Genomic DNA, 72,089 nt, shown 5'->3' on the forward strand with positions numbered 1-72,089 from the left:
TTTATTCCTATTATTTTTGAAATTTTCTGTCTACTGTCTGTTATGCTGAGAAGCCAGCCAGAGAAGAAGCTTCACAAATAGCTCCCCTAGTGCAAATTCATGTTTGCAAAGGCCTTTTTTCTTTTTCGCTGTTGCTATTCTCATAAGTGAAAGGCAAGTCTGAAAGTCTAAAAGACCAGATAATATTACAATGTTCAGATGAATTTCATTTTTATAATTTTTATGGCTTTGCACCATATTCTTTGTCAGTTAGTAGAAATAGATCAACTTTCTACCAATTCTGAAAGCTGATCATCTCCTTTCCTCTTTAAGAAAAGCAAAACCAATTGCATTTTCTTGGATAATTCAGCCAAGTGGTCTTGTCTTCCTATAAGACTCTTAAACAAGACTCTTAAACAAGACACTTGTTTAAGTGTTTATGCCTATTTGTTGTACGTGCTTTTGCTCAAGTGGCCAAATGTTAATTCTTTATCACAAGCATAATGCAGTGAGTAAAATCTGTGATTTTAGGGCTGGGATCTTTTGCATCAGTAAGAGATTTAAGGAGGGAAAAGGAATATCTAAAGGGCAAGGAACAGGAGCTGCTCTTCTCTGATGACTTCCTCTGCACCCAGTCAGAGGAATGGATGTTAGGGCAGCATTTAAAGTAGGCTTTTGTCTGAACAGCATCTGTGTACATAGTGCTCATACAGATCTTTTTCTCTCTGTGTCAGAGCTGTGTGCTCAGTTCAGGTGCACATTTTATGGTGCATCTTTGCTTCCAAGCAGTGCCAGCTCAGCCAAGAGAGAAGCTCTTGGAGCTGGCTCCTCCAAAGGCAGCAGCTGAGATCTTTTTGGTGGCACCTCACCTGCCCATGGCTGCTCATGGGACTGCAGATATGTCCCTGAGGGCACAGCTGCCGTGCTCTCTCAGGCACCCTGGTGGGCAGGAGCCTGTGAGCAGGGACTAGCAAAGCCTAGGCTGCAGTCTTTCAGGATGCTCTGGAAGAACAGTGGCATTTTCCTGGTGCTGAGTGATGGGATCCAGGAGTAACTACAGCTCTGCAGTGCCACAGAGATGTGCAGGGGTGCAGGAGGGAGAAAAGGGTGTCCCTGCTGCAGGGTGTGTGCCCAGGCTTTGGTCTCCTGTGTTCTGGCAGAGGTTTGCTGACCCTGTGACACCCAACTCAGCGTGTCTCACACCTTCTGCTGGGGGCAGGACCCGGGACAAGGGGAAGCTTTGGGGCCATACAGTACATTGCTTTGGCAGCCTGCGCTTTCTTTTTTAACAATATGAATTAGTAGTTGTTATTAGCATAAAATCACCAGTTAAAACACTCTCAGCTCATTTTTTAACAGTGGAGCTAATTGCCCTTAAGTGCCTGAGCTCCAGCAAAACGAAATGGCACCTTTGTGCAGAAACCCCCAGTGTTTCCCCGGTACATCCATAACGACCTTTAAAATAAGCCGTTACAATTCTGACATGGTACCAGCCTGACACCTTGGGCTGGGATTTAATTTTGAGTTATAGCAGCGTTAGGAAAACATATGATGTGGCCGTTTGTTTGCAGAAAGAAGGGGGAAAAAATCATAAAACCCTCTCTTTTTATGAGCTGTCGCTTGATTCGTTCCTGGAGCCCCAAGTAGCAAGCGTCTAAATCAATGCACACAGCTGTTCTTGCTTCTTGGAGCCCAGCAGGTGTACTGCCCAATGTGCCTGCCATGTCCCCCCACTCACATAACAAATAATAATGTCTTACACACACCAGCCATCCATCACAGTTATGGCCAGCCCTGGTGAGGCTGCTGTTCTCAGGGTAGCGTGGAGATTATTTTTTTTTTCTTTTTTCTTTTTTTTTTTTTTACTGTAGAAATACCCTGCCCATGGATTATTAGTCACACTTTCTGGGGTCCTTTAATTGAATAACCTTTGGCACTTGTGGCAAAGGGAAAAAAATAAAGGAAAAACAACAACAAAAAAATCAACCCCAAACCCCCCACACCACAGTGTTTATTTGTGTTAAAAAACAATAGGCATATTGTGACTGGCGAAATCAATTAGTCTTCCTCTGCAGTAAGGGCCCACATCTGGTGTGATTTAAGTTAATGTAAGGGAAGGGCCGCAGAGGCCCGAAGACCCTGAGTTCTCATTTCAACAGGTGACAGAGAAGGCATAAAAGGCTAATATATACTGCAAGTGCGGAGGCAAGGCTATAAATACTGGAAGGTTTACTTAGGAGGTAAAACAAAGCTAACCAATAATGCAAAAATAAATACCTTCCTGAGACAGGCTGTCACCTGGCATGTGCAGAGGCAGGAGGAGGTGATGGGAGAGGGACAGGAACAGCTTGGGAGGCATGGGGTGCTGGGCTGCATGAAGGAGCTTATCATCCTCCGTGAGGATGATAACAGCAGGAGAAAGACAACAGAGTGTTTGTCCAGCTCCAGCATGATTTACCTCACTGGGTCTAAAGGAACTTGTGAGATCTGCCTGCTCTCCCTGTATCTGCCAGGGACCCAGGTGATTTCTGCCAGCCCATCCCAATTTGATCCTGTCACTTCTGTTGTCCTCTTTGTTTTATCTCACTTGTGCTACAGAGACACAGCACCTCACGAGAGCAGTTGTGTGTGTACTGAGAGTTGGTGCACATCGCTGAAAGGTAAAGAGTATCAGAGCATCAGGTAAAGTAGATTTAAAATAATTTTTTTAGCAAATTAATGTTTCAGAATTCTAGTTAGATCCGTAAGCCATCCAACTCCACAAGCCTGGTTTTCTATGGATTTGTAACCCACATTCCTACAGTTCTTCTCTTATCCTGCTGTTTCCTGAAGCCAACTCCCTTGGCAGTACCTCCAGTGCTCCTGTCTTCTTCTAGACCTTCTCCTATTCTCTCCATCTGACCACAGTATTCCCAGCTCCTTCCTATGCCTTTCAATTACTGAAAACACTCATATGTCCCTTTCTCCATTATTCAGCTGTCCATTTACATAAAAAATTTCAAGGAACTTATCTCAGAGCCATTCAACTTCCCTCAGATTTGTTTGTTTCTGTCCTTGAGGTTCAGTGGGTCTTAGGGGAGGGACTGACATGTTCAAGAGCGTGGATGTTGCAATTATAAATGCTTTTCACTTTGCAAAGTAGACTGAAGGGTGTCCTGCAAACACCATGTGTGGCTTTGTAAATACACATTTCTGCACAATACATACGAGGCCACAACATTCAAACTGATGACTTTGGCCACTCTCTCCAATACATTCCTGTAATGCCTGGGCCATTTGCTGATGTCTCACTGTGCATCCTGGGCCAGTGCCCCCAGTAATCCTGACACAGCTGGAATTTGAGACTCTTTGAACTGGGAAGCCACCCCTGGGGTGGGTGCACACAAAAAGAGCAGAGCCAGCTAAAGAGTGTCAGGACCCTTGTGTTTGCCTGGCAAGGGAAGAAGGCAGAGTGTTTGTGGAGCAGCACGCTTCTTTCTCCAGCCTTGCTGTATCTATACAATGTACAACAGCACAACGACTGGATTTGATATATGAGAGGAGATTGCCTTAACAAAGAGATGCTATTATTATAATTATTGTTACGAGCTTTTGATATCCTCTTATTAACAGACACCTAGGAGGAGGAAATATGTATATCATATGGTCTCTGAGTATAAAGACTTCTGAGAAAACACTACCTCAGTCTGAATCAGTGTTACTTTGTAGTGGGGATGTGTTTTGGTTCTCCAACCCAAGTCACTTTTCCTATTTGGAAATTCAATGATATGATTTTAATTTCTTCACAGCAGTGATAAAGTCAGCCTGCAGCCAGAGTCTCCATTGCTCTCCTTACAGAGACTACAGGCAGGTACTGGGACTTGAAATAATATCACAATGATAATAAAAGGTTTTGTTGTGTTGGGTTTTTTTTACATCAGTTTCCAACAGCTGGTTGCCAGTTGCCCTCTGACACAGACACATAAAAGGGAAGTAGTGAGTCCTGTACCAGCAGGGATCACTGGAAGAAATGCAGCCCTCATAAATCAAGGCAGCACTGTTACATAGCTTTAGTACAATGAAGTGCACATGTGCAAGGGTGACTGAAGAGGGACCCCACTCACCGGCTGGGAGCAAACAGAGCATGGCCTCAGGGAAAGGGTATTCCTGCCACCATGGCAGGCAGCACGGAGGAGAGGCTTGGGATAGGGCAAGAGTCCTGATGGCAGCAGTCTCAGGAGAAGGTTCTCAGGGGATTTCCAGTCTTTTGCCAGTTAGCAAGACCACAGCAGTGGAGGGCTTACTCTCCCCATAGAGGTGTTGATCACTACTTGACACACCTTCATGGCAGGATAGGAAATATCTTTAATTTGCCTTAATATACCCCTTGCTTTTGCTTGTGCCCGCGTAAGTCACCTATAGCCATGATGCTTTCTCCCTGTAATGTTTGAAGCCTTGTAGGGATTACTAGTGCCATCTTGTCACTGCAACAGAATGAAGCCGAGCATGTTTCTTCTTTTAGTCTTCCTTCAGTTAATTAATCAGTTTTAAAATCAGTCCTAAACATAACCCTGCACAGCACTAGCCAGAGAATGTCAGCCCTAACTTCTGTGCCAGGCTGTACAACTTGAACTTCAACTAGGCCAAAGATGCCTATCATTTTCTGAACAAAGAAATCACAAATATTATTCCAGGAGTAGGGACTCATACAGAGCTGGGCTGGGCAAGCCTTGTAGGAGTAACATTTCCTATAGTTCAGCTGTTTATCTCGTGCATCCCTTTCATTCTCATTCCCTGTTTCTTGAGTTTAAATGTCCCCTAGTAAAGATGCAGGCTGGAAAGAGACTTCCACCTCAAAAAGAAATTATTCAGGTTTCTTCCCAGGTAACTTCTTCCATGAATACCACTGGATTCTCCCACATCAGCCTCTCAGTGAGACAGAAGTCTGTGTCATGAGGTTCTACATGATGGAGGGATCATTCTGGCATACTCATCTAGAGGAAGCAGCTACCAGCAGTTCACCCCATACTCAGGAGACAGGACCATCCAAGGCAGTCTCTGAGCAGGTTGAATCGTTCAGGTGCTCCATGGATCACCTCTGATCCATGTCATATATTTTTAAAAGAAACACAGCAATGTCAAGACTTTGGGACCTGAGAGTCTTCTGCTCAATCCAAATGCTAAATATTGTATGTTCCCCCTAGCTTAAATTCAAGTTACATTCACTGGACTTTTTCATTTGCTGGGTTAATTAATATCAGATATCTTCTCCCAGATATACACTGTTTGAAGCCTTGGAATGATTAATTCCTCCCTATCAGGGACAAAGCTCAAATTTAACAGGGAATATTAGAAGTGTATAGATCAGTTATGCAAGAAACTCTTCGTCCAGTCAATGCAATCAACAGGGGTGACACAGTAGAGTTTACCAGCACACTGTTATGGAGTTCTTGATTTGGGATAAGCATTTAAGGTTTCACTCAGCCAGCAATTTAATTTCAATAGCATTTCAAAACAAGTGCTTATTATTTATTTTCATCACAAAATGTGTTATCAAATATTGCCATGGATGGACCCCACACAAGCGACCCCACAGCCACTCACTGGCTCCCTGCTGCTGTGAAGGAAGTTAACTCCATCTCCTCCAGACATAGCTCAAATGTGAAGTTTCATCTTCAAGATGTGACCTCTCCATCTCTCCACCAGGTTCAGATGGCAGACAAAGCTGGCACAGCCATTAGGTGGATGTGGAAGTGTGTGGAAGAACAGAGACTTCTGCCCTGTAAGGAGCACTGGTGAAAATGGGTTGAGGATAATTCATTCAATTCCAGCTTCCCTAATTTTAAATATTTTCAAAATTGAAAGCAGAGAAGAGTTGTAACAATTGTCTGGGTGCTATGGATACTTCAGCTATAGAAAAAGTGGAGAAACTTTGAGAGCCCATTGCTCTCTTCTGTTGAATAAACTAGTCAGAGGCGAGTGTGATATGCTGTAGAAATATTTCCGTGGAAAGAAAACAAGCAATAAATGCATTAGAGCTTTTCCTTCATTATAAGAAGGCTTAATTAGTCTGATGACAGAAAGATAAAGCCAGACAAATCCAAACTGAAAATAGAGACATGTTTTGATAATAAAGATAGTCACTGGAAATTACCAGGAACAATGTTGGGAGTCTCTATCTCTTCCTATCTTTAGATATAAGTGCTAATAAAAATGCATAGGGTTGAATTTTGAGGTCTCCCACCAGGTCTCAAGTGAGAGGGTGAGAGAAAACAGCCTTAAGTCAGGCCAAGGGAGGTTCAAATTAAATACTAGGAAAAAAAATCACTGAAAGATTGGCATTGGAATGTGTTGCCCAGGGAGGTGGTGGAGTCACCACCTCTGGAAATGTTTAAGAGGTGTCTGCATGTGGCATTTGGGGATATGGTTTAGAAGTGATTATGGTGATGCTGGGTTGGACTAGATAACTTTAATGGTCTCTTCCAATCTTGATGATTCTGTGAGTCTGTTACTCTGTCTTGTGGTAACCATGAGAATGGATTTGATGTTGAAATGCTCTTCAGTTTTCTGTGGGTTGAATCACCTCTTTATTTTGATAAAAAACTACATTTGCTATAGCTTTCTCCAGTAAGGCATATTGCTAGATTCCAATATACTGGAAGACCTTGTTTATTGGAATACTTGCAAATTGCTGCTCTCAGTTTGTGTAACATTAATGAGTTCAGACAGATTCATAACATCAGTACACATGCCATGTGGATGCTCTTAGGTTTTCCAGGGATCTTTTGCAGTGGGGACACCAGAAACTTTCCGTGCCTCTGTGTAACAGACAGGTTTATCATTCCTCGTAAAGCCTTGTAGCCCAACTCCTCTTGTCCACTAAATGTTACAGATATATTAATTTCTAATTTAAATTTCTCATTAGCTTTATTTTTCTGTACACCTATAAAGCCGCACTAGGTTTTTGGGCTTGTGCTCTCCCCTCAGTGTCATTGAAAATCTTTCCTAATGAAATTACATTATTAATTACATTAACAATAAATGACATTTGTTAAAAGTCAGGATGTCATTCACTGCAAAGCTCTCAAAAATCCAAACTTGGTGGGCCACACATTTTGTCTTCATAACTTAAAGCTCCTAAAGGTTTTCTCTTTTGTGTTCTGTTCGAGCTTAGGCACATTCATGGCTTTGTGGAATATGATATATTTTGTTTCTTTGTCCATATTGTCTCTGTTTCAAGATGAACTCTGAGCAATTACTTCGTGCAAGCATGTGGAGTTTAAATAGGTGCTAAGTACTTTCAAACTGAATCTGTAACAAATGCCTGTGCATGTGTGTGCCCTGGGTTAAGCACTTAAAGAAACGAAAAGTTGCTGTACTACTGGATGATGGAAAATGACTGGAAAGGTTCAGCAGACTGTGGGACTGCATCAGAGGAGGGGGGTTTGCTGGCATGTTTGCAGATGCTTTTTTCCAGTTCAGCCAGCTGTAGCAGAAATACTCCTGGAATATGTTTCATAATGTCTGATAAAAATGTGTGTTGACTCATTTGTCTTACAGCAATGCTTGTCAACAAATACTAAATAGTTTTGTGTATAATTTTAAATATAATATAAAGAAAAGAAGGGAATAGAAAGAAAATCTCCTAACCCAGTCAGTAAAATGAAAATTCACTGAAGTAAAATTTTACAAATTTGAACAACTTCCTCTTCAAAAACATGGCTAGCAAAGTACGTCAATAAACTATCCTTGGGATCTTTACCTTTTGGCTTGCCATGAAATTCTGTTGCCTCAAAAATTAATTCCAGGAAAAGGAATGAATGAAAGCATCCTCTTGTGGAGGATGGTGGTCCCATCATTTGGTTTGTCAGTGTGCATGAATTTAAAGCTGTGCCTGTTTCAAGAGTAATCACACTCTTTCCGGTGGACAGCATGTAGACCTAATGCAAGTCTGCACTAGAGTCTAGAACCAGTAGGAGCAACTTTTTCTTTTGGTTTAACTTGGGCTACATGCCTGCTTTTACAGTTCCTGTTCCCCAAGAGATGGTGACAGCTGTGGTTTGGAAGGTTCCAAGGTAAATCTGCCCCTGCTAGGAGTGCTGTGCTCAGGATGTGCATGATCACACTGTAATCAGGAAACTGTAGGCTTTTATTTGATCCTTCTTCTTCCATGTCTCCTCCAGCAAGGGGGGGTTGCAAAGTGGTGAGGGCAGAACCCTGGCAAAGCACCCTCCCTGCTGCATGCTGTAATTGACAGCTCCACAGAGCCATCAGGTGTGACACTGAGCAGGTTTCTCACCTTCTCCTGCTGCTGCTGGCAGCACTCAGACTCTCCCTCGCTCCACACTGGCACAGGCTGCTCTAGCAGTGTTTCATCAGTGATGCACACAGCACAAGGCACTCCGAGGGGTTTGCAGACATTAATCAACTGGCTGTGATTTGCAGCACTTAGGATGGAATATGATCATAAGAAGTGCCTCCATTTACTTATCTATAAATTACTTACGGCTATCCCCTGTCTTTCCACATCACGGTGACGGCGTGCAGTTAATTGATTCATGGGGGTAAAGAGCTTTCAGACCACCCGATGAAAGATGTTACAGAAGTCCATGGTGGTGAGCAGGAGTGGTGTTTTGGCAGCGTGTTCCATGCTGTGGGGATGGTGTAAATGAGGTATTTGCTTCGCATTCTTGGGCTCCCTTCGTGTGTGGTGCAGGGAAGGCGGTCACGCTCCATGAAAGTAGGTTTTATGTTGTGTGACATAAACGCTAGGGACCACTCTGTGTGCTGGGACACATGATACAGCTGACTTGCGGGCAAAATAATATAACCCACACCTCTCTGCCACGTTGGGATAAATCCCAGAGTGCACCTCTCAGAACAAGCATATCCTGTCGTGAAATGTCAAGCAATCAACATCAATAAATAACGAGTTGAAAACAGCGAGGTGGCGTAAAACTGCACAGTCGCGCTTGGGAAGGTAGGGAAGCTGATTAAGTGTTATTTCCTGATCTGTAAATCATCAATTCCAAACTTCTTCGTGTGTTGTCTATAAAATATTGGCTGTGGGCCTTTTGTTATAAAAAGGTAACTAATTTTTATAGCAGCCCCGTAAATAGTAATTAACGTGCCACAAACTGAACAACATCCTGCAGTAAAAAATGGGGAAATGCTGTGCCTATTTTTCAAGAGACCTGCATTTGTGCCTGGGTAGGGATGAATACTTGCTTACCCCCTGTTTGGGTGGGTAGGGGCACATGTGCTGCTGTGTTAGAAAACTCGAGCCCCTTGATTCTGTGCTACCTTAGAAGCAGCCCTGACATGGACTGGGAGGGACCAGCAGTCTGAGGTTCACGTGTCTCTTTTTGGTGCCTGATGTATCAGAGGAGGCAGAAAGGAGTGATGAAGTAGGTGATTACTGAATACAGCATTTTTCTTTCCAGCCTCTATCACTTAATGTTTAGCTCATGCCCTGAAACATGAGAAGGACTTGGATCTTGTCTCAAAGCATTTTTTCTGAGTCTATCCAATAAAACTGTATACGTTCTCATTATCCATATAAATCCCTAATCCCTTTCTGAACAGCAACAAACTGTTGGCCTCAGCGGTACAGTGAATCCGACAGGTTCAGCATTCCTACTTAAAAAGAAAAAAATCAACCAACCCCCTATCTTTTCACCCTACTTCCCCAGTTTAAAACTAATATTTTTATGTGTGTAGTCAGTGCCCCTTGTTCCCTAAGGAGTGGGTAGGTGGTCATGCCAAATTTCTTGTATGTTACACACTCTGCATATGGACCATGGGAGGATCTGGAGCTGGGAGGAATGGGAGGGTTGTGCAGCCCAGCCAGACCCAAGTTAGATGACCTGAAGTATGTGCACAGCTCCAGGAGGTGTTAATGGCCTGCAGCAACAATGGCCCTGCTCCTTTTGCCCCCCACTGCCTTCCTTTAGAATATTTGCACCTGGCCACATAAATGCTGAGAGCAGAGACTCTCAGATGCTCCTGTTGGCAGCTGCAGCTTCATGTCACAGTGATGGAGCTGAGCACAGAGCACCCACCTCAGCTTTTTCTGCCTTGAGCCTGCCTGCACTGCTTTAAGAGAGTAAGGAGGCAGCTGGGCTGCTAAATAATTTCCCTGGATTCTGGATCTGCATTTCTGTGAGGCTTTCCTGATGCAACTGCTCCACCTGGTTTATTTAAGGTTCTGATCCCACAAGGGTTGTGATGTGAGGGGGCAGACAGTCCTGTGGTGGGACATGGACAGTCAGCAGCAGGTGCAAAACTCTCAGATGCAGTGAGTGAGCATGGCAAAACATTAAAACAATGAGTAATAGAAGAAAAAACGGTTTTGGTGAGGTGAGGAGAACAACAAGGGAAAGTATCACAGGTAGAGAATAAGGACTGCTTGTTAGAAGATGCAAGATCATGATTCTCCTGTGAAAAGGAGCACTTGACCCTTCTGTCCCTCTCTGTGCCACACTGTGCACCCCATGTTCACTCTGATTTTCACTAACCTTGTCTTCACTGTGGATTAGGGTCAGTCACACCATCTTTGGGTCAGGTAATGTTATAGACATTCAGACAATGAGCACAATGTGCTCTGACTCCACTGCCGGGGATGCTGCTCAGCAGCTTGGACCTGACATACCATTTTCCTGTTCTTGTGGCAACTGGTGTCTACAGTTCCACAAAGTACAAGATTTCCGATTTTGCTGAACTTTTTGTAGGATCCAAACTGTGGAACCTCAAATCATTCATCTTTAAAGCCATATTTCTAAGTAGGAAACTGAGTAACGTTGTCAATCAAAGATATGGTGATAAAGGCACATTGTGATTTCACTAGAAATATTGATGAGTAAAAGTAGTTTACTGCACCCTAAAGCATGGGACCACTCCCCAACGCCTGAATTGATATTGAAGATAATAGATAGAATAAAAATGCAAAAGCAATATCCTAATATGCATAAAAAATCTGCTTTGGCCTCTAAGGCCCAGGGTGCAAAAGCACTTACTGGACCTCTGCTATGGATTGCAGTGGGAGTGGTAGTCAGGATCCCAAGTACCTACCAGGAACTTAGCCCACGTGACAAGATAATGCCTCTTTGTAACTCTCCAGCCTGATTTATCCACTTCTGACAGAGTTCTGCAAGCAAGGTCTGGTTAAGAAATATGAACTTGTTAAAGCTTGCTGAAAGGTTTGGGGAAAGGCTGCAATCTCCAGTGAGCAAAGTGCATCTCTCCCAGAGCAGGCTGCATGCTGGGGCCATTCATCACAGGCCACGGGGAGGGGTCTGGCAGGGAACAATTGATATGGTTTTGCCATTGAAGAGACAGTTTCCCCTCAGAACATATGGAAGACAGATTACACAGCCCAGTCCTAATGTGAATGGAGCTCAGATGGGGAGAAAACACGGGCAAGAGAGGGACATCAAGGAATCAATATCATCTGACACCTGTTTTCTGTTTCCAGGCTGCAGACCTGCGCCTGGCTGCCTCGGGAAGTGTCTTCCTCTGCTTGAATTTCAGCTCTCCCTGCAGATACATCAAACTGTGTCCTGAACACCGGGGTCTTTCATCTGGCATGGCCGGTGGCAGAAACTAATGGAAGAGGCTGGCCCTCCCCATTACACCTCCATCCTCCTGACCACTCCTAGCAAGCTGGCCACGTTTTCAAACTTGGACGTGAAATTTGACAATTTGACAAATTTGGACACAAAATCTGCTGGCAGAATGCCAGGGTAACTGCACAGCAGCGAGGATGGTGGGAAAATGCTTCTCCAAACACCATACCTTCTTCCACCACAAGCCTGGTTCTTCACCTTTATTTTTTTCATTTCTCAACACACAGGAACCAGCTAGAACCAACCCTAACAAAGCACTGCCAGTATGGTTTTTTATGAGAAACACGTGTGCCATAAACAAGGCAGCTAAGGGGAAGTAAGGAGAATCTAAGTTAAATTATGGAATCACTCTTAAATAAGGAAAGCAGCCCACAAAGCAGAATTACAAAACAAATATGCAAATTGTAATAAGAAAATAGAGGAAGAAAAGGAAAGAAAAAAAAAGAAAGGAAAAAAAGTGACCCATGTTAATAAGTTCCTTAAGGGGAAGACAAAGTGTAGAATAAATATCTCTTCAGAACACAACCTTTCTTTTCCGAGGGAAAGTTTCATCATGTTGTGCAAAAGAGAAAAATTTTGATTTATTTTATTGTATGAAAGTAAATTATCAATATATATATAGCAAAGTTATGCAGAGCAAAATATGCAGAGAGACAATCCAAGCAAAAAATAAATATTGCTTAGGATTTCTATGTCAAAAAAGCAATGGCAATGTGCAGTGTTACCTGCCTATCCCTGTGTGGGATGGTGCCTTGGGCTGCAGCCCGTTTGGTGAGAAGTTCAGATGAAGGATGTGTGTCCTTTTTCAGACAAAGGGTGAGTGAGGATCCCTCATGAGTGGGACTGCAGATGAAGGGAGGTGTGGGTCCACAGAAAGGTTGGTCCATGATAGGAGTGGAGGTAAGTCAGGGTTAGTCTCTTGCCTTTAAACACTGCAAAGAAGAAGAGAAGCAGGAGAGGGGTCAGGGAAATTCCTTAGACAAGTCAGTGAGAGAGAAAATGAAAGAATAACATTCATCTTAATGCAGAGCAATTTCTTATCTGGTGAGAGCAGAGACTGCTGCTTTGCAGCCCAGATGTTTCACAGTGGTTACACAGCAACATTAAGAGCTGTGTAGTACACCAGGCCAGAGATCCAGATGATACCACAAGTTAAGGTACCCACAAAACATCAGGTTCATTAAAGCCTCAGAAAACTGAAGGAAGCTGACAGATCTTCTTGCAGGCAGAGTTCAGCCCAGATAATAATTTTTTTTAAAAGGGGAAAAAAACCCAACAAAAATTGTACAGAAATATTCTCTGCTCATCTTTGTGGTGTTTTGGCATGGCAGGGGATCATCTCTCCCCTCCACTGGCAGTATCTGGCTTCCACAAGCCTCTGCTAAAGAGTCCCAAGCCTCTTTCAGACCAACACACAAGAGACTATACATCATTGTTATTATTATTACTGGGGTTGTGTTCTGGTTCTGCAATAATTCATTGATGCTTTGTGTGGAAAGTACAAAAACTGCAGCCTGGAGACTAGAGCTCACCATTGGGGAGTTCCTCCAGAGACTTCATTTAAAAAATTATTCACCTTAATTTATCAAGATATATTTGGTCAGAATCCTTAATGCAGTAGTTATAGAATCACAGAATTTAGGCTGGAAGAAACCTTTGAGACCATCAAGTCCAACCTAGCAGTGCCAAGTCCACCAGTAAACCATGTCCCCAAGGGCCACATCTACATTTTTCAAATACTTTCAGGCACGGCAACTCAACCACTTCCCTGGGAAGCCTGTTCCAGTGCTTGATAACGCTTTATATGAAGAAATTTTTCCTAATATCCAGCCTAAACCTCCCTTGGTGCAACTTGAGGGCATTTCCTCTTGTCCTGTCCCTGGTTACTTGGGAGAAGAGACCGACCCCCATTTTGCTGCAGCAGCATTCTTTCAGGGAGTTGTAGAGAGCACTAAGGTCTCCCTTGAGCCTCCTTCTCTCCAGGCTGAGCACCCCATTTCCCTCAGCTGCTCCTCATAACACTCATGCCCTGACAGTCCTGAGCAGCAAGGTCACTCCACCCACCAACACTTTCCACTTTCTATTCAAGAGAATGGCCTTCTAAAACTGCAGAAGGGCCTGTTGATACTGCTGTTGGGCTATTCTCAACCTGCTTCCTGTGACCACGTTTACTGAAGAAAGGTTTCTTGAGAGAGAATTTTTACTGGGGTTGTTTTGGTTTTGTATTTCATGTACTTTTTGCCCCTGGGACAAGGGAGTAATGAGTCTCGATCTGACAGAGCTTCCTGTGGGGTAATAAATACTGATGGATCTAGAAAAAGATGCTTAGGGCATTTATTTTAAAATTAGCTAAAAAAGTTGCAAAGTCAGAGAAGGAGAGTTTGATTGCATTTAAGAGGCCATCTTGCATTTTAGGAACTAGCAGGCATTGGGAAAATGTGGGAACGTATCAAGAAAGGAGTGGGGTCTCTTGGTGGCCACAGCTTTATAGCAATTACTTCTTGTAACAGGCTTCCTGTACTTGACTTTTTTCTGTCCTTTAAGTTGGGCAAACAGACCCTTAAAGCCTGTTGCACAGGCTGCATTACTCCCTCAGCATGGGCATGTTAGGGAGAGGCTGATGCTCGCTTTTCTTACAGCCAAGAAATAGATGCTGGGTGTGGGGGATTTACAGGGTCTCTGAGAGTCATGAGGGATTAAAAATGAGTTACTTGATGGAGGGAGGCTCATGATTTGGGATTAGCCTGCACGTCACAGACCTGAAATGGAGAACATTTGGCAGGAGTGGGAGGGCTCTTCACAAGACTCAGGCTGCACGTCACTGGTTAGTGGCCAAAACCATGGACCTGGAACTTATCTTTAGTGATGTTGTTTTTCAGTGGGGAGAAGTCTGGGGAGGCTAGGCCAGTGAAAAAAGAGACTCCTGTGGTTGCATCAAGATGAGGAAGTTTTCAGTACAAAGAAGAAGGGCAGGAACTTCATTCTCTTTCTTTTACTTCAGATTATTTAGCTGGATAAGCAAAGGACAAAGTCTGAAAATGAGCAAAAAGAGTCTATGGAAGAAGGAAGATAAGGATAGATCTTGATAATAATTGTTTTTTGTTTTTCTTGGATCTGTGTCCCTTGTTTACTTCCTCATCCAGAAATGGGTTTGTTTTCTTCAAACCCTTAGCAAAGGTGTTGCTTGCTGTTGCAAATCAATGACCTCACTTGTTAAGTGCCTTCTTTTTGTAGGAGCATCTTCACATAAGTGGTCCTAGGTGAAGATGTTACCCATCCTCTTCACCCTAAGTGAAAAGTCAACCTATGTGAATCTGTGGAAGAGGTTTTACAGCGATTTCTGTAAGCCAGAGGGAAGTTTGATAAGAGGATCCATGTTTACCCCCGAAAGAATTTTCTACCATAATTGACATAAAAGCCAAGAAAGAAAGAAGGATAAATAAGAGAAACCTGCAACTGTCCATCCCAATAAGCACTTTGTTTGTCTCTTGTGACCAATGAGTAAAGTGTAAACATAACAGTTTTGTAAGACTGTATAAAAAGCATGCATGCTATAATAAAAATGGGTTTGAAGCCTTCTGAAAATGGAGTGCTGCTTTGTATTGTGACCATCTCAACTATGACATGAATCAACACAACTTTGGTTAAAGTCTTACTATCATGTCTCCCTTTTTCAAATTCTTGTTCATCCCCAATGCTTCTTTGTACATTGTAACATGCAATGCCACAAGCTGGTATCAAATCAATTTTTTGTATTAATCACATCTCATGACCATCGATAACCTTTAATACATAAATACCTAGTCTACAGACTCCTGGTCTGTAGACGCATCCCAACCTTCAGCTGGCTCTTGAAGCTAGGCAACATCACTGGTACATTTTTTATTTCAGCATCTGGCAGCTACATGTATATTGCTATGGCGCTCTGTGCATGTGCGTAGCTGTGTTACAAACCTTGTATCAATGATCTCATTGAAACAAATGAAAAAACAGTCACATTTATCTAAATCCTCTGCTAGCTGAATTGCAAGGTCATCATCCAGCTGAATTCTTTAACTTTATCCCTACTGTTAAGCATGCATTTTGTATTCAATCATTTCAGTTTTGTTATCATAGGCTTAAGATAATGGCTTGGCATAAGAGATGCTCATTCCCCCTGTGAAATCACCATCAGACAGCAGTTCTGGACGTGCAATGCAACCTGCCACTAAGGCCTTGCCAATACAATATTATTTGCTGTCACTGGAAACTTCTGTAGTGATGCAGCTCCTAGGAACGTCTGTCATTTCAAAAGGGAGGGATCCTTTTTTCTCCCCCTTTTTCATTTGAAAACAAATTTTTATGATGTCTTTTAAAAGAACATTTTGCTCTAAAATATTCTTTAAAAAAATCTGCTTTCAGAATCCAGAAGATGTAATGGCTTCCAATTATGTTTCATCACACAGCATTTGATTGTTCCCTCGTGCCTGAAAGTCTCAGTTTGCTGCTTTATTGTACACATTTGCATTTGGACTCCAGTGCCACGGTGTAAATATGTCAGTGATTGCTTGTGCACAGAGCTTGGGTGTGTTTATGCAACGTGCTCAATCACATAATAAATATTGTAAACATTGTTGTTTACATCACTAGTGGTTTCACTCTGCTGGCCTTTAAAAAACATCCTGCCATGTATAAAGTCAGATTTTGAGGCTCAGCACCCATAAAATACAGCAGGTCTTGCACAGAGTGCTGAAGCCATATTTGCAGTAATGTGGATGAGGAGCATTTTTTAAAAATTTGTTCTCAGAGTCTGCATATAATGAAACCATGTATTGTTGTATTCCAAAAGGAACAAGCCTGTGATGCAAAAAAAGGCACTGTAATTAATCACCACTGGTGCAGTGCCAGTTCTCTGCTAGGGCCAGCATTTTGCCATCACAAGTTTAATTCTTCCCCTACTTCATCTTCGTTCCCTCTCTACTCTATCTTCACCTGGAAATTAATTTTCTTTTCATCCCTACCCTCACCTTCCTGTGGGCCATGCGTTCCCAAACTACTTTCCTTCTTGTCTGGTCTCTGCTTCTCTCATCCTCTGCCTCAACAGAGCAGTCCAGCTGCTCTGTTGCCTTATTTCAGATCTTCTGGTTAACAACCATTCCCTCTACTTTCCTCCTTCAGTCTCTGCCCACAAGTACCTTGATCCTCCCTGCACCCCAAATACAGTCTTCCTCTCCCATCACTTTCTGTACAGCAGAGAGGGAGACAGGTTTACGGGAAGAGTGTGAGAAACATCCGAGGTCTTTGTTTCTCTCTGGGAGCTGCCTGGGGAGAAGAGGTGGCTCCAGGAAGGTGCATCTTTTGGAGCACCAGAACAACCCTTCCATCTTGGGGTGATACCTGAGGACTTACCCCAGACAGAGTTCTGATGAGCTTGGCTCTTTGTGGAGAAACACAAGGAGAGATGTAAGGCATTGTGTGTTCCTGTGCCTGTTTATAGGTGGCAATGGAGTGATGCGCAGTGAGTCAGTAATAGGGGCCTGGGAGCAGGAATGAAAAGGTTAATTTTAGTGACATCAAAACTGTTATCTTCAGGTATTGGAGGGCATCAGTGCATCCACACTGGAAGCAAAATGGCAACTGGGGTTTAAATCTGAGCTTACCAGTGAATGTTGGTGCGACAATGTTGTGTTTTTCCATTCAGAGTGGCCTTTCTCTGTTAAACAAATCTCCACCAGATTTGCACCAGAAACACTGGGTAGGGATTTGTCTCTTACCTATTCTGGTCATGATTTACTAACAAAATCAGGTTAATATGTGGATGAGCCACCAGAATATTCATCTACACACTTGAACTGCAGGTATGATTTATAGGACTGGTCTTTTTTTAGTTTCAGCCTATGTATAGATCAATCCTGCATTAACACCGTGCTGAGATGAATAATAAGATTCATACTTCTTAGAACTGTTGTTCCAGTTGGCCTGAAGATAAAAATAACATCTGTTCATGACAGAGCTTGGAAAAGTATAAGGGAAAAGGAAATGTCTTCTCCATACATGAACACTGTCTCGATTTTTGGGATGTTTGCTGAGAATGCATTCATACCTATAAGTACACAATAAAGAAAAAAATAAAAAAGGGAAGTAAGAAGAGGCTCAGATTAAAGAATGCAAATACCCAAGGGCTGTTAAAAGGCAAATGGCAGAAAGACAAACTTCAACAACCCAGTCCAGAAGTGGAAATGATTTGTTGTTTCACACTTGGACAAAAGACTAGGAGGTGAAGGACCCAAAAAGAGATCTAACCTGTGGCTGAGACAGTGATAACTTTGTTTTTTTAACAAATACATCTGGCAACAACTCTCACATTTTTAGTGAATATTAGAGCTGATCCCAGCTTTAAAAAAATGGTAAATTTTCCAAGCAGTCATGTAATAATATTGCTACCTACAAGACTCATCTTGCCCCTATCAAACCTCCATTAATTACATTTTTTTAAAAAACTGTGTGTGATCTTCTACCTTCCTTTTTCTTCTGCCTTCTGATACACAGCTATTTTTTTTTTCTGTAATTTGCATCCCACAGCACTTTGCAGTCTTAACCTGCAGACCTTTATGACTGTCTTGAGGCCAAAGCATGGAAATGCAGATGATTTGGGTGTAGATTTATTGAGTGTGTGCTGGGAGATAATTTGCCTGCATGAAAACTGCTTTATGGAACCAGCCTCTGATGCTCAATGAGGAGTGTTTCGAGCAAGACCAGAGACTGAGGTAGAGTTGTCAGAGGGAATGTATCTGGGAAAGAGCTGCTTATGAAAACTGCATCTGCATCAAGCCTGCAGCAAAGCACTCAGGACAAAGGAAGAAACCGTGCTTTTAGTGGCCATTAGCTCCTGGTGAGGAAATTCTGGCATGACTTGGGCTCATTCCGTTTGGTGCTTCCAGGTACACAGTGATGCAGAGGAATTTCCTTTGCTGTTCAGCTCTCTCAGCCCGTGGAGAAGGGAACTGCACTCTATTAAAGGATTTTTCCCCCTCTTTTACAAGGTTGTTTGTTATCTTGGAATGCAGGCCTGCGCCGGAGCGTGTAATTACAACACCATGTCCTGGGTTAGAAAGAACTCAGACACTAAATTGTCCATGTCATCACCTGAATTTGACCATGAAATATAGCACAGAGGGACTGGAAAGGCAGCCTGTAAAGAAGTGAGGACTGAATGGGCATTTTGGTGCACTGGGCAAATCCAATCTGCTCAATCCATTGCTGCAGTCCCACCGTGGCCATTTAATATTATTACCTGCTTCTTGCCCTTGAAATTGTGCTTCCACCTCTCTTTCTGTGAGGTGTGTCTGAGTGAAGGAGGTCAGGGTTAGAGAAGATTGCAATAAAACGTGACTCATTTTACATGGGTGATCAGAGTCCTATTAAGTTGCAAAGGAGTTGATTTTTTAAAGAATGTCTTTTTTTCCGCTATCAATTTGTTTTTGTGTGCAGACACTAGGAAATAAAAGTCAGCTCTACTGTTCAGGGTGTTCAGAGATACCCCCAAAGCTGGAATAAAACCACTTGCACTCCTTTTTGCGGAAATTCTTTCGTTTATTCATTTGAACATCTTAACGTTACCACAGATTTTGAGTTAAGGGCCTTTTCTGTGCTTCCACTCTATGCTGGAGCAAAAAAGCTATGTCAAGTCACAGATATCCAGGACCAAGAAACAGCTCTTGCAGGGACCTTCTCTGAGCTCAGAAGAGAAAGGTGTGAGGCAGCAGGACCAGGCTGGTGACTGGTACATGACTGGAGAGGGCAGGTGGCTGTACCTGGTATTTCTCTTCTCTGCCTATAGGTACCAGGTGTCATAGTGCAAACGGGAAAAAAGGTTTGCAGAAGGGTGCGGATGAGAAATACAAGTCTTGCAGGGAAGTGTTAGTGCTTAATCAGGCTTATGGTCACAAATTGATCTAGGATGCCAAAAATGATGACAAAAATAAGAGCAGGACAACAGCAGAAACCAGTAGTTACAGAGTGTAAAGACCACTTTTGTCTCTCCCTTAGCAGTTATTCTCAATAACGCTACAAAAGAAAGTTTTGGTATGAACACGTGCATGTGCATTTGTGAAATAACATCCTGTGAGTCACACCAAAATATTTTTATTTGTAAATTCCAGTCTTCAACAAGAAATATTTGATGAATTTCAGTTGTTTGTACTCCCGGCATATAATGCACCCTGTGAGAACATTCTGGCACACAATGCCCAGGCACCCTCTCCCCTTTGGATTTCCTGCATAATTCACCACACTTGCTTTAAAGGACATTGGTGTTAATAAGTGATTTTTATTTATATATTTACTTTTTATTGAAATTATTTTTATTTGAAAAGCCTGTGGTACATAGTTACATTTATTTCCTTTATATACTTCCATTAATAACTTTAGTACTTGGAATAATAAAAAAAATAATGTCAAAAATTGCATTCTCAATGGATCATTGATAACAGCACCAAGGTTTTAAAACCCTGCAACACTCTCTGAAATGGCAGTTTAGGTTATGTGACTAAACATCATTTATTAAACATTAAAGAGCAAGTTAGGTAATGCTAGTGTGGAGGTTGCATCTTTGCTCCCTTATTTGACACTGCACAAGGTTTGATGGCTCACCATGTCTCTGGACATGAATTGGTTCCTGCAGCACCACTAAAGAAATATGGACAGTCTGAAGGCCCTTTATAAGCATCTGTGGAAATCCTGTCTGGAGAAGTGAAATAGATGAAAAGGCAGTCAGGAATTGTCTTCTGCAACCTGTGTTTTGAAGGTATGTGATGTTGTGAAGATGTGTGTAACAGAGCTTTTTGATGTCAAATCTGATTATGGTTTGTTCTTGCCTATGATGCAAAAAGTTGTCATTTATCCTGGCATACGTAAGGGTCGTTTTCACTGAAGCACTGCAGTAAGAATCAAGGTGCTGAAAAGGTGATGCTGGCATGCTCAAATATTATAGGAATGCTGCAAAAGATGTCCTGCTTACTGGAACTCACCTTTCCCTAGGGAAAAAAAATAAAGGAGGAGCGCTCTTATCTGCTTCTAAGGAGAAAGTCTCTATCTCTCTTTAGTACAGATATAGGGGAGTCATCTCCAATTCCCCAGCTCTTTCTTGTCCCCTTTCAAAAGCTGAACAAAGTAACACAGAAGAGGATTTCTAGGCTCCACAAACAATTGCTATATTTCTGCACAACCTCTCATTCTTAGAAATACCTGTGAAATTTTCTTTCCTTCTAAGCCCTTTGAAAGACCCATCAGCTTGCAGTGATTTAAATAATTGGAGTTTTTCAGATTGCACTGAAACTTCTGCCCTATAGAAGTTTTCTTGTTATTACGTTCTTGTTATTACATTCACTTCTTGTTATTACATTCATTTCCCATAGAAGGGCTTTCACAATAAGAATTTTCCCATTGTTTTCCATGATAAAAACAAAAATTTTGCACATTATAGTTTATGCCTTCCCCTGTTCACTTATTCTCCTCCTGGGGCTTTATTCTCACTAGCACCTAGGGGATCATGCAATGAAATAGAAGAGGAAGAAAAAGATTACCAGCACTTCTGCTCTGTTGGGGATCTCCTAATCCCTTCATGGATGTTGTATGTAAGAAAGACTGAAAGTATGCTGCTGTCCTCCATGTGTTCTGCACTCGACGGTGACACACAGCCCATAGCTGAGCTTTTGGATGAACAGAATGAGAGGTATTACAAGAAAAGGACCATAAAACATCCTTGTGGAAAAAGTCTGTTTGGAGAAGTTGTAATTGTCTGTCTGCTTCCAAACCATTCCCCTTGATGTACCAGTCCAATTTAACAATGACAGAGGTCACAGCAGCGCATGCAAGTCAAAGTGTTCCACAGTTTTGGTGGACCTGGAATAGCCAAACCTAAATATAATTACCCTGTAAACATTAAAATCTCACTTGAATTGGAGATAAACTTGATGTTTTAAAAAAGTCTAAAAGTATTGCTTGCCCTTTCTGTCTGGCATTTATGGGGCTACTTGCCTAAATAGGTTTTGCATTCTGGAATCTTCATTGTGTTTGCTTGTAATTTTTAAGTTGACTGAGTCCTGAAAACTCATTTCCAATTTCTTCTAAGGAAGGTTTCTTAAGAAATCAGTCTGTGGAAATAGCAGTCTCACTGTTCTCCCTTTTCACAGATAATTACATGGTCTGTATACATTCCTTCATTTTCCAGTCTGCTTTACCAGAACCATTTTAAAACAACCAGAACCAAAGTTTTATAAGGACTGCGGAAAATTTCACAATTATTTTAATTTCATCAGTCCTTCGCACTGAATAATTTTTTGCTTTTAAGAATGGTCACCTTAATATTAATTAGAGTTACAATGCTTTCACATGTTCGTTTTCCATGTATAAACTGTTTCAAGACTTAGGGGTTTTTTCCCTCTAAAATTAGCCCAACATGTGGCCATACTGATCAATCAACATTGTCAGCACAAAACCTCTTTTTCTGCCCAGACAAAAGTGAAACAGCAACTGACCACAAAAAAAAAAAAAAAAAAAGAAAAGGGAAAATTGCAATAACTGAGTAAAAACCACAGTAATAGAATTCTAATGGATGCAGAAGGGAGGTTGCAGTGGCTGAGATGCAAAACTATTTAAAGGAAAATGAGTACAGTAATCAGAAGCAAACCAAAGAATTACTTATGTACAGAAAACACCACATGCATGTTTGGGATCAGATCTTCTGAGCACTTTCTGTGACATGCTTTTCAAGTGGGGACATTGTGTTCAGGGTCCTTTAAGTCCAAGTCTTTTGTTGGGCTAGCAAGTATGAGGATGAAACTCAAATTCAGGATGAATAAGAAAACAAAATCAGAGCAAGAAACAAGAACAAGAGAAGTCATATGATGGTTACTACAGACTTGGAAGAGAAGACAAAGGAGCTGACTGCAGATCAAACCAAGAAAAGAAGGAGTGAGAAATTATTAGGCAAAAAGGTTTACAAAAGACAAATCTACAAAAATCAAAATGCAAAAGCTGGTTATGTCTTTTACTGCATTCTCAGAAATTAAATAAAATGCAAGGAAACTATTGAGCAGGAAAACCAGTTCATCTATTGCTTTCATAAATACAGACCTGGAATGTTTCATGTCTGCCAGGTACACCAGTCAAGCATGCCATTATGCTAAAATGAACTGTAGAGGAAAAAGAAATTAAAGGAAAAAGAAAGAAAAATCTGGACTGAAAAATAAATATCCAGTGGAGGAAAAAGTATTAAAGTGCAAAAAATACAAAAATGAATGTTGTGTAACTTCCTTATGTATGGAGGCAATAATTGAACTGAAAAGAATGCTTGTCTGAAGTTGTCAACATCAAAATACCTGGTTTTCCCATTACAGCATCTTTCTGATTTGATGATTTCCATGTTGTGCTTGCTGGTTGTTCCATGTGTTATGTTTGCCATTTATCCCCTTGTGCTGTTCTCCTCATCCCATGCAGTTTTCTATTTAACTCAGTATAATAAACCATTGTCGTTCCAGTGGTCAGGAAAGCTGCTTAAAGTGCTGGTGCCCTGGGGTACAGCAATACTGTGTTTGACTACCCCTGGTTTTGCTGATACACTTTTGGAGGTATTATGTGATTGTGAGGATGGATAACCACCACTCTACAATTGTGCAGTAAGCTTTTTTACAGATTTGACAGTATTCCACAGGCAGCAGACATTGTAGTCCTGTCCTCCCAGCATGAAGCTCTGCCCTGGGATGGAAAATTTGATTTTTACACCTTTCCTACACGTGCTTTGAGAGAATAAAGCTTTCCCTACAGAGCATGCCTGACTTTGTTAGTCTACTGCCACGAAAAATTTATCTTGTCTCTGCTGCTCACAGCCAGGTTGACTTCTGACTCTCCTGAATGTCAGAAGGAAACACAGTTCAAAATTTTATTGCTACCTCTGCCAGAACACAATATTTTCAAAGAACTCCTGTAACAAACCCGTGGAGTACTTTGAATTCCTCTGGTTTATAATATAAAGAGCCAGAACGGAAAAAAAACCTACCTCCTCATTCTGCATCTTCCAAGGAGGACATTAAAGTGACAGCTTTAAAGGACATTTACAGCTCCATTGAGCCAGGAGGACTTGATTGCGTTTTTCCACATGGGAAGGAGGTGTTGGGTATGTGTGTGTTCTGGGATGATATGTGGCTGCTGCTGGCCTTTCCAGATGGCCTCTGATGTCATTGCTAAAAATCCTGAAATCTGCTGCATGAGGAAATTAATTTCATGGCCCTCTGGCATGATTTTAAATCATCCTTGCATAATTTCAGAGGGACCAAGGAGATGGGACAGTAAACAGAAGGTGACAGAAAGGAGCAAAGAGGATTCACATCCCTGAATGGGGCAAAATGGTGGGGTTAGCTTGTCTATATACCTATTTCGAAAATCCCCATCTTCTGACTGATGAATATTGGGCCAGTTCCATAGGAGGAGTCCCCTCTCTTTTGAAAATAGCTGTATTTCTTCAGGAGGATGAGACTGGGGCCACCGAAAATGAAACGCATGGGCTGGGACCATGTGGTCCACACCTGGAGGGTACCAGGAGTGCACACACTTGTGGTCCTCAGGGGGAGAAGAAGAGGTCCCAGCAGGTCTGTACCTCCCTGCTCATCATCCTGCCAAGGCAAGCTGAGGATGGAAGCAGCAGATAGGGCTGGCAAAAGGCACCTGTTCCCAGAGACAGTCTGAGCAGCTCAGCTGGCAAAGCACAACAGATGGCAAAATGCTCCTGTGCTGCTGCTGCACTGTCTGACTGGACAGGCTTTCTGTGAGATGTCCTCATAGCAGAGAAGGAGGGGGTTTCTGTCAGCCAGAAGCAAGTCTGGTTTGCAGAGCATTGGGAGAAACCTTGGCAGATATTCCTGCAGTGTGGATGAACAGAAATCTCCATTCTGTGGGGCTCCAAATCCAGACTTGCCATGTGCAGCTGAACTCACTGCTTTGGGAGCAAGCAATGATGCCAAAAGTATACTGGGATGCAATAAATAAACACCTTGCCCCCTGCCCCTCTCCCTCTGCATCCTCTCAGGCAGTCAGGAGTCTTGGAGGAGAACCTCTGCAGCTTCCATCAGCTTGGTGCCTGCACCTTTACCTGCTAGAGCACAGAAATGCCAGAAGGTCTTGGACAGGGATCTGGATCACACATTTTAACAGCAGGGTCTCATTCCTCTTCCTTAAAGCCATCTAAAAATAAAAATCATTTAAAGTGCAGATACAAGGGACTTTTTTGTTTTCCCATGAAATGTACCTGCCCAGTATCTGATGAGGACAACATACGGAGCACAGCTAATGAGGCCAGACAGCATGAAATTGAATCCTGAATTGAGCTTTTTGTTTTGTGGGATCCTTGTACCATTTTCAATTGGATTTTTTTCCTTTGTATATTTGGAAGAACAACAGAGGTGCTGAACAGTGCCAAGAATTTTTTGCTTGCAAATATTCTTAATTGAAAAATAATTCTTATTTTTATTGTCGTTGTTGCAAATCTCCTGTATATCTTCAGTTACATCTTGATCTTGCTCACAGCTGCACAGGAATTGATAGGATCATTGCACAAACTGAAACCTATTGTATCCACCAGAAGAATGCATCATATGAAAAATTCATTTTTCTCATGAGAATCTAACAGGTGCAGGAAAGCATTAAAGAATATGCCACAGACACACAGCTCTAGACATGATATGTGAGTCTTTACTGAGTATGGGAGTTCAATTTATAAAATCCCAGAGTTATCAGCAAAGCTGTTGGACAAGCAAAACTTTCAAGAGGTTTTTACAGAAGAGAGGAGTAAGAAAAGTACCCATAACAGTGCAAAACACACAAACCTATTCTACAACAGAACTTTAGGCATGTAAATAAATGGTAGCACATGAAATGGTCTTTAAAAATAGAGATTTAACTCATGATATAAGCATCTGGGGATGAGACAGTGAGAAGGGAACAGAAGAAGTTATTGCAGTGTTATGTATCAACAGTTGCAAAGGGAGAAGAAAATGTCTTTGTGCCCAAACAAAATAATTGAGTGCCAGTATTAGAAGAAGGGTTGGTCCAGTATATGAAGATGCTGACTCAAAAGACCATGGCCTGTTTCTGTTCCTGCCAAATTCATTTGCCCTGGGCAGCGAAATTCGGGACTTGAGCTCCAGGCTGAAGGTGTGGAGTTTGTCACCCACTAAGCTGAGGAGTGTAGAACTCAGATTTCTTCAGCCCTGATAGTTTGGGCTTCCTTTGTAGTCTAAGAAAGAAAAGAATTATGCAAAATAAGTCACGAACAGCACCAGAGTTGATTGCAACCAGCCCATGTGGAGGTAGCTGCATTATATGAGTTAGGTGAAGTGCAATCCATGCCAGGTTTCTACTGTTCAGCAACTGAAACTGAGAAGAACAGAGAGACATTTCCAAATTGAAACCACATTCTTTACCGATGCCTGTTCCTCAAATAAATAAAATATAGGAATGGTGACCTCATTAGGCCTATTTATTGGCAGGATTGATTAAATAAGTTGGGGAATAGATGCACGCCTCAGAAAAACTACTGAAGCATCACACATATACTTGTATTTTAAAGTATATTTTAAAGTACTTTAAATACTTCTGTATTTTATCCCCCTGACCCATTTCTGGGCATCCTTTACACAACAGACTGGAGGTAGCATCCTCTGAGAGGGAAATGGAGTGCAGAGGAGCACAAACTGAGAGAGAAGTTCTTGGTGATGCTTTCTGCTGTGTTGTTTTTCATGATTGTGGCTCTGTTTTCATTGACTCTGTGACCTCAGGAGGTCTCACCCTGCTGAGGAATCCTCACTGAGCACTTTCACACAGGGGCTGGGACAGGCACTCCTCTGAATTTAATGGAGCCTCAAAGGATCAACAGCAAAACTGTAGATTTAATGAGAGACAGGGACTGACTGCAGGGCACTGCAAGCTGATGGCAAGCTGACTGCAGGACACCTTGCCAACAACTTCCAGAGCTCAGAAAATCCATCTGACATACCTGCAAGTTCACTGTAATCTTGTTGCCTCACAAGTAAATATGTTTTGTACATTCTGAATGAAAAAATGCTTCATTCCCCCATGCCTTTGCTTTCCTCTTGAGATTACACAATATGATAATGTGTGATAAAAGATTCAATAATTGCTTGACCAAGGAGTAGGACACATTTAAATCAAATCTTTAATGAATTACCCATAAAATCTTACCATATCTGATATCCTACCATATATGACAATATCTTTAAACGTGGTCTCAGAATGTGAGATATTTGATACCTCTTAATCAGGGTAGAAACTTACCTGTGCACAGTAAAACCACACATTAAAGGTACTGAAATTGCACCCGTACCTAGATTTTGATGGGATTTTTTTGACCACATGCAACATGAAGGACGAGAAGAACTGACCTCCCATGCTTCACTAAGCTGTCTCTGACTCTTGAGCACAGAGCTGGAAGATTGTGTGATGTTGTGGAATTGAGGGGGAAGGCAGAATTTTTTTGCATGAAATTCCTCTCTGTGGTAAGATCAGATGCATTTGATGATAAGGTTCTGGTAAGGAATTGGGAATCTGTTCCTAATTAGAAAAAACTTCACTCCCCAGAAAGTCCCATGGGAGCAGAGAGGAAGGATTGCATATGGGATCAGTGTGTCCATCCCTGTGTGGATAATGAATGAGAAACAGCACAGTTGTACACACAGAAAGAAAAACACTTAGGTCTGTGATGAAAGGCCAGATGAAAAAGGAAAGTGTTATAATTCAACAGAATATAAAAGACAGCAGTGGGCCATCCTTTCTTCTAAGGAGACAGGTTACTATATCACTTTCCTGAAATCACAGCAGGAATGATGGATTAGTTGGAGGGGAAAATTGGTGCCTGAGGCACTTCTGACTTCAGTGTTTCAAGTTGTCCATAATCCTTCCTAGCCTTCACCCAAAGATGAAACCCTGTAACAAGCATAGGGAGTTACTGAGGGCAAGAAGTGGTCTCCAGAGTTATTTCCTGAAACCCCATCTTGATAGAAAGTACCAGGTTTCAGGTGCATGCCAGACCCTTTGCATTCAAAAGGGGAATGCCTCTGGGCTGGACCCAAGCCCAGATAAAGAGCTGATCTTTGTTTTAAACTGCAAGTGAGCCCAGTGAAATTCATCTCTGAGGAAGGTTTGCTCCATTCTGGATATATAAAAATTGTTTCACGCTTGTTTTACAGTCTCCTTGGTTGAACAATGCTTGAAGGAATCCAGAATTAACACCTTCTACCCTGCACACGTAGAAGAGGGGCAGCAGAACTGGAGACAAGAAGTCTGAATATTTACCAAGACATGGGAGGACAGCCTACAACCTGTGATTGAATCCTGCACTGCTCTTGCTGCATTGCAGCATGGAAAGGTCAGCCAGCAGAGACAAAACCAAGGTGAGGGAAGGGTGCTTTAATGTTTTAAAAGAAATAGATTTCAGTGCAGTGTCTGTCTTCTTCTGCTCCACACCATCTCAGCTTGTGAAAGGAGAACAAGACTCTTCCATTTGCACAAATGTCAAGAAAACACAGAAATAGGACTCAACAATATCTGAGTGAGAGATACCCATAGGAGTCAGCAGCCAGCTTGGAAAGGTAAATGATCTCCTGCAGTCCAGCAAAAAAAAAAATTAAATATGGGTACTTAAACATCATGATTGTCAGTGATATTACTATTCATGTGAAAAGAAGATGGAGAGTTGCAGACCTGCAGAGTTTACTGAGCCATTAATTGGTGGCTTTGGGGAGGTCCTGCATCTTATGTTTCTTCCCCTAGTCAAAAAGGAGCCAAGGTCAAGAGCCCCTGGGCATATCCAGTGAAAGCTGAGCTGATGGGATCCCAGAAAGCACACGTCATACCCTAAATCTCTATAAAATCCGCTTAGGTGCATGCTTAGGATTTATTGCAATGGGTTGAGCTTGGAGGGACACCACATCCCCTTCTCCTCTGGTTCCTGGGACACCACTGGGAACAACCTGAGTTGTATGGCAAAAAATGTTGGCTGTAATCTGGCTCCAAGTTACCAAGGCTGAACCTGCCTGAGCGTGGCACCCACTGTGCCTCCAGCTTCGTGGGCTGGGTGGATTAAAGCATCATCAGAAACTGCAAGCTGGCCTGTCTCAGGCCAAGGAAGAAATTAGCAATGAGCCATGGAAGGATATGCTTTCTGGGGCATGTAATTTAAGATCACATGGCAAGAAATTGTGCAAACTATTGCAATGACTTCTGGAATATATGCCTTAATTTGGCTCTTTATATCCTCTAGAAAAGAAAAGGTCCAAGGCTTTAAGTAATAAAACATTTGTCTTCAAATAAATAGCTGCAAGAAAAAGGATCAAAAGGAACTCTTAAAACAGGAGATAAAGGAGAACATCTTTCCTTTACAACTTTTAGCATCTTCACATTTAAATATAATGGATAATGTGTCCCTTCTTAGGGCTTCTTACAGGCCGTTTCTTTCTTTTTTTAATCTTGAATACCAGTGCACTTTCAGCAGCAGTAAAGGGGGCTGGCAACAATTCTCAGTTCATTTTTTTATTATAAAAAATTAAATTGGGTATGATGAGCTTTTGTAAAGGAAAGCGAGAACTGAAAATATCCAGAAAGTCACAAAGTGCCGCCAGAAAGACATTTGGGAAGGGGTGAGGTTGTTTAAACTCACATTCTTCCCACTCTGGGCCAGCTGTGTTTCTCTTCTTCTCTCACACCCATCTTGTAAGCATATGGAGTATGTTGAAGTGTTAATATAACAGAAAATAAGCCAAGCTAGATTCTTAAAACAGCACCTAATTTAGAGTAGCTTACCTTAAAATGGCCTGGCTAGTCTCAGTAACTGCTGACCAACACAGCCAGCCTAGGTGAGGAAAAACTGATTTGGCTTTTTTCACTTACAGTGGATTTTGGTGGTGAGTTCTACAGGTAGACCTGAAAAAAATGAGTAGTGAGCCTCTGCTCCTGTGGCTTGCATTTTGGATTTAAATGCTTGACAGTGGAATTGCATGGAAGATGCATGGCGGGGTGGGAAAAAAGGGGGAAAAAAAAGTACCAAAGGAGGTTACAGTTTCACTGAAGTTTACTTTGTGCACAACTCCACTGCTGAGTGTTTTAGTCTCATTGGCCCATTCCTCACACGGGTATGGGCAGAGATAATGAAGATTTGCTGAGATAAATACTTCTTCTCCCTAAAGACTGGTAAAGCAGTACATGGTGCTGGTGATGTTCTCACTCTGTAGGGTGGGTTAAAAGTGGACTGGTACACTTTATGACAGATATTTGAGATGGTGATAAGCAGAAACCAGTCAATGACACCAAAATGGCACATTACACACTCACAGCAGTGACCCATGACTATTTCCTGATCCAGGAAGGAAAATTCTCCCCTCTGCTATTCCAAGTGTATTTGCTGCTAGTAACACTGAGGGCTGCACCCAAGGCATTCAGACTGGCACATCTGACAGAGGAAAGCAGAGCAAGCTTTGTGCAAAATCCTTAATTTTGGCTTTTATTAGGCACAGTGCAAAGATTCTCTGCTCATTACACTGTAAATCATAACTCCATTATTAGAAAAAAAGAAAACTCAAAAACTTGCACTGAAAGAATTTAAAAGCTTTTTCATAGTTGTTGTTAATGCCACCAAAAAATACACTTGAAAGTTGGACTCTAAGTCCAACTCTAAGTTATTCACAGAACTACTCCACACCAACCAGAGTGGTACTGTGCACTCATGATGTCACTTACAATGTAAAGCAGTATCTCTGTGTACTGATTGCAGTAAATTGAAAGAAAACTCTTCAAAAGGAGAATATCAATAGCCTCAAAGAGACTGAAACCTCTTATCCGGATGTTCTTCTTTCCTAATTTGTTTTAGGCTACGGCATCTAAACAGTGGAAATAGGTGCCTGACATCTCCCTGAGTCTATGCTGGAAGGAAAGCTTTTCAGTGCAGTCTGGTGCCATTAGATCTTCTTAATTTTCCATGTACTTTTCAAAAGGTTAACAGATTTTAATTTGGCCAATTTGCAGAGGACCTGAAATTCAGTTTGCTGCATTATCTGATTGTTTTGCAGAGGGCTTCCCAGGAACCTTTAAATTGTCCAATGTTTTCATCTGACTGCAGGAGGCTGGTTTGAAAGGGAAACATCCAAGTGTAACTTGTTAAGGCCCCAGGTGTGGTACTTAAGCCAGAGAATACGATACAAATGGGAATTAGTTTCTCTGTGTGTTTTTCCCCAGAGCATGAGGAAGGGCAAGGTGCCAGTGTCCTTCTCTCAGAAAATAAAAAGTTCTTTGCCTTCAGATAACAAACTTAGATGCCCATCTGAAAGGTGAATAGGTTAAACAACTTGAAGAATGCCGCTAGTAAATGAGTTCATGCTTTTTTCCAGGATATATCCATAAAGATTTAAACAGAAAACTCATATATTTAAAGTAAATTGTTTAGCCAGGATGTATGCAATTTTCATATCCTTTTTTAAAGAAACAGACTGAGAGAGAAGAATAACTGGTAAATATTTGCAATCATTATGAGAAATAAACATTTTGAAGATGCATCTCCAGAGGCAACTTTGGAGACATTAAGACATTAGATTTTCTCTGAAGTGGTTGCTTGATTTTAACTTTTTAAAATTACTCTGTAATAGGAATAAGGACCCTGGAAGATCTCTCTCTCTTTGTCTGCAGGCAAATCTGCTGAAGACTGAGAGGCTGCTCTGCTCTTCTGGCCTGGAAGAGCAAGTGAAATGCTGGTCCATGGACCACCGCTACACTCAAAATTCACATCAGTATAATCCACTCAGGAAGCAATTGGAAAGGTTGGAAAGGAACTTCTATTTGTTTAATTTGCCTGGAATCATCACTGATTACACTAATTCTGTGCAAGACCTCCTTACATTTAGCTATAAAAAATGTAGCTCTAAGTTTTTAAACTGATCTGTTGACTCTGTCTGACTCTGTGTGCGGAGATGGGTATAAAGAGAGAAGATGGAAGAAGAAAGCATGTAGGTTGCAGAGTCTTTTAAATGTAAAATAGAAAATGAGTGAGACGTTATTAATTTTCAGCTTTATGCACTGTGCAGACAGGAAACTGTGTGTTTTATTTATATGATTATATTAATTTTGGTTCAGAAGTTAATAGCATCGTTCCCTTTGTGGGACCTGTCATGCATTGAAAGTAAATCATCCCCAACGGTGTAATACAAAAATGGGACTGTGGACACAGGAGAGCCATTTTCCTGTCATTAGCAAATTTCATCCTTATGTCTGGATACCAAGTTCACTGTCCACAGCCCAGCTGAGCCTTTTTCCTAGCTGCAGAGAATATTGTTGCCTTTGAAGAGCACATAATTTAGCAATTACAAATTGCTTTTTCTCCTTGGAGAGTACTGTCTGTGAATGTTTTCACGGATATAGCCTCCCTCCTTGGAATCCACTGCACCATAAAAGTACCTGGAAAGATGACACATGGGACTTTATACTGCCAGACCAAACCCTTGAGCTCAACCCACTAAAAGTCATCCCGTTGTAAGGCCAGTCCCTCAGTCATACCTGGATTTGGAAGCTTTTGCATTAAGAAGAGTGGATACAGCTCATTTTTCTCAGCTGGAGTGCTGTGCCCTGTGCACCCCCGATGCTCAGCCTGGGGCTCATTGTGAATTGTGGAATGCAGGTTCACTTCCACTTATGCCCAAGGGTAAGTGGAAGTGAGTACGGAGCAGCCTTCTCCACAGAACCCAGAGTGTCACCAGCTGCCAGCTCCTCAGTGGGACTGGCCGGTGTCAGGGTACCTGCAGTGCCCTGGCTGGGCAGCATCAGCCTCCAGCAGTGACAAGAGAAGAGCAGAAGAGGCCACATGGGTGTTCTCAGTAGACAATGGATATCCATCTGAGGGGAGGTGGAAAACACAGAACTAGCAGTGTCCTGGTCAATAAGGAACACAGGGATTGAAGCCATGATATGGAAAACCCCATGTCAGAGGCAAGATCTGGTAATGCCAGCACTAGGGAATGACAACTATCTGTTGCACCCATGCAGGTTTGGGCATGCACTGTGCGTATGCCCAAACTGGGAAATAAATAATTCTGGAAATAATAGGAAATTAATTTCCAAAGACATGAACTGAGGCACCCACTGCTGCCTGCTATGTAGCTGGGAGTAGGCATCTGGAAGCCAGGTGATGTGTCACTACTGGGGTCTGTGCTGGCCTCCTCTGTGTCTCAGATGCCCATCTGCAAGTTGAGTAGTACAGTGAGAACTGCATGGGAAGAAGAACCCAAAGTTTGTTCCTCTGAAAACTCTCCCTCCTGTTTCTCTTTCCAGATGGCTGGGCTGGTGTCACCAATTAAAAACAAAGAGAACTTTAGGGAAATGAAAGAGAGGAAAAGGAAGATATACAGAGCAGCAATTAGAGAAGAGACAGCTAAAATAGGTTCATGATGGCAGAGATTCCTTCATGTTTGAGAAATGTGTCTAAGGTGAAACTTTTCTACTGTAGAGGCAATTTTCTGTTAATAAACAGCTCCCCAAATGCTTCCTCTTGAAGATAATGTGATGAAACAAGTAGATTTAACATAGTTTGAGAACAGCTGAGCAATTACAGATGGATCTGCTGTGACCAGAAGAAGTGAGAAAAGGTCAGCCTGTTTATGAACCTTGTGTGTTGCTGGTTCACAGAGAGTTAAATGCTTGAACTGCTATCTGTGCCTTTAGAAATCTCCCACAAAATCTCCCCAGAGACATGTTTGTGAGAAGTTCGCACCAGCTTAGAATAAACTGGTTTAAAACAATAATTAATCTAAACTAATATAAACCCTTGTGTTACTGTTTTGCAGCTCAACAAAACTGTTGACCATAAGGAATTTAATCCAAGAGTGCCTCCATATATAAAGGCATATGATTTGTCACTGATTCAGCTGAACATGTGGACATTCTTAACATGCTTTAGAAATTAGCTACACTGATTTATCACCATAAGCTAAATTGATTATAAAAATATTAAAATTGTAGAGTCTGGCACCAAAAGTTAAGAAATTCCTCAATTAAGGTGCTGCAGTCTTTTATTGTGAGATCACATCATCTTCTTTCCACAGATGCCCCTCACTCGGAGCATGGTGTTCAGTTACTGACAAGTTGTTCAGAGTTTTGTTTAATCCTCCTGACTGTTCAGTGTTTAGTCCCTGGCCCTGTGCTACTGATTGCTCCTCAGCCCTGGGTCTGAAGGCAAAGCTATCAGACCATGAGCAGGCTTTTTGTGCAACACGCTACCTGGAGGTGCAAGGGACACCTCTGAAAGCCTAATTTTAAAGAAATAACAAAATAAATTACTGCTTTCAAGGCACACCCTCTTCTTCAGAGGAGAGCCCCCACTGACTCAGTGGTCAGCTTCGCACTGGGGGCTTGGCCTCCCACCCTTGGCACACAGAGGAAGGAGCAGTTGTCTTAGGAAAGATGTAGCTGGGCGTGCGTGCTCTATTTCCCATCTGTTAGAGGTGGGGCAGTTATCCTCTGTTCATTGGGCAGTTTACTTTATCTCTTCCATGAACAATTCTCCCTCTGGGGAGATACCTTCTGTTACTGGGCCATTGAGGACCACAGCATGACCGACAAAATTACATCATCCCATTGGGAGAAGCTCCGCCTAGAGGGAGGAGCCAAGCATTCCTACCTGCGTATAATCTGAGATTTGGAATACCACAGCAGCCTTTTCCACTGGATTCCCAGAGGAGCAGCTCTTTCCTACTGGATTCCAAGGAAGATCAGGCCCATCTACCACTGGTTACTCTGACGAAAACTAGACCCTTCTACAGGATCACTGCTTCAACCTGTCTGTCACTCCAGGAGAACTGCAGCCACCATTTCAGTTGGACTGGTACCAGCACCCTGACCAAGAGGGTGTCAGATTGTATTCTGACTCTGCCAGTGTTGTTTTGTATTGCTGCATTTTTATTTTATTTTTATTTTCTTCCTTAATAAAGAACTGCTATTCCTGCTCCCATATCTTCACCTGAGAGCTCCTTAATTTCAAAATTATAATAATTCAGAGGGAGGGGGCTTGCATTTTCCATTTCAGGGGAGGGTCCTGTCTTCCTTAGCAGACACCTGTCTTTTCAAACCAAGACAGCAGTGCACACCTACTGACCACCACCCAAAAACCCCCGGTGGAGTAACTTGACAGGCACTGCTCTGGAGCTCTGAGGCAAAAGCAAGGCTGGGATGTAGCTCAGTTGTCTAAGCCATAGCATGATCCTCTCTTCCTCCCTCATCTTCTCTCTTTTTTCATACTTACTTTGAAGGTTCTGTCTTCTTCACCAGTTGTGCAAAATCTGGTAGAAAACAGTTTTTTTCATAGTTCAACCCCCCTTTCATGGCCAAGGCAACATCCATCTGCATATCGCATGAGATGAGGATCCTGAAGATAAATGGTTGTGTTCATAATTCATTTTTATAGTGTGCATGTGCGAGAGGAATCAAATTTTATGGGTATCTTAATTTCTGTCCCTCCTAAATTTTAAATGTTTGGTTTTACAACCCTAATGATCTTTAAATGTAATTTTTGAGGAAATTTCCTCAGTTTTTTAAAGACCAAACTTTAAAAAAAAACAGCTTGGGAATTTCTTTATGGGAGGCAATAACTACTCTCACATGGACTATCAAGATGACTGGATCCTTTGCTCATGGCTCTTAGTAATGAAAAGAATCACAGGGGTCATGCAAAGTGGTTTCATTCTGGTTCTTGTTTTTGATGTGACATAATTCTGGTTCAAACTAAAACAAGATGTAAATCCACATGTAAAAATCAAAATTCTTCCTTTTCAAAGGGTTTGAATGAAACATTTAGATTTTTCAGGATTTTCATAGCAATGAAAATGGTTGAGTAACATCAACACACGCTGAAGTCAGTGGTGGCGATTTTTTCCTCAGAAAGGCACAGGTCTCCATAGCCTTCCCTGCCTCCTCCTCTTGAGGAAGCAGAACAAAATCAGCCCAAAAAGTGGTCATTTTTATATATAGACAAAGGGACAAGGGGTCAAACAGACCCAGGAGGGCTGCACGAATTTGCTAACAGTGAATGACCCAGGAATCCTGGCTGGACCTCACCTGAGAAATTTGGGTCCCCGAGTGCTCAGGTCCCCCTGCCTTGCCCTGAGGTGCCATGGTCACCTACTCCCACCCCTAGGACAGTGGTGCAGAGGTGCCCATCCAGCCCCACACAGAAGCAGCTGGGAGGCTGGCAGGGCCCAGGACTCTGAGTGCAGCTGTGCCTGTGTCTCTACAGGAAAGACCATTTTCCTGGTATGGAAGCACTGGATCAAATGATTGCAAGCACTTAATTTCTTTTCCCCTTCCAGGTTTTCTGTGACACTCCAGCCTGGCTTTGTCCTGTTCCCATCCACTCCTACTTTCAACTCCTTATCTCCACCTCCTCATCTCAGTTTCCAATCACCAGCTGCTTCATTGAGTCCCGGCCTCCCCTTCTATCTCTAGTATCCTCTCTCAGCCTCTCCCTCTCCCCCAGGCCTGTATCTACCCCTCCATCTGAGCTCCCACTGCTGCTGATTTCTGAGTTTTGAAGCACCAAGTTCTTGGTGAAAATCCTGTCATAAATTCACACCAGGGATGAAAGAGTATTTTTCTGCCTAGTCAGTTTTCTGGGACAAATAAACCTAAACAGCACCCTCAGGGAGGCAGAAATCTGTTCCAACAACTCCAACAGTGACCCAGGTTCAGCACAGTTCATTAAAAGAGAGAGGAGAAAGGTGTCATAGGAAGATCAGAGCAACATTTAATGTAGGTGTTCTTTCTGGCTCTGGCTGCAATACTCCCATGTAACACTAGTTTATCAAGGCAAGTGAAATGATAAAAAAGGCAATATAGTAGATTATCATCTCAGTTTGTGGCACCCTATCCTAAGGGACAAGGGGCTGTATCTGGAGACATGTGGTCCCGCCCAGGAGTAATCACTGGTCTGTTCACTGTCAAATGAATATGAGCATAAAAGCGCTTCTTCCATCTCAGTGTGGAAAGTCAGATGTTGCTGCCTTTAAAGCCTGACCAGAAACACACAGTATAGCTGCTACCCTCCAGCTCCACAAAACTGTTTCCCTCTGTATTTCTTGTGTACTCCCGTACCTTTCTGAGGATTTTCAAAACCTGTTGATGGTGCTGCAAGTAAGTGACCCTTTCCAACAAGAGAGGAAAGACAGGCTTTGATTCCACTCCTCCTGTCCAGTTTGTCACCCACAACGTTGGAAAAAGAAAAGCCCTTTGAGCCGCGCTCGCAGATCTCTGTGCGTGTGCGCACAGGCAGCTGTGGATGAATGTGATTGCGCACGCAAGAGTATGTGTGATAACATCATCCAGATGCCACACCACACTCTTGGATTATGTCAGTCTCACCCAATGAAGCACACTGAGCAAATGCTAATAGTTAAGAGCTAATAAACACTACACTAGAAGGTCAGTGCTGAATCGTTCGGATTGCGCACATGGTTTCTCGGATACTTTCCCCCAGTAGTTCCCTGTAGCCAAAGAGAGGCTGTGTAGCTGCAGATCTCCCCTTAGCAGGGATTTTTAAAGCCCTGCACTTTACTGAGTCAGCTGAATAAGTTCAGAAAGAAACAGCCCTGATACAGTTGGACAGCATTATGGCCAGAAAGCAGATTTCACAGATTTCAAAAGGATGCTCTCAGTGAGAGTTTCCACATTTTTGATATGGTTAGCTCAAAGCAAAAAATGTCATATTTTTTTAAAATCCCATATTTACACAGGTCAGAAATAGAAGAGCAGACAATTCTTTGTCTCCTTCATTTTATTTCTCTGCAACTTGTTGCCTTTGCTTTCTTACCAGTCCTTGTACACGCCATAGGATCACAGTAGACTTCAGGCTGTGCTCCTGTCCTGACAGTGCAATCTATATGTAAATCACGTGAAAATGTCTTGTTTGCTTGCATGATAAAGACTCTGCTTCACTGTCCGCTATTCTTTTGGTCACCTGTATCTGTTAATAAACTGCAGCCTTAGTTGACCAAATCAGACAGTAGATGCAGTTAGAAGGTGGCCACACGGTGCTGGAGACAACTGTGGGAGTAATGAAGACATTGAGAGGGTTAAAAGAAATGTGTCAGACCAGTAAAATCATTTTGCGTCATTCTCCAGCTATTCATTTAACCCCAGACCTAAACTCCTTCAGCTTTAGGATTATTTAACCTTCTAGACTTTTTAAATTTGGATGAATATCAAGAGAAATAAAACACTTCTCTCCCAGGATAGCTGCAGATATTGTTAAAGTTCTAGCACCAGTATTGGACCAAGATTGATGTACCTTCAAATGTAGTCTGTGTTGAGAACTCAGCTCCACATACTTGGAAGTTAAAGGCAACTTCCTGACCACAAAGAAAAGTTTGGGACCCGTGTTTGAAACAAATTCTTCTGTTTTCCCTGATGATCCTGTAGAAGATGTGCTCTCCCTCCTGCTCCCCCTGTGCTGCAGTGATGTGGGGATAAGGTTGGGAGCAAGCATCTTATGAAATCATGGAATTTTAGATCATAGAATCATAGAAATTTTTGGGTTGGAAAGGACCTTAAAGATCATCTAGTTCCAACTGCCCTGTCATGGGCAGGGACACCTTCCACTAGACCACTGAACACTAGGGTGTTCTGAGGTCCATCCAGCCTGGCCCTGAACACCTCCAGGGACTGAGCATCCACACCTTCTCTGGGCAACCTCGCAGTACAGGATTTCACTATCCTGGCAGTATGGTCTAATATCTAGTCTAAACTTAATATCTTTTACCTTAAATCCATTCCCCTTGGTCCTGTCACTACATGCTCTCATTAAAATATCTTTATATTTCTTGCAGGCTCCCCTCAGGTACTGGGAGGCCACAATTAGGTCACCTCAAGGCTTTTTATTTTCTGGGCTGGAAAAACCCAATTTTTTCAGCCTTTACTCATAGGAGAGGTGCTCCATCCCTCTGATCATTTTGTTGGCCTCCTCTGGACTCGCTCCAACAGGTCCATGTGCTTTCTGTGCTGGGGTCCCAGAGGTGGATGCAGTGTTCCAGGCTGGGTCTCAGGGAGCAGAGTGGAGGGGCAGAATCACCGCCCTTGCCCTGCTGGCTGCTTGGGATGCAGCCCAGGATGGGGCTGGAGATGAATGGTCAGGACCAAGGGGGATGGGAGCACACACTGGAAAGACTCAATTTGAGAGAATCAGAGATTCTTGCAGGAGGAGTGGTCTCTCAGGAAGATTGGCATGAGTTCAAACCAGGAACTGGGGACTCTAAAGGGAAGAATGAGCAGCTTATGATGGATATTTCTCTGAAGTTTCATGAAGTTTCAGTAGGAAGGGCCCACCTTTGCCAGTGATCTGAAAGTCAAGACTCTTTCCAACCCTTTCCAAGGGTGTCCCGTTTTCCCAAGCAATTTGTCCCACAAGTCATCTTTCAGCCTTTAATTATGAAGCTTAGATGGCCAGCAGGAAATTGGCAATAGAAATTATCAAACCATTCCTAGAGTTGAGAAAGCACAGCTCAGAATTACTGCTGACATGTCAGTAGCCATAAATAACACACGAGTGTGCAAACACGGGTTTTTTACCTACAGAAGTGCCTCACCCCTCAATACCAGTCAAGGTGCTCTGACTGCCAAATGCAGGATGCATTCTTCATGAGTGAATACCCCACTTAACCTGGACCCTGTAGATTGGGGTGCTCACTGCTTTTGGGGGGTCTGCCTGCACCTTGAGAAGTTATTTCACCCACTAGCAATGTAGTCAAGCTCAAGAGCTGTGTTCTCGGATTAGTAATTTCAAAGATTGCAAAGCCAGAAAGGACTTTAATGATCATCTGGTCTGGCCTGGCCTCCCACATAACACATGCCAAATAATGTCACCAAGTAAATCCTGCCTTAGCTTCAACTACTTGTAGCTGAACTAAAGGCATCTTACTTTAAAAAAAAACCCTGCAGGTTATTCTTGATTTTTAAGACTCAAGTCATGCAAGGATTTACCATATCTTATGGTATTTTCTTGCCAAGGTTAAATATTTGCAGGGCTTTAAAGAAGCATGGGATTTCTTACTTGATTTTTTTGGTCTTGATCTTACTTTTCCTTTGTTAACTAAATCCAACAACTCCTCATGCTAGAAATATTATCAACTCCCCTCTGAATAATTTTTTTGCTTTATACCAGATTTATAAACATGGTCTCACTTTAAAGCACTGACATCTGAATCTGTCTTGTAGGGACACTTAACCCTGTCTGTGCTCCTCCTATGCCTACATGTTCCCATCCCATTCCTGTAGCACAACCATGTCACTGTGGAGGGCCAAGTTTGGTGGCTCCATCAGCAACACCTGAGATTCCAGTGCTGGACAGTGGCAGGAGGCAGAGTTATTTAGTTCTTCAGATTTTATTTGTGATACCAGTGGCCCCATTGTTTGCTTTGTCTATGAGATGGGGCAGATGCAGCCCGACCACCGTGCTGCTAGCAAATTACTGTCTGGATGACCCAGTGGTGGCAAAAGTGTCTTGAAAGCAGCCCATACAATGGACAGACAGAACTGTTGCTGCGGATGTTGATATCTATCTTTCACCCCCAAAAGAAGGAGAAAAAATACCCACAGCACTTGAGAAGCTGAGACATTGTGTGGGAAAAGAAAACATTCTGCCACTTTTTTTTTTCCTTTAGCATGAATAAAAATATGTCATTTACTTTTGGCTTAGCACTGACCTGCTCTTGCTGGCTGTCATGGAGCTGCACCTCCTCACTGCTGTCTTCTGCAGCCCATGGCCCAGCACTGGCAGGCTTGGACTTTGCTCAGACCGGGATGTCAGCACTGCAGCCCAGACCTGAGGCTGCAGAGGCATCCTGGTTCTGGGGACCATGACACCAGCTCTTTAGGCTGCTTGAAACACTTTCCCTAATGCTGCTCTTTGATCTGTTTGGTTCCCATTAAAAGAGCTGAAAAGCTCACCTGTGACTCACTTTATGAAATTGAACTTCTCTTTGTCATCTTGGGACACCACAGGCAACACAGATCCTACAGGCCACAGGGGTAATTTGGTGAATATTGGTGGTCTAGGTCACACAATCTCTACTTGTCTGGGGTTCCCAGAAGAGCTTAACCACCAGATCCTGCATTTATGAAACAAAAATCAGGGATTTTCTCCAAGCTGGAGTTTTCTGGTGAAAAATGTTTGGTTGTCAGATGATTCTCTGTTCTACCATAAAAAAGAATCACCTCAGCAGAAAGGTCCCAGCCGTCCATAGATGCACCACAGGTGGTGGGGGGCAGCATGTTGGGAATGGCCAGACAGCCATTATTTTGTCCCAGATAAATGCCAAGACAGGCCACTCAGTCTGGTTGCATCACATTCACATCCTGTTTCAAACAGCCACTCTTTGCTACCTCAGCAGTTTCTGAGTGATGTGACACAGACAAGTCCCCATTTCTTTCCAGTTTTATCTTCACCACAGGGAACTAACTTAGCATCCTAAGTGTGCTATCACACATTTCTGTGTGATTCACAGATGACAGTATGCTCTCCTTCCCCCTGCAGGAGTATGTGTTTCTAGTCAACTGCAACCAGGAGCCTGAAATAGGAAAAAAAATGGAAAAGCCAAGTCTGTTAATCCACCATGACACATACACCTTGATTTTATTTTATTGGAGGGATTTTATAAGGGCTATTATCTCCTGGTTTACATAATCCAACACTTCCCTTAGGGCAATCAAAACTGAGATTCATATGACTTGGAGTTTACAATCCAATGCAGCTGGCAAAACTGGGATTCAGACTCATGACCGCAAAGGCAGTCACAGCGCACACACACTAAGGAAGACAAAAAAGTGAGAGAGAGAGAGAGAGACAGAAAGACAGCGAAGAAGAAAAGCCCCCCTGAAGTGATCTGTTATATTGTCTGAACAGGAGTGTTCGGGAAGTGGTATCATTAAATGAGTTGAAGCTCCAGCTAATTTGATTCAAAGGTTGCCTGACCTCTGCTAAGTGAGGGACTCCCTTTCCTTGCTGCCTTTGTCTGCTCTTAATAATTTAGCCAGCAACAAGGTAAGATCCAAGACTGACTTTTTCTGCTACGAACATGACTTTGGTCCAAGTATTTTAGCACCTGAACTCAAGAGAGGATAATAAATGTCAAAGAAATATTTATAGCTTGGTATATGGAGAATTTCCAGTTCCCTATACTGCAATAACATACATCCATCTGCAAACAGCATTAGAGCTGCAGTTTTAAAGCAGATAATGCCTGAAAATAGAAGGCTGCAATGCAATATGGGCAAATAGCTCTTGTATTTAAGTGTTTGATACTAAGCTGATAATTAAATTAGAATTTAATTATCCAGCCTTGGGAAGCTGTTTTCTTCCTGGACTCAGGCCCACACAGAAATTCAGACTCAGCTCTGTGCCTCTTCCACTCCTCTGTGTTCATTTAGCTGAAATCCATTCCTGCAATAAGCAGCTGAGGAGAGAACGCATACAAGAAAAGAAAGTTAAAGAGGAATAATTAAAATTTAGAAGTGGAAAAAAGACTTCTTATCCTATCCCATACATCCCTCCAGCTAGTACAAGTGAATTATTCTTCAGAGCTTTGTCAGGTTTAGTCTTAACTGGTTGCAGTGATGGAAGCTCCATCTCTTCCTTTGGGAGAAAACTGTGCATTTGAACAAAGCTCCCTGCTAGCAAATATTTCCTGATACTAAGCCTGTATTTTCCTTCTCTTCTGAAGTGATCCCTTTAATGCTGGCTTGGTCCAAGATTTTTTCCCAGTGAACTCAGCTCTGTGAGATCTGGAATGCCTGCTGGAATGTATATCTTCACCCCCAGATTAGGGTTTGAAATCCGCCCCAGGGTCACGGTGATGGAAGCTGCGGCTGCAGCGCATGGTCCCACAGGTCTGTGTGAAGCAGGCCGAGGTGTGTAGTCCTGTCCTGAAGGTACGCCTCAAAAGTAAGGGCACAAAGCTGCTCCATCACTGTACATTGCTGAGCCACGTGCTGCTGGGAAATATAAAATCCTTTTGAGACTTGGAGCCAAAGTGGGCAGAAGTAAAAAGTGTCTGGGCACAGATGGGGGCGGGAGTTTGGCGGGGGGGTTCTTTCGTTCTTGCTGCATTGGGTGTACCAAAGGGCTTTGAGCAACCTGGTCTAGTGGAATGTGTCCCTGCCAATGGTGAGGGAGGTTGGAATTAGATGATCTTTAAGGTCCCTTCCAACCCAAACCATTCTATAACTCTATGACTACCACCCTTCTTTACCCTCTGGTACCTCTCATGGAAAGTAAAAATGTAAGGCACAGTGACTTTGGCAGAACTGGAGTCTTTTTCTGCTTTGAAAGGATATCTGGATGTGGGGTTTTCTTTTGAGATCCAAGACACATAACTGTATGACTTCCTCACTACGGAAGTGTTTAGCACTTTTGGTTGCAGCAGAAATCAGAGGTGGAGAGCCCTGTGGGAGGATGGCTGAAATGAAAGCACGGATTTATTGGGCTGATGCTCACCTTTACAGGACACCTGGTGCACTGCAGGTGGATGTAGAAAATTGTGGGTAGTGATAGAGACAAATGGCTTCTGCCCTGTGACAGGGTGGGGACCTGGAGCTGTTTAGTCATGGCAGCAGTGCTGATCTGCATCAGAGCCCCACGCTGCACCTCTTGGGACAGCCAGAAAAAAGGGCACTGCTGGGCTCTGTGCACTCTCAGCGGGCCAGGGTTTCAGTAGCACTGGCTCCAGCCTAATTTTAGGCCAGTTTGGATGGGGTTTGAATGTATCAGGGTCAGTGATGGTGCCCAAGGGATTGCACATGCTGAGGGAGCACAGGAAGCTCCCTCAGGAAGTGCAGATGAGGAAGGGCTAAGGAACATCCCCCAGCACCAGACCAGTGTGACATGCATAAAGTCTAGCTCAGTCACAGCATGTGACTGCACCGTGCTCAAATGCTACATTTGACATGCTTCTGGCACATTACAACATTGGAAATGTTGGCTATGTGTCTCCAGAGGGTGGATGGAAGAAAAATCTGACTGTCTTGTGTTCTTCAGGCGGTGGTGGGGGATGTTTACCCAACCACTACCTTTCCTCTAAAGGGAAAGGGAGAGAGACGGGACAAGAGCAAGAGAAGATTCACAGAATTCACAGAATTACTAGTTTGGAAGAGACCTTAAAGATCATTGAGTCCAACCCATGCCCTAACACCTCAACTAAACAGCATCAGGGCAGCACTCCAGTGTTCAAAGCTGTCACTGGCAGGTGTCTGAAAGAGCCCTCAGGGTCAGGCTCAGCATTCCAGACAAGTTAGTTTGGAGACTCTTCTTTCATCATGTGATTTTCATCACATTGGAAAGCCTGCATCACCCTTGGAGTGACAGCAGTGGCTCATTCTGATGAGAAGTGTCAGTGTCTTGTCAGAGGGATGAAGGTTTCATTCTCCATTTCTCACTTCACATAGGATGAGGATATACCAGAGGGTATTCTTTTTGTCAGTCTTGTCCCTCGTGGTCCAGAAGAGTTGGTAGCATCTCTGCTCTGCTGTCTTACTCACTGGTGCCTCATCCTCAATACGTGGTTGATTGTACAGATGAAAGTCTCACAATAGTAATGTTAACATCTGCTCTTCTTCTTCCCTCCCTCCCTCTCTCTGCCAAATCAGAAAAACTTCTGGAACAGCTTTGTTCTGCAGTTCCTCTGGAATGAAAAATGGTGGCTGCTGTCTCTGTCTCAAATGCCAGGAAAACCTCCTGGCCCCTGTTATATATATATAAAGAAAGGTGATTCACCCTGAAGACTGGCCAGGTTAGGTCATGCAAATGAGATTTTGCTCATAAAGTTACAAATGAGACCTTAGTTTGTGACTTATCCCTGCTTCTTGCTCCATCTCTTGGTCATTTCTTCAACAACTGCAGTCTCCTTGCAAGGCACACCTCATTGAAAATTACTCTGTTCTTTTCTCAGTCTCTCTGTCTCTCTAAGGAATTGTATTCTTATGGATTACTTTGCAGCTGAAATATTGTTAGTTATCTATGCTTGGTTTCATAGATTATGCTACACTTTGCTGTTTGTTGTGCTAATTGGAGTGTCTTCATCAACAGAAGGGCTTGAACAAGCTACTGCAGCTCTGCAAAAGACTGCAGAGAATTCAGATTAGCCTGCTGAACAATATCTTCAAACAAAGCTAAGCAAAACAAAAAACCTTTCTCAGTGAGCCAGACAATACCTAAAGCATGATTCTCTAACCAACATTGCTTCATGTGAAATTCAGCAGACAAGTGCAGGGTTTCTCTTACTTCTCTGTGATCACAGTCACACTCTGTAAAATTTGTTGTGGATCCGTGTTTCAAGAGGTAACATAAGATCCCATAAGCTGAAAAGCTGCAACACCACAGCTCTGGTAATGGGCTTTGGAAGCCTTTGTCTGCTTTTCTTAAGTCAAGGCCAGTTTCGTATCAGACTGTAAACTCTGGAGACAAGTTTAAAATACATCACTGCTGAGTATGTGAGGAAGCAAGTCGAAAATGTGCTTTCTGCAGGAATTTATGTGGGTAAAATTTGATCACTCTGATGTTCATGGGAAATGAATGAAGAAGCAGTATAAGCATGGCCACAGTGAATTAATTTGGAAAGTTACACAAATTCTAGCCAAAATTATTTTTTTCAGATTTGCTGAGCTTTGCTGCAAGTCCAGTTGTGTAAAACCATCTGTTCTTTTTCAGAGCAACCTTATTAAGACCTACTGATAATATTTCATCTCCTTCCTATAGACAATGTTTCAGTCTTTATTACAGTCCCTTAAATGTGAAGAGCTGTAATCTTGCCATCCTGTTTGCACTCAGAAAATATGATGAGTAAATCTGTCATCTCTCCTTGAATAAAAGGACTCCTTCCTCACCCTGTCTCTCCTATTTGAGGTAAATTCCTGCTGTGCTTTAAGAGTTACTTATTATTGATTGGCATAAGTGAATGGCTGTGCTGTGATTTGCAGTTATTTCAAGTTAGAGTTATATGTCTGGTAATTGCTCTCATAAAGTATGTTCCTACTGTAGATGTGTGGGTGAAATGTGTCCTGGAGACTGCCTGTTGCCAGCTGTACTTCCCTGGAAATTTAGCTCAAAAAGCCACTTTATATAGTGAAAATCTGGTTAAAAATTATTCAATGTTCCCATACAACTTCTTTTGAAGAAGGATTCTAATTGAACCAAAATTAATTACTTTATTTCACTTCATGTTGAAATTTTCATTTAAATTTGATTCCTATAGAGAAACACATTTTAGTTTTGATCCTTGCTCATTTTCTCTTCCTTTTTTCTATGTAGAAAAAGAAAAAATAGGGAAAATGAGAAACACAAATACATGAAAAATGCAAGAAAGCACCAGAGCAATTTTAATGATTTTGGTTTTGTCAGAAGGAAAAGCAAAAGGGAACTTTTTTTTTTCCTTGCATCTATCTTCCCAAAAAAGAAATAAATATGTCAAAATACACCACTTTCTCAGGTTTCTGAACTATGAAAAATTCTTTCTGGGTGGGGAGGCAAGGAGAAAATTAGGAAAGAAAAAGTAAGGACAAAGTCACAGTCTAACTGTTTAATGCCTGAAAAAACATAACAGAAAACAAAACCAAAAAATAGGCAGCAAAAATTGCCAGACTGAGTAAATCCGGGAAGTTGTATGTTAAATATATATCTGAAAATAAAGATTGTTCTCAGGCAGAAACTTTTTTGACAGAAGTATATTTTTCAGCAGGGAAAAAAAAAAAGTATACATTTCTGCCCCTTTGATCTGGAAATAAAGGAATTTGGGGTATATTTTTTTTCAGAAAATCTGTTCTCTATTGAGTTTTCTGAATCCTAAAACAACACCTGCTCTGTTTGATCTGATTATAAATATGCTATATATTTCTGGAGTGGGTTTCTCTCAGAGGACCATGACAGCGAGCACAGTATATGTATGGAAATATTCTGTAGACTAGGCTGCCATTAAAAAAAGGCCTCTGCAGGGTAGCACAGACCTGCACAGAAGGGAGCCTGGAAAAAACTTAACCAGAGTAACCAAGGAAAACTTCTGGTCTCACCACTGGCATCACGAGGGCTTTACTTTCCGCTAAGCCCAGCAATGAGCTCAGTCTCTGAGGTCTCATTGAAGAATCTGAGGGCAGTAACCACCTGATAGGAGTTTTATCTGTCCGGGGATAAACTGCTTAGTGGGTTCTGCTGGGATTTGAAACTGGTTCCTTGAAGTCTCCCTGCCTCAAGCTGGTCCCTTAAGTTGCTAAACCACCCCCAGCAGTCCAGGCAAGACCCCGTTTGTCTGCTGATGGAGCGCTCCTGACTGAGCAAACAACAGCAGCAGCCCTTACTGTGGGGAGGGATGTCTCTTGTTTGCTGGTGCATCTGAGAGGATTGGGTCACAAGTTTTGCAGCTCCATTGGTCTTTTCTGCATTGGTCCTGGCAAAAGTGAGGGAGTGTTTAGCTCCTTTCCAAACACCAGTGGTATTTTTCCAGCGTTGCCGCACTGCATGTAGCGTGCAGCGGTTCATTGACTGGAAAGAATCCGGAGGACAGGAGGAAAACTTCTCCTCTCCCATCCTCCAGGAAATGAGAGAATGCCGAGGGCTTTGCAGGGTGGTGGGTCTGACCTTTGGACAGGTGGGTGGTGTTGGTCTGCCTGAAGCTGGAGAGCTGCTGAATGACAATTCCCAGCTTTTCCCAAACTGGACCCGATTGCCCTCATCTTCCAACTGGTCCCCTCACTTCCTCCCATTTCCCATGTTCAGGCAGTCTATTCAGCTCGGAGATTGTGGTACACAGGACGAATTAGTGCCTGTGCCCCCTGGTCTGACACCTCCCCACCTGAGAAGCTTTCCTCTGCAATGACAACAATAACAGAAGATCTCCTTTCTGCTTTGGTCAAGGGTGGAAGCTGAGCTCATGTTTGTATATCCTGGCTGTTGAGATGGAAAGTGTGAATTTTACAGAAAATTAAATCTGCAGAGAAGAAGAATGGTGGAGGGGGAGGCATCACTCTGGAGAAGGAGAGGGCTGCATACGGAGATCCCATTATGTCCAGACCTCACAGTGTCTCCCCTCTCATTCATGCCAAGCACAATGTGGGCTGGGTGTGAGGCAAAAGCCTTCAGGCTTAGCCAAGGAGAGAGGCCCCAGCATGTGTTGCTGTGCTTAGCGCTGGAGCCAGTATGGATGCTGGCCAGCTGCCAGTCACACTGGCATGGCTGTTATTAGATACCATTGTGTTAAGCTTAGCACTTTTTGCAGGCCAGATAAATTCCTTTTGTGTTTTCCCATGCTCCTGACACATTAAGAAGAGTTTCAGCTTCACAGAGAAAAGGCACGAGCAATATAAACAAACTCCCAGTGTCCAGTGGGCATGGATAGGGAAAGAAGATTGGGGCAAGATGAAATCACCCTTCTTTAACTCAGTGCAGGCTGAGGTTCATTAACTGTTGAGCTTGGGTTGACATTTTATAAATAACTACACAGGAAAAGACATTCCCTGAATTGCCTTTTGCAAAGGGGACAATTAGATCCCTTGAGTAAATTGCTAAAGAGGAGTGGTGAGCTGCACAGTAGCCATGCCAGTTGGCTTGTATTGACCTGTTTGTGACTGGAAAGTCAGTTTGGATACATTTTTTGTGCTTCATGACTTTTCTTTCTTTAAATAATTTTGTTTCATAGCCTAGGAAGAGCCAGAAGTTGTGGAAGAAAAGACTGGTAGTGTACTTTCCATCATTCCTCCATGAGGCAACCCTCACCTGTCCCAGCTCCAAGCTGGATGAGAAAACTCCCCAGGACACTTTCAGCTGGCAAAGCAGAAGGTGCAGATCCCATAATCTAGGACTTTTTCATGGCCTTTCTTTTCTCTGGAAGACAGAAGGCTCTCACTGTGGTGAGGTAAATTGAGGCATACTCTCAGGACCACACAATTGCTCATCCCTTGTGGTTCCCTTCCTCTGCTCACCAAGGCAGCATTAGCAAACTCTTACAATTCCTCTTTTTAGCTCCTGTCTGAGCTACTTTTCTGGTGATATGTCCATTGGAATTTTAGGTGTGCTGGAGTAAACTACTCTCTGGCTTTCTGCTTTTCTCCCCTGGCTGGGGAAGGACAGCTTGCCCCTTCTTTGCTCTCTTTGCAAAATGCTTTATTCTTCTCTGCTGCCATCCCTGAACCAGCACGTGGTTTAAGGAGGGACCTGTTACTCTGGGAGTCCCAACATCACTGATTCAAACAAAAGGATTGGGTTATGTCTGCCCAGTAGCTGCAGGCATAACAGGGCAAGGAAGGGAAAAATTATAGAAGGGAGGAATTTGTATGGATATAGGTGGGGATGAGGACACCCCACTACAGTATTAAATTCCTACATTGGGTAGAAATCCCTCTCCTCTAGATGTGCAAATACATGATGCAGGAATCATAGCAGCCATACTAAAGATGTACCCATGTCAATGTGCATTAAAGACTAAGAAAGGAGGCAAGATGAAAAGGCTTTAATATCAAGAGTGTGGGGAAAAAAGCTTGGGAAACCATTCTCAGCAATTCCATTCAAAGCTCTTTTGATAGTTCTCTTTATAGTCCTGAGCAAGTAAGTTTACGCTTTCAGGATCATTCCCCCCTGCTTTGTAAGTAATTCCATGAAGCCCTGTGAAGCTCCTTGGATAATTTTCACAGCTCAGGGTATGGCACATCTTACCCTTTCCAAAGCTATACTCTTTTACTTCCCCATGAAATGCTCTGCTGAATACTAACAGTACAGATGGAAGATTTTCATGCCAAATATCTACCTAGTGATGGCTTTGGGAATGTGGTTCAACTCTTTCAGCTAAACTGAAACATCAGTTTCCAACATGAGTTTAGAGGGAGAGATATTTCATTAAGAAAGTCTGAACTTTGAAGTAAGGACATGAAATTCAGCATACGGCTGCATGCCTTTATATATGGTATGAGCTTTTTTCTGTGTCCCTGTGCAAATTTTTCTAACTTTGACGAACATGCTAGCCTCTAAATTAGTAAGTTTGTGCTTCCTGAACAGGAGTTTTTGCAGATATTGCATCTTTGTTTCCTGAATGCCCAGTGTTTTCTGGGCATTGCCCTGGCCTCATAGGTCCAGTGTTGCAGATCAACTGGGACAGAGCCTTCCTCATTTTGTTTTCCTCTCCCTACCACTTTCTCCCCTCTCACCTGCTTCCAGCTTCTTTTCTTGTGTCCCCAGTCACAGGGAACAAAAGGGACTGGGCAGCTGTTCAGCATCACAGCTAGGGCAGAGGTGGCCCTCGATGGGCACATGGGCTCGGCCCTGCTGTGCAGAAAGAATAGAGCAGGACACAGGCTGTGGAGTGGGAATGGGGCAAACAGAGGAACAACTGGGGATATAAGCCCACAGTTCAAATCACAAATTGTGAGCATGGTCATCCCAATCTGGTAGCCAACCCAAAATTGTTCTCCTTTTTTTAAATTCCTACATTATTTCTTGTAACCTATGAAAATCCACAATGTATTTATTATTGGATTTATTGTTATATTTCACTCCTTCTTTTGCTTCATGTTTCTCAGCTCCTGTGCAGATGTGGTGAACATCCTGTATAAGAAACTTCTCCTCATGGCTTACCCTGATGTGGGGCCTTGAGGCTTTCTGGAAGCTGATGGATATAGGCACCCCACGGCAAAATGAATTTACAATCATGCATTAATATTGCATAAGCAGCTCCCAGTTTTGTGTCCTGGACTTTCAGTACTTGGATATTTTAAATATGGATTTAAAAGCACGATTTTAATAATATTATGAAGTAAAGTTGTGGTTTTATGGATGAGGTTTAAACCTCAGTTGTAGCACTGTTTCCAAATGTACCTGGTGTTTAAATGCAGCTGAACAAAGGTGCACAGACCTAGAAGTTCATAGTTCCACTTGATTCCTATGCATTCAAGCACAAGTACATTTTCAAACAGAAATAATCTTGTCATTTCCCTAGAAGTTAGAAAAACTCATAATCCTCATCAACAGACTCGTTGTTATACCATTTCCAAGATTAAGGATGATTTCCATGTTAATTTCTCCAGCATCATAGAGAGGACATGCTTCCCTTTCCTCCAAAAATACTACAAGAATAAAAAACTTTCAGTGTGAATCCTACTGAATACAGATGTGCTTTGGCCCACTGAATGAAAATCTCAGAGATTAATACGTATGTTAGAAGAGCATTATAGTAAAAATTATTTTACAGTTCTTTCAGTCATGTTGCTACTTGCAGTCACTACAAGCCTGTACCAACTTTAAGACTATAATCCTGCTCAGGTGCTCCAAGAGTACTGGGGAATTTGAGAGGCATGCCATATAAAAAAAGTCTGGAAAAGGTTTCCCATTGTCTCAAAGTGAAATGTGGCTGATGATGAAATCTGCTGTTAGATTGGAGAGGAGGCTGTGACCAGACTGCAGACATGGTATACAGCTCACTGGAGAACGCTCCGAGGCACCAGGACACAAGGCAGGAATGCTCCACCCATCCTACACTAGGCTGGGCAGTCTGGGAGGGACAATCAAAAGTAATTCAATTTCTCCATTGGTCCTCAAAAGTTGGAATTTCATGCCTGAATTTAGAGGAATTAGAGGAGTCCAAAATGTTTCTTTGAGCTGTTTCAGGCACCATAAAGTTTTACTTAGATCTGCTCAGACATGAGTACTCCCCCGAGAAAGAGCACAAATGTCTGTGACATTGCAATGCAAAAAACAACCAAAAACAAATGACATCCTAGACCTTTAGCAATACCTTTGCTACCTGGTAATGATTGAAAAATAATTAGAAATAAGCAGAGCACTGACAAATCCTTTAGAAAAATCCAAAGACAGAAGCTCAGTTCAGTGTAAGTTATGGTTTCTGCTAATTAACATGGATTTGTACACAAGAATAATTTCTAGACACTCACGTAAATGCTCACTTCTTAAAAATTATGAAATGCAGCTTTAAAAAGATCTATTATTCCTGGTTTTGGGGGCATTTTTTCTTGTTGTTTTATACCATCTTTAAAACTTTCACGTCTCAATGTAGTTATGAAGCAGATCCAGCATGATATGGTTGAGGTCAGCGATTAACCGCTAATAAAGTTCAAGCAGATTGCAAATAATCTACTATGTGAACAAAATAAGTTTCTCATTATTCTTCAAGGATAGCCTAAATGAACAATAGCTCTGTAGCAGCTTTTATCTAAATTACTGAATCACAGTTACTAATCCTATAGCTGATGTTGTCATGTTAAAAGCTAAATTAAATTTTCCGAATTATTAAGGAAAAAAAACCAAGTTCCATGGTTTGATATGCTTAACAGTGGCTAATATAATTAAGACTGCAATGGATTTCAGTTACAGAAAATGACAGGAAATAAGGAAATACAATGAACACTGCACAAAGGACTAAGTATACTTCAGTCTGGAGCTCCCCAGAGATAAATTACCAAGTCCAGGGAAGATCAACATATCATGAAATTAGTTCCAAAGTATTTTCTAGAAACATTTGTGTCTCTGCCTTGAAATTGCTTTGCTATCCTTCCTAGTTGTAAAAAGTTCAGACAGCCATTCAGAGATTGGAAATACCCTTGTTAAGTGAGCAAGCAAAAACTACTGAAAGTGAGACGGCAAAGCAAATGGTTTTCAGACATGGCAGAGACTTCAACTACACTGGGGGGGAAAACGAGTGGAAGCAGAAAGGTGAGCATTGTTCAGCCAGAGTCAAGTAAAACAAACCACCAAAAGGCACACTGCAATATTTTTGAAGCAAAACCACAAAAGGAACATGGCCTACCACATGTCAAAGGTTGCGTATTCCAACAGAGCATCCACAGCACCGAGGAGAGGTTCGGAGTAGTGCTACAGAGATTGCTGTTTCATAGGATCAGTGGCTGCTCTTGCAGTAATTCAAGATGAATGGACTTGCCAACCAATAAATAAGACATGTTTTGTACTGGATACTGTCTGTTAAAGATTCCCTCTGCATGGGTGATGCTTGAAATGTTGAAACTTCACCTCCACTGAAAAGTACATATGCATATGAACTATTGTTTTATGTTACAAATCTGAAGTCTTGAAAAGTGCAACAGGTCAGAGCAGTTCTTGTTGAATTAAATATGGATTAAACCTTCAGTCTTCTCCAAAGGCTGCCTCCATTGGGGGAGGAAGAGAGCAAAACCCTGAGGAAGAGTTTGAGAACATCTTCAAGTTGATAGGGAAGCTGTCAGCACAGTGAAGAATAGGGCTGCAAGTATCCAATGTTACAGGATTCACTGTAATGGGAAAACCCATTCTGCCTCAAAACAGAGATTTAGTACAGTTCTTGGATGTGCTGGTCATGCTAAGAATCGTATTAGGGGTGACAAGTGAAATTGTTAGCGCTTCTGAGGAACTGTGGCTCCTCAAAAATACTGAAAATGTAAAAAGGCAAGTTTTCCGATATCTGAAAGGAGAAAAATATTGAGGGATATAGGTGATGCCAAGTATTTTCCATGCTAGATGCCACAGTAGGATTCTGGCAAGAGCACCTCAAAATACAAAGCATATATTTGTGTTCATTCAACACACTCTTCAGGAGATACAATTTCTGCAGTCTGTGATGTGGGCTGAGTTTAGTATTCCAGGGCTTTCACTAGGAGAGTGAGGTGAATTTGGGATAATATGGAGGTTATTGGTCCTGCACATCACTTTGACCTGGGGAAAAGCAGCAGAAGAGCAATATGAAGTCCTCAGGCATCTTAAGAGCCATGATGCTGGAGTAAAAATGAAAAAAAATTGCAAATATAAATTTTTGCAGTGTAAAAATGAAGTGGGGAGAGGTCTTAAAGTGGCAAGATTTGATGACAGGTCTCAGGGTGGTCAGAAAACCATCCGTTTTCCTGCCCCAAGAGACAGGGAAGCCACAGAGAGTTTCATTGGACCCCTATAGTGCATAGGAAAGTTTGCAACTCACTCATTTGCTTGAAGTAGCACCAGTAGCTCTCAGGCAGAGTGTGACAGATCAAGAATGCCTGCAATGGAAGAAGACTCAGAGAAAGTAAAGGCTGATGTGCTCATGAAGCTCAGGAAGGGATGCAGGAAGGGACCACTGAGGGAGGCCGGGAAGACACGGAGTGCAAACTTCCAACAGCCTTGGAGGCTGGAAGAGTTCATGGAAGAGCCTGAAGCCCTGGGAGACTGGAACAGTAAATGCAAAAGCAAGTTGTCCACAGATGCCTCTGGGGAGGCTGTCAGTGTGCCTTTCCTATACCAGTGTGGTCAGAGTTGGAAACCAGTGGCTTGCATGTCACACACACCAACAAAAACAGAGCGTCAGCATGTTCAAATAGAGAAGACAGCTTTGGCCCCAGTCCACAGGTGTAAAATTTCACTTCTTTATTTATGGGAGGCCAGTGTTAGCTGAACTGACCATAAAACCTTCCTAACACTGCCGAGAGGGACCTGGTAACTCTCATGCTGTTCAATACATACAGGTTTTTCTATTTTAAGTACAAGTTGAAGAAAAATGTGGGAAAGATTTGGTGGTTTCAGAGTTGTTTCTGAAAATTAAATAAAGGAGCAATGGAGCATAGTTCAGAACTAGATAGCATGAATGATATTTGAGATAAAATAAAATAAAATGAAACAAAATAAATAAAATCTAAATCATGGTAGGTCTCAGATGAAATATGGATTCTGAGTGACAGCTAGAGATACTCTTCAAACTACTAGTTGAGAATGGTTAGAACAGCCCCTACCTCAGTTCAAGGGTAAGATTTCTTTACAAGGTGAAATTTTGTTTAAAGGTGTGAGGGTGTTGAGTCCTAACATACTACAGGAAAAAAAAATCCATGCTGTTAATATGTGTAAAAGAGCAGGGAAACATTTCCCCCAGCAAAAGAATAATTGTTCCATGGGGAAAACTGAGCACATGTTTATTTGTGCTATCTGCAAAACCACTGTGTACTTGTTCTGCACTCCTATTCTAAACAATACAAGATACCCTCAGTTTATGCTATTGCAATTTAAGCAGCTGTCATATCTAATTTTCTTTTACATGGTATTACTGATGCAGTGAGGTCTGATAAATTGATGCCAAACTGTGGTCACAAGTTCAAGCATTTGCAGGATGAATTTGGGGGTTTGGACATGAACTACTAATTGCTATTATTCCAAATATAACAGATGGGTGGGAAATGATGGAAAAAGATCCAAAGAAGAATGCTTAGTCAGACTCTGATCCCTGTTTAGTTCTGTTAAATTGCAGATTGTCAGCATGGCTTGTCACTCTCTGAGGCTTTGCTGAGTAGGAAACGAAAGCCAAGAATGGTCCAAACAATTAGAAACTGATGTCAGAGATATTAACAACCTGCCAAAGTGGAAAAAAATTATCAAAGGGCAGGGGGAAAGAAAGATAAGGTCCATGGTGTTGGAAACTGCCTCCACTTCTTAAAAATGATGTATTAATCCATGATGATATAAGGGCATTACCCGTGATGAGCCATATCTGTGGGAGGACAGAAGCCACCTTATCCAGTTCCCGAAGAGCCTGAGATATTGAGCACCAGGGAAGAGCAGCAGCAGTAGTCCTCAGATGTGAAATCACTGGAGGAAGAGGGTTGACTGTCTCCTGAGATCAACCTCACTGATCTCCTGGCTCAATTTACAGAGTCAAGTTGGAGTGCAAGAGACTTTGTAGCCCTAAGTGACCACTGTTACCTTAGCCAACAGGTCAAATCATAAAGTTTTTAATTATACATTCTGTGAACTGTGGGCTTTAGGTCTTGTTATCAGCCTATGACTTGGAAGGCTTGGAAGAGTGTGGGATTGAATGACACAAGGAAAAACTGTGCTTTCAAGACAGAGAGACCAGGCAGAGCACTACAAAAATACTGAGCACAGTCGTGTAAGTTCTTGGGAATGCACTCAGAATAAAGTTCTTGCATGTGGCTCCCAGGCTAGGCAACAAATCAGGGACCTGGGTGCAACCAGGGCATGGCACATAGCCATGCACAAAGGCCAGATAGATCTTGTGGATAGCTGCTGGCACTGGCACTGCCACAGTGGCCAACCACGTGGGTGCTGCACATGCAGTTTCACCAAGGATTAGGTCCTGGTGGATCCCAAGAAAGTAGTCAGGAGGAAGCCCTTCCTTGCAGGATAGCAGCCACGAGGTGGCTTTTAAAGGGCCATCCAAGAGAAATGTGACACCCCTAGGATGAGGCTAATTCTGTGGTTTGGTATCATTTAGAAGCATCCAGCATCCCTTTCATCAGGAAACTTTGTGTTCTTGAGCTTTTTCAGGCCCTAAGATGACTTTTAAAGTCCGACACTTTCTGCCAGCTGCAGCCAGGGTCCCTCCTGTGTTCTCAGCCTCTGTTTTATGGGGAGCTGCCGTGCCCTGAGGCTTGGCCTCTTGCTGGTGGGGTGCTCTGCTCAAGGAAGTGCTGCCGACTGCCACTGCTGGTGTCTTCTCATGCCTTGCAAGCAGGGTGTTCAGCAGCTGCAAAGACCACAAGAAAGAACCAGAGAGGCTGGGCCAGGCACTTCAGAGGCAAAGAGTGGAGTGGGAAGCACAGCAGAGTTTGACCATGAAAGCTGAGGAGAGAGGAGGTCGAAGTCTAGACATTTGGGAGCAAAGGTTCACTTTGAATATAAAAGAGACCCTGGTGGACTCTAAAATTACCATAAATGTCTGTTTACAGGAAGTGGTTGAATGGAACAGATCAAGTTAGGGTACCCGAGGGCCTTTAAAACTTGGAGAAATCCTGTGTTTATGAGGTAGAGGGGAATTGGTCAGAGCTGGGAACATTGGAAAGTTGCTGGTGAACGGACTGCTTTCAGCCAACCACAGCTCTGGGAAAGCAGGGCTTAGCTGACACATGCCTCTGCAGATGGCAACCCAGAGCAGTGTCCACACTGCAGAGCACATACAATCCATGGCCAGCTTAATCTTCTCACAAAATAAGTGGGAAAACACCCCCATGGGGTAAAAATATTAGGTACACTCGTGAGCCTTGTTTGTGTGGCAGTCTGTGCTCCCTGAGGTGTTGTTCTCCTGAGCACATGAACAGCAGTGATCTAACACAAAAGGTCTTACCCAGTTGTCTGACTTTGCTCTCTCCAGCCATCATAGAGCTAAATGAGTCTGGGGAAAAGAAGGGAGTGGGGGAGAAGAAAAGCAAAGCAGAAGAAAAATGGGGCTCCCAATTACTGGCATGCACATCTCCATATAGACCAAGCAGCAAGGGCTCACAGTTAGCAAACTGCTCATTAGAGCCAAGGCATTAAGTCATTTCCCCTGGGAAGAATAACACTGAACTCAGAGACCAAACCTCTGCCAGAAAATGTAGGGCAGGGGGAGGGGAGGAGAAGTGGTTCAGAGAAAGAGAGTTAAAAGGAGGCGTAGGAGAAAACCCCCACCAAGTAGAGAAAATGGATGGATGGTGGGTAAAGCAGGAGAATGAGGGGGCTGAGGGGAAGGCAAGGAAACAAAGGCAACCAGAAATGAGAGCAGGTGAGCTGTGGGATAATTACAGTGTTGTAGCACTCAGTCATTTCTGAGACTACATTCTTTCTAGGCTTTGGTGTAAACAGTTAAACAGGGAGCAATTTCTGCCCTGATGGAGAAAACAGCAAGTGCTTAAGGAGTTTTTGGCTACAGAGTCTGTCAGCGCCCTGGACCTGGTCTCAGCATTGCCTGCTAGCTCGGGCCTCCAAAGCAATTTTCTCAGTGCAGTGCAGCAATGACGAGGTGCCCAGCCCTGACCTGCCCTGGGACACAGCACAGACCTGCCTCTCTGGTGACCCTCTGTCCCTGTGGGAAGCTCAAAGCAGCCCCATGGCACCACATTCCCTGCTCTGCTCAGGCTGCCCTTACACCTCCAGCAGCTTTTCTGTCCGAAACACAACGGGGTAAGTTAGTGGAGATTCAGGCTCACTGGAGCCTTTCACTGGAGCCTCCATCTGGCACTCCCAGAGCATTCCTGAGAGGTGAAAGCACCTCACTGGCCGGCTGTCACGGTGACTGCTGCAGTTGTAGCTGTAGCGATCGGTGACGTGGGCTGTGCACCAACACCTAGCTGTGAACTCCAAACCACAGCAAGGCTTCTCATCCTGCCATTACCAGCTGCAAGAGAAGCTTTTGACCTGGAGTGAATGTATGCTTCAAGAGGGACCTGCAAAGCCCATGTGGGTGGTGATGTTAGGTTATTGTATCTGTGCCCCCTGGGGCATGCCCCCTGGTGCATGGGTTAACAGGAAAGGGATTGTTTTGCAAAGCCAGCAGAATACAGAAGAGGCTATAAATCAGTACATGGATACAGAGGATTTTATTCTTAGGAGCCCGGCAAAAGGGGAAATGTTCTCTCCAAAGGGGAATGGGTATTTGTGAAGGAAAAATGTCATTTTAGGCTTTTCTAAGGTCTCTACCCTTGGTGATTTTCAAAACACAGCTGGATGAGGTTTTGAGCAATCTGATCTACCTTTGTACCCATGCTGCTGTTTATTGTCTACTCCAGAGAGCTGACTAACCAACTCTTTGGGGTCTTTTTGTGAGGGCAAATTCAGACTGTTATGGCTCCAGTGACTGGTAAAGGTAATTTTAATTAACCTGCCTGATTAACATTGCATCAAGCTAGATCCAGTTAGTGTTAAACCAGCTGAGCTCTGTTGAAATTTTAGTTGAAGGAAAGAGAATTGATAATGATGTGTTCAGCTGCTTCAGCTGTGTCCTGGAGATATCTGTCAGCTCGGCCAACCAGCGGCTGAGCAAGCATCCCTGTAAAAACATAAAAGGTGTGTAGATGTGGCACTCATGGTCATCATTTAGGGTAAACTTGGCAGGGTCACATTTATGGTTGGACTTGATGATCTCAAAGGTCTTTTTCAACCTGAAAAATTCTGTGGTTCTATGCCTGACTGAATCTGCTACCTAAAGGAAGTCAAGGAAGTTGCAGTGTATTCTGAATGAGTGGCTATGAATGGGGAAATCACAATTTGGGAAAAACACAATTAAAAAATTTAAATATCATTTTCTATAGATTTCAAAAAATACACAGTATTTTGCATTGTGCTTAACTTCTAACAAGCTCTGGCAGAGTCTGGGGTCTACATTTGGGTGAGGTTTGCACTTTATTCTTGTGTTGAAGATGACTCACATTTAAGAGACATCTGGAAGTACAAAAACATATGAAGCTGGTATGGATGTTTTAAATTAATCTTCCTTGGAATATACTGGTAAAGAATGGTAATACTAAATAAGAATCTGCTATGAGAAATTCCTAACTTAAAGAAGTTCTTTAAGTGGTGTAGGATTTTCCATCTTCTGATCAGCCAGTACAGGATTTTGCCTCAGGTTGTTGTCAAGCTAAGCAGGCTGTAATTCCCTGCCACATATACTCTTCAAGCATTGGCACATCACTAATATTTCCAGTTCATTGGAGTTTCTTTGTCCTTCCAAGATGCATTAAAAGCTATCATTGTATCCAACACTGCTGTTGACCCTGTAGTGGAGACCTGGTCCCAGCTCCTGACTGTACTTTAGTAACTCTGAGGGGCTGTTATTTGCCTGTGTGTATTAAAATGTCTCTCAAAGAGTTGCAACACAAACCAGGGGTACAATCCTTAAACAGTGATCCCCATTTTATGTAATCTTTGAACTCACCCTTTCAGCTCATGATGCAACCACTTTAAGGGGTCTTCCTTTTTTTTTTTTTTTTTTTTGTTTTGTTTTGTTTTGTTTTGGGGGTTTTTTGGTTTGGTTTTAGTTTTGGTTTTGGGTTTTTTTGTTTTTTTTTTTTTTTTTTGTAATATGAGTTCATTACATGCAAGCAGGTTCAAGACAAGCAGCAAGACTCCCTGAAGTCTCCTGTTTTCCAAAGGAAAACAGCTGTGATGCACAGACCTTGAATTATCCTTATCCTTAAAATGTGGGATCAACAGGATTGTTTCTGGCTCTGGACACCAGAAGCATCAAATGACATGTGATCAGAAAAGGTTAAAACTTGCCACCTTATTTTAGTTCCAGGTTTAGGAGAGATTTTCAGACCCAGGAAGAAAGAAATTGGCACTAGTCTCACAGACTCATCTCCTGCAACAAGCCAGGGGGGGAAAAAAAAGGCAGGGTAAAAAGACAAGGAGATCTGAGAAGCCTCAGATTATGAACACTTTTCATTGGCACAAGCCACCCTTGCTTAGCACGGGCCAGGCTGCTGCTATGGGGACCCTGCTAGGAGCTCAGAGGCTCACGGCACGCATGAGGCAATGGAAAAGCAGCAGGCAGGGACTAGAAATGGCTGAACTTTATTTTTCCAAAGTGAAGATCCTTGGTGGGCTGCAGATTACTTTGGAAATCAGACCCTACACCCCAGGATCCCACAGCTGTCTCTCTCCCCTCTAATTTTTCTCTGTCAGATTCAGAGCTATAATTAACCACAAGGTCTTAGTGATACTATGTGAGAGTCTGTGTGTGTGTGTGTTTGTGTGTGTGTGTGCACGCCTGGGCTTACTCACCCCAGTGGGCATAATCCTCTACTGAAGATTGACAGGTTCACATGGAGAGGAACTTTTTAACTAATTCACTTCTAAATGCTCCTATGGCTCTCTCTTCCCTTTGCTTCCCTCCTCCCTCCAGGCTGCAAAGGGCATCGTGATACTGGAACCACCTCTCCACACAGAACTGCCAGCAGTCATCCCTGTACACATCCATGAACTCCTCTGTATTAGCCATGGAGGGATACCCAGCCAAGGTGCTTACAGATGTGCTTCTATCTCTGACTGAGCCAGGTTTCTCAGAGTAGGTCCCTCAGCATTTTCATGGAATTAAACAATGTTAGATTAGAGCATGTTGGAGATGAGGGGTTCTGACTCAGCAGTGGTTTGCCAAGACCTTGAAGCAGGGAAGGGAAAAATGTCTAAAGGCCAAAGCACACTTCTCTCACTCATGTGAGGAGCTGTGTTTGAGGCAACACACTAATCCATATTCCTTATCTCAGCAATTCCATTAAAGCCACTCGGTATTCAAGAGCTGAGAGGGAAAGGAAGAACATGATTTGGCACAAAAAAAAAGAAAATGCATGGGAATTTTTTAAAAATAAAACCCCAGGGTGTTTCAAATTAAAATGTCCACAAAAATAATACAAAGATGCTCAGCATTTTTTTTCAGGAAGGAAGAGGCAGCTTAAACTGTGCTTCTATGGACCCAGCTTTGTTGAGGTGGGTGTCTGAACTCGTAGGAGAACAGGAAATTCTAGCTCATAAAAGGACTGTCTTAGAGGTTCTACAGGAAAAGAAAAACTTTGGAAGAATCTACAAGGAAGAGATCACTTGTTGTCCCAGTGCGTGATAACACAGAGCCACGGATTCCTACAGTTCTAACCACAGGTTCCTACAAACTGCAAACTGCTAAGCATTGCAGCCCAATTTAAATTGATGGGAAAGGAGGCACAGTGAGTCCATTTGTGACACAGCTTGAATTTTCGCAGATTTTCATAGTAGGGCGCTGAGCTACTGCTGCTGCTGTAGCATGGATGATTCTCAGCTGGTTAATACTGGACCAGGAGCGACTGTTTGCGTGGGTTGGGTGATTTAAATCCCACCTTTGCCTACACCAGCGTAACATGAAATAGGTCTGCCCTGGAAGCTGGTGCTGGCTCCTTTCTCTGTCTTTGCTGCTGCCACAACAGGTATAAAACAGGCAGCAGACAGAAAGAATTCAGTTCCAGACACTCTGCTTTGTTGGGCTAGAGATAAAGCTCCCTGACACTGGGAAGCCAGAGAGTTAGAATAGCTTGGTGTGTCTGGCAAGGCAAAAAAACACAGGATTTTTTTTTTTTGGGGTGAAAGTTTAAATTTAAATGAAGCATATGCATGCCTAATCCATTCTAATCTATCTGGGTTCTTATATCCCATTAATCACTGACTTGTATTAGCACCTCACACTGTCATCCCTGCCACTGCAGAAAGCTGCTGTGACCACCATCTCATCACAGGCATTCTGATGACTTGTCACTGGATTTTGTGGGAGCAACAAAACAGCTAAGAAGCCAAAATCACTTCCCATTGCAACGCTTTAGAGGAATGATACAGGCGAGAATTGATGTAACATATTGGTCTCAAGCATGAGTGACAGACACTACAAAAACCATGCTGTAAAGCACATATTTCTCAGAAACTTTCACAAAATTGCCACCACCTAAAGACATTGCTGTTTTTCTCAAAACAGGGTGACTTTCAATGGATTGCTTCATTTTTTATTATAAATCTTCAGAGCAAATTCTTTAAAACAGTTTTACCAAAACCAAAATAAATAAAAACAAGTACTGAAATAATCTAGAACACATAGGGAAAGGCTGTGCATTATTTCAGAGTTAACTGTCTCCCCACAAATTGACTGGGAACACAACAGGTTTGAACTTCTTAGAAGACCAGCTTTTGTTAGCTCAAGATATGATATAGGTCATCTCAACTGTTTAACTGAGTCATACAGGACATTTTAATAGGGTTAAAATTTTATAAAGTCAGCATTCAGACCAGGGCCCACCTAGTAGAGGTAGACTGCCCTCAGTCTAAATTAACTCCTACAGTTTCAGTTTAAATTTTTCACATCAGCTAGTTGGGAAATTTAAGTTGTTATTATGAGCTATTGCCCAGACGTGAATATACTTCAGTGGTACATGAAGATCTTGTCTTTTTTTAGCTATGTTTATTTTCCACAAGCTCTAAGATAAGCCTCTTCATGTTTTGCAGTTGTGTATCTTAATAGAACATACCTTTTTCAAGCCCCTTCCTTCTTTGTCAAGGACTGCAACCCACACACAGACACACAGCTCTCCCAGGTCCAGTAGTGGGAACATGAGAGGGTTGGATCAGCCACTGCAGGTCAGTGACAAGGAGTTTATGAGGTATGCTTGGACAAAGAATCCATTGAACAATTTCAGATGAGAAGAAAACAAGTGGAAATCCCAGTCTGCCTGCAGATAATTTAGAAATAGAAATTATTCTTGAATTAGTTTGACTAGCTTCAATCACAAAAAGAGCATGAAGGCACACAGCACATTAACTTAAAGCATGACTGAGCAGCTGACTAAATTTGCAATCTTGACATAGACATCCCCGAAAAATCAAATTAGGAACAAACAAACACAGGAAACACTTACTCCTTATATAAAATTGAAAGCTACTTTTCATTAAATGTAACTTCATGTTTTGAGTTGAATTGTTTAACCCATATTCTTAGTATAGCTGGTGATCAGTTTAGAGCATATACTGTAGGAGTTTTCTTGGCATTTAAATCCAGCAGTTACAGCTCATTTAGCTACACTGTGGTATTCACATTCTCTGAAAAGAGAGACAGGGTCTTTTCCTGCAGAAGCACAGAGAGAAGAGAAAAACAATTCTTATCTCTACTTGCTGCTCCTGTTGTTTTGCACATGTGGAATGTGTTAGGAAGATTGTTTACCTGAAGTGATTTGTCAATTGGATTCTGCTGAGCATTGTTTTGTTTCCTTGGCCATTTGGAAAGAGCTGTGTCCTGACTGTCAGGAGACAGCCACAAGTTTTCTTTAGTATTCTTTAGCATGTAATTTAGTATGGCATAGTATCTCTTTAATATAGTATAGTATAATGCAATATAATATAGTTTTAATAAAGCATTTGTGGATCAGCCTTCTGGATCAATGGAGTCAGACGCCAACAATTTCCTTCATCGGGGGTCCTGAATTTTCCTAAACTACACTGTCTTGAGATGAATTCAGCAGCTTTTTGAGTGGGCAGATCACAGGTGTATCTCATACATGTGGTACTGAAGTTCCACACAGAATGTCACTTTGGATGTGACTTTGAATATTGCTCCTGTGAAGGAGAGATGAAGAGGCCCTTTAGGAGCAGTGAGGGGTTAAAAACTGTTCCCTTGAATTTATTTCTGATATTGGTGGAGGGCTGGAAGTGCCAGCCTGCTGATTGATGGGTTCACATGGGGCGACCTTCGCATTAGCAACGCGACTCTGGTTGCCTGGTAAACACAGGCAGATGGATCCAGCTCCAGTGATTTTCAGCGGTGACGGATGGCAAAGGTATTCCTGATCCGCATCACACCCTGCAGATCCCATGAAAATGACTTGGCACAGGGCGGAAAGTATTAGATTCGGGTGACAAATAACTACCTGACATCAGCTGAGGCTTCTTCAGAAAGGTTATGCTGCAAATAACCGGCTTTTACGTAACTTTGTTTTCATGAAGCAGTAGAGAGACATGTGGTTTATTTATTTATTTGAGAAAATGTAATGCAGCTACTGCCTGATAAAAACAGTTATTCCTTGAGAATATATACCCAAGTATTCCAGCACTGTATAGATTTCAGGGTGGTTTTGGAGGGGTTTTGTTTGTTTGTAAGTTTAAAGCATGCATGTTTTAACTTGTTGCTATATTTGATGCTATATGTATTTTTTCAGTGGCAAGAATTAGCATTCAGACAAGACATTTACTCAGAGCTACTGTGATTTCATGAGTCTTTGCTTTTCTAACCCTTCAGTTCAAAAGTTCTTAATTTTTATTCCTTCTTCTCTTTTCATGAGTCAGTTCAGCAGCAAAACCAGCATTTTAATTAGGTTTGTGGTCAATAACTGCTTATCTGAGCTTCAGACCTTTGTTTTGATGAAGTAGCTTGTTTGTATATAAAAATGACTGGGGCAAGCATGTGTTGAGAAGGCTCCAAATGCTTTATGCCTATCTTTAGCTGATAGGTGTCCCTTCCGCAGGATAACATCCTCAAAATGTGTAGTGTGTGAGTGCATGTGTTCATGCAGTGAGTTAAAATAACTGTTTGCACCTTCTGTGCTGCATGTTACCATTCCTGCCAGGATAATCCGGTGTGGTTGTATCTGATAGGACATCAATAACAAGCCTAGAACTTGGCAAATGTCATCTCCCCAAGATGGAGTGTCTTGTTTCTCTGCTTGTGTTGTGCTGTAAAGCTTCTCTCACTATTTAAACCTTCTCCACTAGAGACAGCAAAATTTCCAGGTGGCCCAGAGTTGTCCCCTTGTCTCTATGGTGAAGTCATTCTCTTGGTTTTCAATGCAAAGGAACACAAAATAATAGAAGCAATGCCCATAAAGCCAGGTTTTGTAATAGTTGAGGAAAAGTAGAATCAGCATAACATTGCCAATGAGCAGGGAAAAATTCTTCAAATTTTTCCTTCTGGACAGGGTTATCTCTCTTCCTAGGCCTTTAATCAGATTTCCCCATTTATCCAGAAGTCTGCACAAAGAATAAGGTTACCTATACTTCTGTAAGCATGCTTACAGGCTTTCCTCCTTACATTTTAATTTATTAATCTTTCACCTTTTTTCTGTTCAATTTTCCTACATCATTAGTCTCTAGTGTTCATGTCTGTTTCCTCATTCCCTTCCTTCCTTCCTTCCTTCCTTCCTTCCTTCCTTCCTTCCTTCCTTCCTTCCTTCCTTCCTTCCTTCCTTCCTTCCTTCCTTCCTTCCTTCCTTCCTTCCTTCCTTCCTTCCTTCCTTCCTTCCTTCCTTCCTTCCTTCCTTCCTTCCTTCCTTCCTTCCTTCCTTCCTTCCTTCCTTCCTTCCTTCCTTCCTTCCTTCCTTCCTTCCTTCCTTCCTTCCTTCCTCACAGGCTAAAGAAAAGGGTTTCATTTTGAAGGTCACTGTGTAAATATGTGAGTGTGGGCTCATTCTCATCTTCTACAGAACCTGTACCTTGCTGCCTGGAGTGTAAGCTACTTTTGCCCACTTGCTCTTGGAGGCAGACAGTGCTGCAGAGATCAGTAGCAGACTGCAGTTCTCACAGCATGCCCTTTTCAATGGTATTACAGAATTTCTAAAAAATTAGAGCTGAGGCCCTGAAACTGGCTTAGTTTTCTTCCAGCAAAGCACGCTGTTCTCTCAGCACCCCATGTCTCTGGTGTGTTTTCCCTTTTTTGCCTGTGGCACTCCTCTCACCAGAAAACTTTACTGCAATTGATTTTCAGCCCTTTCCCTCATGTCCACACACTTGTCTCCACCAGGCAGGGATCTAGCTGAATAATGCCAGAGGTAGAGAATATGCAGGAAATAAATTATTCAGGAAATAATGCAGGGTAGGGCTGGCTGCAGGCAGCAGGCGTGTTGGACTGCAGCACACCAGCACCTCCCACACTGGCTTCCCATGGAGGCACAGGATGGCACAAGAGCTTCAGCAAGAGGCTCCACATGGATCCAGGCAGGTGGGGAAGGGTGTCTGTGCCACTTGTCCCCACAGAGAGGAGCACTTGGAGCAGTGGTGTGCACTGCCAAGTGTTATGCCGAAGTTCCAAGACACATGTCCTTTCCAGGAGCTCCCAAAACAGCCGGGCTGGATGGTGCTCTTTCTCCAGTTCAGTGCAGGGTGTAGTTCGTTAATCATAGGCAGATGAAGTGTGAGGCATTTTTTCCTAGTTTTATCTATATAATTGACAATATTTCCTTTAAAATGTCAAGCTGAAGATTGGGACATATTTATTAAGTCCTGTGAACTCAAACAATGAGCTCTTTAATGCAGACCCAGGGTATTGTGTGCTCCCAAAAATAAAGCTGATTTTTGGAAAGGGCGTATCAAACATAGCTGGTGCTGTTTGAAGCCGGCTTTTGAGAACGAATGATGGCACTTACCCAGGGCTGTGTGTCAGGGGCACTCTGGTTTCACAAAGCTGTTTGTAGTCTGAAGCACTCAGCTGAGTTTTGTTTAGTGTCCTCTAGTCAGAATAGTCAGAAAAGCAGTGTGATGCCGGAGGGTAGTCACAACCAAAACGATTCCAGCTGTCAACACAGTGGAGAGACTTTTAATTTTGTGGGCCCTAAGCTAAAGGCCAGAGTGAGTGGCTGACTCAGTGGTGCACGAAGCTGCCCCTGTCTGGGGCTGAAGGAGGGCGGGGCAGCCCTGAAACTCTGTGCTCAGCACCTCAGCAGCAAACACGGGGCAGTCAGCAAGGTCCGTGCCAGCGCTGCATGGCCAGTGGGAGCAGAGCAGGAGCAGAGCACAGTGATCTCAGGGCTGAGTCTGGGGTGTCTTGTGCACCCTGGTGCTGCTCTCCTGATTACACGGCTCAGTCCAGCACAGTGTCACATCACAACCCTCCCCAAAGACTCAAACTCAGCCCTAATTTGCTGTCCCATGCAATGCTCTTTCCCATAGGATCACATCAGCAGCCAGTGTGCAGCATATCTCCTCATTCCACGGTGCAAACCATGTGTGCGTGCACGTGAGAGGGTGGAGTGAGATGTCTGGGGGGCCAGCCCAGGCACTCCTGTCATTTGCATGGCTGTTCCACTGCAAAGGGGCTGCATCACTTCCAGGTGAGAGATGGCACAGAGTCACATCCATTAGATAAATTAATGGTCTGTATGGTGTTGCACTTATGGAGTGGATCCTTACGGGTTTCTTCCAACTCAAGATATTCTATGATTCTCTGCAGGACTTAAAATATGGCGGATACCACATATTTAACAACCAGTAGTGTAAGAACTACAACAGTAAAAAAAATCAGGATGTGCAGAAGGCACTGTTAGTTAGATCAGGGTGGACCACAATGGTCTGATGCCACAGGCCAGAATGAACCAACAATTACATGTTACCATCAAAATCCCCCAGTGAAACACTGAAGTGAAACTCAGATATTGTAGTACCTAGAGAACTCCACAAGACTGTTGGAAGACATGAGTTTTTAGTCAATTTTAAGTCTTTTGCAGCTTTTTCATTCTGCTCAAATGCAAGTGAAATAATTGGAGGCAAGGAGCATGGAAAAATCCCTGCCTGTCAAATTCAATATGGATATATTTTCCTTGCTTTTCCTTCTAGGAAACCTTCTAGGCAAATTTACAGCAGAAATGTGTTACAAATATTATGTGTTGTTACATATATCACTTCATACTGTATGAAATGAAAGAATTTTGGTAAATTCAACTAATTCACAAAAATCACTTTTGCTCTTTGCAATGAAAATGAATTATTTATCTTCATATTTACACCTAAATAGTTTCTAGGCTACGAGCTGACAGCAACCTCAAGCTGCAGTCCTGCTGGGCCAAGTACTGTTTAGTCACTTGGGATATTTTAAATACTAGCTGTAAGTTTGTTCTGCCTTGCTTTGGCAAAGCATTTGACTGTGCTTTAGTAAGAACAATTCAAGCCATGTTTCTGAGCAAAGCTTGCTTTTTTTCCTTTCCCCCTGTTCTGTCCATTATTGTCATATGCAACTTTTATGAAGTTTTTGGCTAGTGACCAAATTAAGGGCCTGGAAGCATCAGCCAAAAGCTGTGAGTGGAAGTTGGGCCTTCATGTACCAAAAATGGTCTTATGTGACAAGTTTGACATTGCAGTCCTTAGTGCACTCCTGCAAGACTTCCTCGCACTTACAGTTTCTGATTTCTTCAGGTTTCAAGGAGTAAATGAGAACCACAAAGCACTGAGAACTGTCTCTTCGTGTGAAGGAAGAAGTTTGCTGGTTTTGGCAGAAGGCTTTGGATGGTATAAATTTTGAATGTGAGCAAGTATGATGCACTCTCTCCCTTTAGTCACAGTGGGTGGGATGCAGCTGACCAGATGTGGACATCTTCCTCTGAGCTGGATGTCTGCATGTGCAGCCTCCCTTCACACAGCGCTAGTTACCTCATGGTTATGCAAATGTATAAAACAATGAAATGGATCAGGTCCTAAAAGGATTTATTTCCCTTTGTGACTTTCAAGAGGACCCAGAGCAACCCACTGAGTCATAAAATGCTTCCTTGCAGACACCTGAAATTAGACGTTGAATAATACTGTAACAATTTGATCCAACTGCCTTTGAGGTTAGCCTTGGGCAATGTCACTGGGTGTTTTATAGGTCTTTAAAGGGATTTGATGTGGAAGGCAGGGCAGAGGCTGTCAGTCAGATAAGTGCAGGTAAAGGAATATTGTTGAGTTTGCCTGACACCATGAAACACTGCTGCAGCAGGTTAGCAGTGCTGTGCACATCTGTGACAGCTGGCACAACGAAATTATCTCCCCTAAGCAGATGGAGGCTGAGACCTAAGTCATGATCATGCTGGGAATAACATGGGTGCTGTTGGAGATGGAGCAAAAACACAAACTGTTTTTATCACCCTGTCAGATTTATCTAGTGAGCTTCCTTAAAACCACAGTCTCCTTTCAACAACTCAACTTTCCAGCTGGGAGTTACAAATGCCTGAACTTTTGTGTCTCTCAGGGATTCCCTTGTGCTGTATTTGGCCTTTTCTTCACTCTCTTCCCCAAAAGCCATAGCAATGACAGCAGTGGCTATGCATATGACATGTTTTAATTCCATTTGCAACCACTTTATGGCATGGTTAGCACTAATCATGGCCTGTGCGTGCCACAACAGAGTGGGTGCTTACAAGTCCAAGTGGTGGCTGGACACCCATCTGCTGTGTACAAGCTGGGGCTGTGTCTCCAAACACAATTAACAGTTGTCTGATAGCAGAAGTCTGCAGCAGTTTGCCTCTGTTTCCCATAAGTTAACCTCTCCACTGTCCTTCTGTAGGGTCCAATTAAGCAGATGGATTTGCCTCGTCCAGCCTGTCATCTTCCCACCACCACATTGCCAGACACCCCTAAATGCAGTGTGCCTGGCAATGGTGTTCTAAGGGACCAGCTATGCAAACAGAAATGCCACCTTAGCCACTGATATCAAATGACCTGCTGCATCCCTCCACTCCTCCTCACAAGACAACCTGGCCCTTCTGTTTGGCAGGCTCGTTAGCAGGAGGAGAAATGGAGTGTCTGAGGTATGGCATTCTTGTATCTCTTTAAAAGTTTTTATGGCTGTGATGATCACTGTTATTTCCTCCTGTTCATCCCACTGCTGAGCCTGTAAGGGAAGTGAAAATGAAGAAGGAGGTAGCAGCTGCAGCAGCAGTTCAGTTTCACAGAGATTGCCATGAAACTTGGGAGAGGCTGAGTCTCTAGGAGGCAGCATTTGTACAGTACTATAAGGAGAGGAAGAGGGGAGATGCACATACTTTCTTATGCCTGTTTCAATGTGCTCTTATCTCTGATGTCTTCCTTCTCCCTTCAGTGTGTAGACCATGAAAACACATGGAATGAAATTCCCACTGTTGAAAATGTCCAGGAGGAATGAATTTACAGGCTCTAAAATATTACTCTTATAAAAATGTCTAATAAAAATTAATATTTTTAACAGCGAAAGTAAAATTTGTCTCTGGAATCTTCCCCTTCTTAGAAATAGGCTTGAATAAATTATTTCCATCACACAAGAAAACTGTCTTGCTCATTGGAATTGCTGGGTTCTTCAGTACCCTTCCTTGGACTGGGAGTGCCTGACAATGAATGGCAGCTCTTGAAACACAACACGGTCTGCTGGCCTAGGGGGACCTTAAAATACAGAAAGAGGACAGATGTACGTGGCTTAGAGCAGTGCTTGCTGTGACAGTACAGGACACTGACATTTATATTTCACTTATATTCAAAACTTCTTGTGGGCTCCCTTTCCCTGGGCACGGCTGGGGTTTCCTTCATTTATCTTCCAAGCCGTAGTGGAAACATGGGAGCTGTTATGATGGAAAGTGTTTGCAGCTACTGAAGCTCCAGGAACAGGACCCCCAAGGGAGATGTGTCATGCAGGACAGCTTTTCATTGGATTTACTGCAGTGGTTTTGCTGTAGAGTTAGGATGCCAGCCCAGACCTGTGTGGATCTGTACAGGGTAGACATGAGATGGAGTCTCCTGAAGATAACAACAAATCTCTTGCTTGTCTTGTCCACACAGCAGGGACACTGGCTGGCTGCACCTGGGACATTTGCTCAACTCTTCCTATGGATGACAATCATCTGGACCACACCAACACCAGGAGCTCTGAAGTCTTACCCTGGGTAGGAAAAGGACAGATCCTCAAATGCTTGGCTGTTTTTCCATGGTGTTATAACACTGCATCCCCTTGTGCAGGGAGGCAGAGCTAAAGCACCACTGAGGGAAGCCTGGACACATCCTTGGCATCTGTCAGGGCTGCAAACAATGCTGGAGAAGCCTTATGTCAGAAGCGATCACAAGCCTTGACTTGATGCATCTAAAGCTCTCTGAATCCTTCACACCTCCTCAAAGCCTTTTCTCTTTCTCAACTGACATTTTTATAAAGTTCCCTGCTATTTAATCTCAGATGACCACGTTGCAGTTTAAATCAGTCATCACCAATCTGTGGTGGCCCTCCAGATCAATTACTTCCTCCCAGCTTAGACCATTCTTGAAAATTATTGCCACCTCCTATAAATATGGCTGTGAGGTTGCAAAGTGTCAGTTCTCCTTAGAAAGATGATTTATTTAAACAAGTAGAGAAAGAAGATTTGGGCTATTTTTAGGTGTCTTTCTTTGATGCTATACAAAGATTTTCTCACCATGTTTCTGTGTTCAGCTGTGCTGTCTCTGACTTTTCACCCAGTGCAAGAGGCAGCCACATCAGCGGTCCCATGTGGCTCTCAGCAAGTCTCTTTCAGTGTTCAGTTTTGTTATTTCTGCTTTATTCTTGTGTTCTGCATTAGAAACAAGGGGCATCCCACAAGACTTAGGTTGCCTGAGATAAGTGCAGTACTCAAATGACACTGACAACAAAAAAATTTACAGTATGTTTCCCATGCACTTCAACTGAAGCATCATTGAAAAGCCCAGCGACCAGATGAGACTGTCCCAAATTGAAAGCTGCAAAATTTTGTCTGGAATAGGGAAGACTGTTTGAATAGAATAGCTTCTTATCAGGAAACTATTATTTTTTGCAGGGCTAGAGTTACTTTCAATGAAAAAATCTTTATCTGAAAGAAGAAGGGTCTTTTCCACGCTAGAATGAGACTGGACTGACCTAAAATAGCCAAGAGCTTGGCAGCGATGGTATCAATGTTCACAGGAGGAGAGTTGGGCTAATGTGTCTGAGTTAGAATCTTGATTTAGTTTTGAGCCCCTCACATACTGGGGTGAATGATTCTAGCATGTTGTTCCCAGAAATTTCATCTACAATCTCTGTCTTTTTGTGGGCAATTTTAAGAGGTTTTAGGCATAACTTTGTGCAAAACCCACAAAATTTGTTAAAAGCAAAAAATATTAACAAGGTGGAAAAGCCATCTGCATCCCAAATGCTCCTATTATTGCCATTTGCCAGGGCAGAGGTGAAGTACAAAAAGGTTCAATGACTTTCTCTGTATTACTCAAGGGATCAGCAGCAAACTGATCTGGGACACCTCATTGTTGGGGTTCCTTTCCAGATGACAGAACTATTTATTTCTTCATTTTAGTTTAGATCCCAGAAATTACAAGCCTGAGTTTTGTCCCTCCTGGAAGTCAGTAAGCATTTTGTATGGACAGAACAAAGCTAAGCCACAGGAAACTGTGGGTTGCCTTATTCGCTGTCAAGCCTCTCACTTACCCATGGAGTCAAGGCATTGTATCTCTGCACAAGAGGTTAT

This window comes from Ammospiza caudacuta, chromosome 2, assembly GCF_027887145.1.
Source record: "Ammospiza caudacuta isolate bAmmCau1 chromosome 2, bAmmCau1.pri, whole genome shotgun sequence".
NCBI lineage: Eukaryota > Metazoa > Chordata > Aves > Passeriformes > Passerellidae > Ammospiza > Ammospiza caudacuta.